Source organism: Suricata suricatta, chromosome 17 (genome assembly GCF_006229205.1).
Source record: "Suricata suricatta isolate VVHF042 chromosome 17, meerkat_22Aug2017_6uvM2_HiC, whole genome shotgun sequence".
Taxonomy (NCBI): Eukaryota; Metazoa; Chordata; class Mammalia; order Carnivora; family Herpestidae; genus Suricata; species Suricata suricatta.
In genome coordinates this window covers 12,634,131-12,706,219 of record NC_043716.1, presented here as the reverse complement: position 1 = coordinate 12,706,219, position 72,089 = coordinate 12,634,131, and the positions used below count along the sequence as shown (strand labels likewise).

Sequence of the window (72,089 nt, the reverse complement as noted above, 5' to 3'; positions counted from 1 at the left end):
TCAGAGGTTAAAAATAGGCTTTAATTTAAAAAGGTTATTAGAGGGGTGCTGGGGGGCTCAGTCGGTTAAGCGTCCAACTTCAGCTCAGGTCATGATCTCACGGTTTGTGAGTTCGAGCCCCGTGTTCATCTCTGTGCTGACAGCTCAGAGCCTGGAGCCTGCTTCCGATTCTCTGTCTCCCTCTCTCTCTGCCCCTCCCCTGCTTGCTCTCTGTCTCTCTCTCTCCCAAAGATAAACAAACATTTATAAAAATTTTAAAGTTTATTAGAGATAAACTTTACAATTATTAGAAATAAGCCCATGTAGCCATAGCCAACTGAGTTTTGACAAAGGTATGAAGGATAAAGGGAGATACTTTGTAAAGCTAACAGAGTAAATTGATCAGTAAGGTAACAATGATAGACACACACGCACTGAAATATATACTACAAAACAAACACATGAGAGGAGAAATAAATAATTCAAAAAGAGTAAGTGGAGATTTCAACATTACTCAGTTTCAGGAATTGATCTTAAAATATAATCAGATAGAAACATAGGCATGTATGTATAAAATGTTTATCAGGACCTTGTTAAAAATAATAAAAAAGGGCACCTGGGTGGCTCAGTCAGTTAAGTGACCAACTCTTGATTTTGGCTCAGGTCCGGTCACGATTGAGCCCGAGTCGGGCCTTGTGCTAATTACACGGAGGCTGCTTGAGATTCTCTCTCTCCCACTCTCTCTGCCCCTGCCCTCATCCCCTATGTGGGTATGACCTCACTCTCTCAAAATAAATAAACATTACAAAAATTTTGAAGGGGTGCCTTCGTGGCTCAGTCAGTTGAGCGTCTGACTTCGGCCCAGGTCATGATTTCATAGTCTGTGGGTTCAAGCCCCATGTCGGACTCTGTGCTGACAGCTCAGAGCCTGGAGCCAGATTCGGATTTTGTGTCTCCCTCTTTCTCTGTCCTTCCCTGTTCACTCTCTGTCTGTCTGTCTCTCTCTCAAAATTAAATAAACATTAAAAAAATTAAAAAAATTTTTTTAAATAGTAAAAAAGAAAAAAGAATCATTTGAAACTCCCATCATTAGAGATACATTTAAAAAACCTGCACTAAGTCGTACAATTAAAGGCACACAATTAAGCCATAGATGGGCATATATTCCACATATATGCATGTTTATGGTAATTATTAAATTAAAATGTAATTTATTCCTACTTGGTAAAATAAAAAAATGACCAGTTATGCTTAGGTGATATTGGTTGTATCTTTTCTAAGTGTCATTGTGAGGAGGAAATAAGGAAATGGATGTAAAGTACACTGTGCTGGTCGAGCACCCTCCCTAGTACACAATGTGCGCGTTCTATGGGCCCAGCGCTTCCGCTGCGCAATGTGCGCATTCCAAATTACAGATCTTGCCATGTGGCTTCCCTACAGTAGCAGAACTCCCCATTTCCTCTGGAATAGCCCATGGTTGTGCCCAGGTGGTCAGAGTCCCAGGACCCCGCATCCCCAGTGGATCTCCGGCCCTCTCTACTCCAGCAACGCCTCATGGCGTGTATTTTCTAAGTACACACACTGCTTTGCCTTTGTCCTTCGCACCAGCTGTCTTCTATTTTACTGAATTTTAATGAATGTTGTCTTTATTCTGTGACTCCATTGCTATCCTGGCAAGATCCATTACAGCTCTGACTCCAGCATCACCTGCTGGTGGCGTCTTCTCCTGCCACAGAGGTACCACCCCAAGCTCTCTGTCATTTCCTGGTCTTTACATTCTTTTAGGACACCTCATCCCTCATTCTGCTTAGCTGTGTGTTCTCCTGGGAGACTGGTGAGAGCCATGGAAGCAGGGACAGTATCATTTTCTTTCCTGTATCCAAAGGACTTCTCACAGGGCCAGGTATGGCATAAGGATTAGGAAGTGAGGGTCGAACTGAACTGTATAGAATATTAGGCATTCTGTGCATTTGAGCTTAATGAATAGGGAAAAGTCATAAGCCCAAGAAGCTAAATAAGTAAGTGACACTATGGATAAAAGTGTAGTTGTTTGGATAATCAGCCAGTCTGCCATGGGTCTGTTTTGCAAGTTCAGGGTGAACATGATAAGTTGGTAGTAGCAGTAGAAGGAGTAAATGTAGAAGTCGTTACCCATCATGGAAAATATTCCAACAGGCTCACAATATAGTGGTCTGAGTTGTCATTTCAGAGTGAATTCAAGTACTTAGTGGAGGTAGGCGATGGTTGATATCTCTTTTAACCCCAGGATTCCAAATTACAGAGTAATCATGTGCTGGTCCTTTGGCATTTGAATTAAAACAGGAGTGATCGTTAGGATGTGCTTTTTTGTGTGTCCACATCTATTCATTCCTCATATAGTTCTGCCAAGTCTCTACAGTATGACTGAGCTCATTTGTTTCTCAGAGCGTGTAAGTGAGGCTTCACGGTGAGGAGGCTACTTGCCTCTCAGGAAAGCAAAGAGTTTCAGTGAAAATGGGCACTGGTGGGCTCATCCCAGAGACCACTCCAAGACCCCCAAAGTGACCTGAGGATGAAAAAGAGCACCATGGCAATGGTCTGAGTGTCCAGGTTCTGAGCACTGGCCACCATCTCTGTTTCTGTCATGGAGACCAAACGTCTTCCATCTCCTGAGACCTCATGAAAAACTCCTTCCGCCCAAAGTCCGAGGACACCCAGAGGCCATGATAGCTCTGCTTTCTAGCCCTCAAGGCAAGTGTCCCTAACATTTTAGTGTGCATCAGAATCACCTGTGATACTTTAAAACAAAAAGCTGCTTTTCTGGCCCCCTTCCTGGACATAACTGCTCATGTTTTGAGAACCAAGCCCTTTTTCTCAATCACCTGGTGATTCTGACTTTGGGGAATACCGTTCTGAATCTGTGAGAGTTGGTGGTTTCTGAACACTGTGGTCAGTTGGCCTTAGAACACAAGGCTCTCCCAGTGTGGCTGGGTGGAGAGGGGAGAGATGGGTGGTGGGAGGCAGTACCGCAAGGGCTCCAGACTCAGCGTTAGAAACCTGTTCTCGCTTACCTCCTGTGTTGCTCCCTAGCTGCACGATCTGCAACTCTCCTCATCCTACCCTTGAAGCCCTTTTTGCAGGCTTGAGAATTATATGTGACAGCATGTGACAGCACTTTGAAAACTGTAGAGTGCTAAGAGGTTGGAGGGATTGTTGTATTACCTTCAGATACTAAAGGGTTAGATTATATGAAGGTTTTTAAAGTATGTGCATATGTTCATGAGAGGTAAATGGAAAAGAGAAGAAAGGTGTGTGTGTGTGTGTGTGTGTGTGAGAGAGAGAGAGAGAGAGAGAGAGAGAGAGAGAGAGAGAGAGAGACACAGACAGACAGACAGACAGACAGGAAAACAGAATGGGGGAATGTCTGAGATGTCCAGACCTTACCCACTGCTCTGTGCTGGTCTCAGACCTGTGTAGTACTCTGCCTCCAGTTTCCTTCTACAGGATGAAAATTCCGCCAGGGCACAAAGGACCCTAAGCCATTATTTCTGAATAGGATGGGAATTGGTTCCTGGATCTTCAGGGCCTACACAAAAGGAGAAGAAAGTGAGGCTGTGGATACTCTGATGAACTGGGGGAATCTGAGAACGGAACCCTGGATACGAGGTTCATGAAAAAAGGGGCTGAACTGGAGCCACACGAGGGCTATTTATCAGTTTTGGAAAGACACAGGGGAGGAGATCCCAAAACAGCTTATTGAGATGAACCTGGATAATTGCTCCAATGTTAATACCTATATGCAAGGGTCTTGGGAAACGAATCTTGTTTACAAGGAATAAATCAACTGCACTTTAGGCAAGCAGTCCTAAAAGGTGCCCTAGGAGTTAGATTCAGCTGGAAATAAAGAACTACACACACATGCTACAGCCTGGCTTTGAGTCATCAGATCTCCAGAAAATCTCAAGCACTGAACATCCATAGTCCCAGATTGCTAGTGATGCTAAGTCAAAGAAATTAAAAAAAAAATCTTAATTTGGAAAATAACTTCAAGTAAACTACCAATTGTTTTTGTCAATCATATTTTTAGAAACAATTTAGAGCAGAAAGTCAAGGATAAGCAGACACATGAGGAAATAAGATACTGAAAGCAAAAGGCAACAGCTCTAAGGCATATAAGGACTCAGATAATAGAACAATTGGGCACAGAATGAAAAATAATGATGTTTGTGATGTTTTGGGATATAGAACCAATTGTGAAATGTTGGCAGGACTTTTTACAAACTGAACAAACGTGAGTAACCAGCAGTCAGATAAAAAACACATTATAGCCCTGCAGAAATCCTGTCTTGTTTTCTTTGAGTCACTAACTGTTCCTGTGAATCAGGCAACAGACCCTGACTCCTAATAGCATGAATTAGTTTACCTATTTTTGTAGTTTACTGAAATGGACATACATCTTTTACACTCTATTTTGTCTCTGTTTCTTTCACTCAACATTATATATGTGAGATTCACACACGTTGTATGTGGTTGCAGATTGCTCATTTTCATTGCCTTGTAGAGTTCTGTTGTGGGAGTGTGCCATTCAAATCCGTCTTGCCACTGATGGGGACTTGCGGTTTCCAGTGTTTGTCTTAATAGTGCAGCTGTACATTCCTCGTAGGCATTTATTTATGCAGGGACAATTTCTGGATGACAGGGCAGGTGCTGAGTTTAGAAGACAGTGCTAGACAGCTTCCTCTAGTGTTCGTAACATAGTATTTACATGTCCCCTCTAGCGGTGAGTTCCAGGTCCAGTTGCTCCACCTTCTTAACATGACTTAGTGTTTTCCATCCTTTCCATTGGAGCTTTTTGGTGGCTATGTGGAGGTATTTTATTGTGGTTTTCATTTGCATGTCCTTGCTGACTAAGGAAGTTGAGCACCTTTTCATGTGGCTATTCTCCACAGTTATATTCTCTTGTGGAGATTATCTGTTCAAGTCTTGTTCCCATTTTTCTATTGGGTTGCCGGTCTCTTTCATGCTGATTTGTAGGAGTTGGTTAAGTATTCTGTTTAGGAGACCTTTGTCAGTTGTGTGCAGTAATATCTTCGACTTTGTGATTGTCTTTCATTGAACTAATGGGGAGTAGTGAAAAAAAGATATTTTAAGTAACCTCTTTGCCTATTGTGGGGCTTGAACTAACAACCTCAAGATTGAGCCTCATGCTCTACTGACTGAGCCAGCCAGTGCCCCAAGAAACAGAAGATTTTAATTTTAAAGTAGTCCAATTTATCAATTTTTATTCTGTAGTGTTGTTTGTGTCTTGTTTAAGAATCTTTTGCTGGGGCGCCTGGGTGGCTCAGTTGGTTAAGTGTCTGACTTTGGCTCAAGTCATGATCTTTTGGTCCGTGAGTTTGAGCTCCATGTTGGGCTCTGTGCTGACGGCTCAGAGCCTGGAGCTCACTTCAGATTCTGTGTCTCCTTTTCTCTCTGCCTCTCCCCCACTCATGATTTGTCTTTCTGTCTCTCAAAAATAAATAAACTTTAAGAAAAAAAAATTTTTAAAGACTCTTTGCTAATATACTTCTATATTTTCCCCTAAAGGATATATGGTTTTATCTTTCGCATTTAGATCTGCTATCAATCTAAACTTGGTTTTTTTGTCAGATGAGGAAGAGATCAAGGTACATTTTTCTCTCCAAATATGGATATCCAATAGATTTGATGTCATTTATTGAAAAGACAGGAACATCTGGGTGGCTCTGTTGGTTGAGTGTCTGACCTTGGGTTAGGTCATGATCTCAGGGTTCCTGAGATCAAGCCCCACATTGGATTCACAGCTGTCAGTGCAGAGCCTACTTCCTATCCTCTGTTCCACTCTCTCTGTCCTTCCTCTGCTTGTGGTCTGTCAAAATAAATAAAACATAAAAAAAGACCGTACTTTCCCTGCTGCATTGCTGTGTAAATTTTTACTATTAGTCAAGTGAATCTGTTTTTAGATTCTTTATCCATTTGTGTATCCTTGAATCATTACTTGAGTTAGTAATTACAATATCATCTAATGGGACTGATATATGGTTTAAGCCCTTTATTTTTTTCTTCAGCATTTCTTTGACTATTCTTGACTCTGAATTTCTATTTAATTTGAATAAGCCTGTCTATTTCCTCAAAAAGACCTGCTGGGATTTTAATTTTTATTCTGTTGAAACTAGATTAGCTTAAGAGTGGACTGAATATCTTTCTAATTTTGAGCCTTCTAAATCATGAATGTGGTGTATTTCTCCATTTGGGGAGTTTTCTTTATTTCAGTAACATTGTTTAGTTTTCACTAGAGTTCTTCCCTATTTTTTGCTTGATGTTTTTATTTATTTAAAAAAAATTTTTTAATGTTTTTATTTATTATTGAGACAGAGTAAAACAGAGCATGAGTGGGGGAGGGGCAGAGAGAGAGAGGGAGACACTCAGAATCTGAAGCAGACTCCAGGCTCTGAGCTATCTTCACAGAGCCCGATGTGGGCTCAAACCCATGAACCATGAGATCATGACCTAAGCCAGCTGGCCACTGAACCAACTGAGCCATCCAGGTGCCCATGCTTGATGCTTTTAAAATGCTATGTTAAATGGTAGGATTTTGAAGATTTTTGTTTTCTACTTGTTTGCTATTTATATGTAGAAATACAGTTGATTTTCAACATATTGATCACATATCTGGTGATCTTGCTTGAGGCATTTAATGGTGCCATTGGTTTATCTGTAGACTCTTTTGCATTTTTATTTTTACACTCAAGTTTGTGAATAATGACATTTTTTTCTTTCTTTCTAATTCCTATTATCTTTTGTTTCTTTTTCTTAAATTACAACATTGCCTAGGTCTTCCAGTACAACATTGAATGGTGATAAATGACCTTTGTTTCATCCCTGATCTTAGAAGAAAATTTAAAAAAATCTCACCATTGTGTATGTTTGCTTTGAAATAAGGGTCAACAAACTATATAGCTCATGAGTCAAATTTACCTGCCACTTGTTTTTGTAAATAAATTTTATTGAAACATAGTCAGGCCTATTCATTTGCATATTGCCTATGATTGCTTTCATGCTAGAATGGAATGATTGTGCATGTGTTTATTTTAAAAGGTTTATGTATCTTTTATTAGTTTTAACTTTAATTCTACCATTTTTTGCTTTATATATTCTGAAGCTATTCTTTTAGGCATATACAGATTTAGAATAGTGATACCATCTTGCTATGTTAACCTATTTTTATTTCTACAATTTCACTCTTTATCTCTAGTAATACTTCTTGCTGTAAAAATATCTCCGCTGTCTATATTTATTTATTTATTTTTGATTATTGTGTGCAGGATGTAAACAGCATATGGCTGGGTTTTGATTTTTTATTATGTTTGAAAATTTTAATCTTTATCTGAGGTATTTAACCTCTTGGGTTTTATGTAATTACTGATATATTTGAATTTATATTTACCATCCTAAAATTTTTTTGACCCATCTGTTTTATTTTTTAAAAATTTATTTACTTAAGTTAGTTAACATACTGTGTAGTATTATTTTTCAGGAGTAGAACCCAGTGATTCATCACTTACATATAACCTCCGGTGCTCATCCCAACAAATAACCTCCTATTTTTGGTAAATTAAAAAAAATTTTTTAATGTTTTTTTAAATTTATTTTTGAGAGACAGAGAGAGACAGCATGAGCAGGGAGGGTCAGAGAGAGAGGGAGATACAGAATCTGAAGCAGGCTTCACGCTCTGAGCTAGCTGTCAGCACAGAGCCTGGCGCAGGGCTCGAACCCACGAACCATGAGATCATGACCTGAGCGGAAGTCGGAGGCTTAACCAACTGAGCCACCCAGGTGCCCCTGGTAATTTTTTTTTAATGTTTATTTATTTTGAGAGAGAAAGAGAGAGAGAGAGAGAGAGAGAGAGAGAGAGAGAGAGAGAGAGAGAGAGAGAACAAGCAGCAGAAGGGCAGAGAGAGAGGAAGACACAGAATCTGAAGCAGGCTTCAGGCTCCGAGCTGTCAGCACAGAGCCGGATGTGGGGCTCGACCTCACAAACTGGGAGATAATGACCTGAGCCGAGGTTGGATGCTTAACCAACTGAGCTACCTAGGTGCCCTTCAACAAATGCCCTCCTTAATATCCTTCACCCATTTAGCCCATCCCTCTCCCCACCTCCCCTCCAGCAACCCTCAGTTTGTTCTCGGTATTTAAGAGTCTCTAACGGTTTGCTTCCCTCTGTGTTTTTATCTTAGTTTTTTTTCCCCCTCCCACTATGTTCATCTGTTGTGTTTCTTAAATTCATATATGGGTGAAATCATATGGCATTTGTGTTTCTCTGCCTGATTTATTTCATTTAGCATAATACACTCTAGTTCCTTCAACATTGTTGCAAATGGCAAGATTGCATTCTTTTTCATCGCCAAGTAGTATTCCAGTGTGTGTGTGTGTGTGTGTGTGTGTGTGTGTGTGTATTTTGGTTATTGTTGCTAGTGCTGCTATAAAAATTGGGATACATGTGCCTCTTTGAATCAGCTTTTTGAATACTTTGGATAAATACCTAGTAGTGCAATTGCTGGGTCGTAGGGTAGTTCTATTTTTTAATTTTTTGAGGAACCTCCATACTGTTTTCCAGAGTGGCCGCACCAGTTTATATTCCCATCAACAGTGCAAGAGGGCTCCCCTTTCTCCGCATCCTCACCAACACTTTTTGTTTCCTGAGTTGTTAATTTTAGCCATGCTGACAGGTATGAAGTAGTATCTAATTGCAGTTTTGATTTGTATGTCTCTGATGATTAGTGATGTTGAGCATCTTTTCATGTGTCTGTTAGTCATCTGGATGTTTTCCTTGGAAAAGTGTCTATTCATGTCTTCTGCCCACTTCTTTACTGGACTATTTGGTTTTTGGGTGTTGAGTTTGGTAAGTTCTTTTTAGATTTTGGATACCAATCCTTATCCAATAGGTCATTTGCAAATATCTTTTCCCATTCTGTCCTTTGCTTTTTAGTTTTGTTGATTGTATCCTTTGCTGGGCAGAAGATTTTTATTTTGATGGGGTCCCAATAGTTCATTTTTGGTTTTATTTTCCTTGCCACTGGAGACATGTCTCATAAGAGGTTGCTGTGGCCAAGGTCAAAGAAGTTCCTACCTGTTTTCTCCTGTAGGATTTTGATGATTTCCTGTCTCACATTTAGGTCTTTCATTCATTTTGAATTTATTTTGTGAATGGCATAAGAAAGTGGTGCAATTTCATTTTTCTGCATGTCGCTGCTTAGTTTTCCCACCACCATTTGCTGAATAGACTGCCTTTCCCCTCCATTGGATGCTCTTTCCTGCTTTGTCGAAGATTAGTTGGCCATACATTTGTGTTGACCATCGGTTTTATGTTCTTTTTTCCTTTTATTGTCATACTTTGAAATGAACAAGTCTAATATTTTAAATCTATTTATCTTTACATATACCTCTGACTTATATATTGTTTTATTTTTCTCTTTTACTCTACAGAGTACAACATGCATCCTGACTTATTGCAATTGACTTATTACAACTTAGCATTTCTAGGTTTCTGTCTGTGATCATGTCCATCTTGCCTGTAACACCTCAGTTAGTATTTAAAATTTTCTTCGTGGAGGTCTAGTGATAGACTCCTGTAATTTTGTTTGTCAGAAAATTCCCTTCAGTTTTGAAGAATGTTTTTGCTGCATATAGTCTCTATTCTTGCAACAATGAAAAGATGATATGGCACTGACTTTAGTTCTTTATGATTTCTCTTAGGAAGTTAGGTGTCATTTTAATTGTTACTCCTCTGAAGAAAATGTGCCCTTGTTCTCACCCCCAATTGCTTTAAGGTTTTCCTTTGTATTTGGTTTTAAGAAGTTCTTATATGTGCAGGTTTAGTTTTGTTTGAAATTATACAATGGGGTTAGCTAAACAACCTAAAATTGTAGTTTTATGTCTTGTACTGCTTTGGAAAATGCTTATTCATTATTTTCTCAAATATTGCTCCCCCTTTTCCATATTTTTTCTCCTGTCTTCTTTGGATTCCAATGATACATACATTAGATCTTCAGTGCATGTCCTATATGTCTCTTGTGATCTCATCTTTTCTTCCTTTAATTTTTAAATTCAGTTTTGTATTTTACATTGACGTGTTTCCTAGTTTATTATTTTTGTACCATGCTATTTTCAGTCTGCTGTTGAACTGATCCACTAGGATTCTTTAAAAAAGTTTTAAATGTTTATTTTTGAGAAAGAGAGAGAGATAGAGCGCAAGCTGGGGAGGAGCAGAGAGAGAGGGAGACACAGAATCTGAAGCAGGCTCCAGGCTCTGAGCTGTCAGCACAGAACCTAATGTTGGGCTCAAACTCATGAGCCATGAGATCATGACCTGAGCTAAAGTTAGACTTAACTGACAGAGCCACCCAGGCACTCTCATCCACTAAATTTCTAATTGCAGATACTCTGTTTTTCACTTCTAGAATGTCCACTGATTTCTTTTTATATATGTCACTTGCTAGTGAAAATTATGTATCCCTTTATTATTATCATATACTAATTGTTGTATTATATTTATTTATGTTTAAAAATATCTGTTTGTTTGTTTAGAATTCCAAGCAGGCTCTGCACTTGAATGATCTCATGAATGATGAGATCATGACCTGAGCCAAAGTCAAGAGTTGGACGCTTAACCAACTGAGCCTCCCAATTGCTCCTTAATTGTTGTATTTTAAATTCCTTGTCTCCATCAGTAAAGTCAGCCAATCTTTCCTGCTGTTTTCCTCTTCATCTTCCCCTTTCTCTTTCATTTTTCTTCTTATTATTGGCCACAGTATTTTGCCTCTTCCATATTTCTGGTCTTTTTAATTGTATGCTGGACATTATTGCCATTAGGTTTGCTGTGGCTACAGATGATGTCATCTTCTAACCGGGGTGGCTCTCCCTTTCTTGCTATGCGGATATGGTGAATGGTTTGATCATGTCAGTACAACCAAGGATTGATTTTGGCTTAGGGCTGGGTTGCAGACTTCGACTGTTTACCACTTCCTAGGGTGTATATGCTCAGGTTTTTGATTGAGAACCTGAAGAGTTCCTCAGTTCTAAAAGATAATGGAAGATTCTCTTCAGAGACTTTTTCTTTTGCCTAGCTTTTTAACCTCTTGCCCCACAAAGCATCAGGCTTTGGCAAATAATCTTGAGAGAAAGACCAGTGTGTTTGGAGAACGCTTTTCCCTTTGATGAGTCTTTGGTTTCCAGTCCTGAAACACTGTAGGACACTTTATCCTGCCTTTTCAAAAACGTGGCCTCCCTCCCAGTTTCACTGCACCAGATTCATCAAATGTCTGTCCCCTGAGGAAAGCCACCATGTTTATGTGCCCTCAATTTTCCTAGTTACTCCAGTACTGTGCAACTGCTATTAGCTTTGATGCTTCCTATTTCCCTCGCAGACATCCTCTGCCTCAGTCTGTGCCCAGACTCAGCAAATAGCCTCTAACACAGAATTAGCCAGTTGTATTCACCTCATCTCAGAACAGTCTGTCTCCCTCTCTGAACCTTTAATTTATGTAGCTTTTGTTGCTTCTACAACCCTCTGATAACCGTTTATGATTTAAAAATTTATTTGTTTTGGGGCACCTGGGTGGCTCAGTTGGTTAAGCATCCGACTTTGGCTCAGGTCCTGATCTACAGTTTGTGAGTTTGAGCCCTGCATTAGGCTCTGTGCTGACAGCTCAAAGCCTGGAGCCTACTCCATATTCTGTGTCTCCCTCTCGCGGCCCTACCCCAGTCATGCTCTGTCTCCCTCTCTCTCTCAAAAACAAAATTAAAAAATTTAAAAAGTAATTTGTTTTTAAAGTTTATTTATTTATTTTTGAGAGAGAAAGAGTGCCCGTGCATGCACATGGGAGGGGGGCAGAGAGAGAAGCCCAAGCAGGCTCCTTGCTGTCAGTACAGATCCTGACATGGGGCTCAAACTCACAAACCCATGAGATCATGACCTGAGCTGAAACCAAGAGTCAGGTGCTTAACCGACTGAGCCACCCATGTGCCCCTTGTGTGTGTGTGTGTGTGTGTGTGTGTGTGTGTGTATGTGTGCGCACACGCGTGTGTTTAATGACTATTGCACCAGGAACATTGTTTGCTGCAACCCACTACATTCTATGTGGATGGACAGGTTTGTTTACTTATTTCCAAAGAGACTGGTGTCAAGAAATGTTGGTTTGGTTTAAACATTTAGTGGATATTTATAGGTGATACATTTCTCTAATATATTCACTTTGAAACCCTTTTACTACTACCTTGGTTCAAGTAACCATTATCTCTCACCTTGGGGTAAGGAAATAGCCTTCTAGTGATTTCTCTGCCTTCCTTATTTTTAATGCTAATGTGCTCTTCTTTAATCTGAATTAAATTAAAGCTATGTAGAGATGTTTTGCTGAGGATAAAGGTGGCCTTGCTTGTCACACTCTATAAGATTTTGCCTGACCAGGACTCGGCCTGACTCTGTCACCCCAGGCCTTGCACTCTCTCCATTCACACTGAACTTCTTTGAGTGTCCTCAGTGTGCTATGTTTAACTCTTAAATCTTTGCACATGTTATTTAGTTTGCTGACAGCACCATTTTCTTTCCGTCTATCCTTGTCATCTAGTTACCTCACAGAGATCCAGGATCCAAGACACAGTTGTCAGATGCGGCTGGGAATGGCTAGGAAACTGGCCAGGAGGGAGTGACTGTCAGTGTTTACAGACTGTGATTAGATTTTGTCATTAACTGACAAGGGATGTGTGGAAATAGCTCACAGTTACTTTTCCTAAATGTAGCAGGGATAAATTATGGGACTTAATTATTGAACAAGTTGATCAATAAATAACATTTCTTTTCATGTTTTAAGGATAACATTTCTGAAGCAATAATAAAAAACATAGGTTATCACTCACTCTTAAACACTCCTAGAGACAAATACCTCAAGAGTGAAAACAATGGAGTTAAAGAAGGAGGACGTCTTCGGGGCTCTGGTAGCTGAGGCAGCGTTCCTGGTGGGACTAGAGCACGAACTGTTGTTTTCTTTGTTGCCTGTTCCCCTACCCAAAGATGGCTAGTAATTAAGTCCCTGCCTCAGACCTCCTGGGGACTTGTCCCAAGGAGGTTTGAAATTTACTTGTTTGTTATTAATGTCCTCCCTCAGCACGTAGGCTCCACTGGGGATCCTATGCCTCCCAAGCCCAGGAAGGCAGAATGGGAGAAGTGAGGAGGGACGGTGTAGACCCAGATGAATCTCAGCTTATCATAAATAAAAGAGGTGGTGGGGGGGGGGGTTCTGGGGCCAAAGTCCTGAGGTCATCCTGAGACATACGTGGTGAGTTGGGCTAGAGGGTATATGTCCCAGGCTCCTTCCAACCTTAGCTTTCGTATTATTGAGATTTTATGATGTGATTCTATGGGATTTTTCTTCAGGCAGTCTAAGAATTTAAAAAAACCTGCTCAACCTTCTAGAAATAGCTTGATTAGTATCACCAGATTCAATTTACTTATATAAAATAGTATCCATAAGTATTTCATAACAGAGTCCTCTATGGTTTGCAAAGAGTTTCCTCCAAAGAGATTTCATTTTACAGCAGCTTTGTGAGGTAGGCAGGGAGAAGGCAGTACCGGCGTTTTAAAGCTGAAGCAAGTAGAACGTAAGGGGTACGTAAAGTTCATGTGGCTCATCATCAGCAGCATTTGTAAGGATATCTGACTGATTTTGGCTCCTAATCAGGTACTTTATATAATAGATGGACCCTACTTGTCACTCAGAGAAAGAAATTCCTGAAGAGTCAGAGATGGATCCTCCCCCCACTAATATGTAGTGACAGATCTTTCCTATGTCCGAGTGTGAAAACACATGCATATGCCTGGTGTAAGCCCCATGATCTTGGTGCATAGCCTTCAGTGAGTGCACTCTTTTCTTTCTTCAGAGTTAGGAGATGTTTCTCTCATCCTAAAAATGTCCTTTTTGTTTTTTCTTGCCAAATACTGACTCCACTGTGGGAAGGGTGTCTGGAGGAGAAACTAGAGCCAAGAGATTGGAAATTATCCTCATTCTTTTTGCTTTCCCATGACTTCTCAACTTCCACATCCATCTCATTTCTTCCCACATCAATACTGATATTTTGTGGGGCAAATATTTTATTTTTCTATGTGGGGTGAATCTTAAGGAAAACATGATAGCACTGCTGTTTGAGTAAATTAGCATAAGCCATATAGCAGGATATCTTGAGATGGGGTAATATTGTAACCTGGGGAGAGAAATTCTGGACAGTTTGCAGTACAGTATCTGGAAATCAATACAACAGGGAGCTATGGATTGGAAGCTATGATTTGGAAGGCCTCAGTGTCAGTGGATGTGTCAACTTCCACTACTTTCGGTGAATGTTGAAACAAGCAAGAAATCCCTTGGGTTGGCATAAATTTCTTTCCCTTCCTTCCCTCCTTCTTTCCTCTCTCTCTATGTCTCTCTTTCTCTTTCTTCACATTGTTCTTGATGCTAGGGTTTGGCTGTGAATGAGATAGAACCTTCCCCTATCCTTAAAGTCTAACAAAGAGAAAATAATCTCTATTTAATGGTCTGGAGGGTGAATTACTAGGAGACAGGATGGAATGAGGTGGAGACAGCATGTATCAGGTAATGGAAAATGTGATGTGATATGGTGGGTGACAACAGGATGCCTTTGAGAAAATGAGAAATACTTGGTAAACTTGGAGTGTAGAGAAGGTTAAACCTGAGCTAATTGATATGATATAATAAGGGTCTGTGGGTTATGTTAACCAGTTTGGACTTGATGTTAATGGAAAGAGAAGACTTCAATCAGAATATGGACACAAGCAGGTTTGAGTTATAAAAAGGAGGATTCTGATAATGTCAATGGGATGGAAGGGAGTGAAAGAAAATGTGGAGAGACCAGATTTGTTGCGATGGTTCAGGTGAGGAAAGTGAGTGACCTGAATGGTGGCTGTGGGATATGTGGCAGGGCCTATATGAGCAGTGAGCAGAAAGGGAGACTGGTAATGTACATAAATGAGTGAAGAGCATGAAGAGAGGAAAGAGGAGAGGAAAGAGTCAAGGATGGCTCTCAGGTTTGACTTGAGTACCTTGAGGTGGTACTGTCAGTCATTGAACTAGAGCTACTGGGAGTGAAGCCCCTCTGGGTCAAGGAAGATAATAAACTAAATTTCACAAAGATTGGTTTCAGAGTAACAAGAGACATGCAGGGAAGATGGCCATCAGAGAGCTGAACATCCAGGTCTAAGGAAAACATGATAGCAGATGAGCTATGTGGGCTGGATAAATACATTTGGGATTCACTGTCATATTTAGGGGAAGTGTAGAAGGACAATATTCTGAGGACCACTGATGACTGAGCAGGAGACACTAAGGACTCTGTGAAAGCATTGCAAGGGTGGTAGGAAGAAACATGAAACTGAGTTGTCATCACACCCAAGAAATAGGAGCGTTTTAAGAAGGAAGAAGTGACCATTGGTGTTAAATGTGATATATCATCTGATTTAGAGACCTGGATGCCATTGGAGGCCTGTATTTTCAATAGAGTCAGCTGCCACCTGTGCCTATATTCTCACTCATTCACCATTTGACAATAGGTCACATGCAATAGAAATATACTTATTTCTTATACTTGGATTTTAAGATCTGTTATTTTCTTCATAAATATAATAGGGTCACAGAATGACAGAGAGGAGCCAAACTGTCATCTCAGAGTTCTTTCTTCTGGGCCTGCCCACGCAGTGGAATCTGTTCTATGCTCTGTTCCTGGCCATGTATGTTACCACCATCATGGGGAACCTTCTCATTGTTGTCCTCATTTGCCTGGACTCCCACCTCCACATGCCCATGTATTTGTTTCTCAGTAACTTGTCCTTCTCTGACCTCTGCTTCTCCTCTGTCACAATGCCCAAACTGCTGCAGAACATGCAGAGCCAAGTCCCGTCCATCCCCTATGCTAGCAGCCTGGCCCAGATGTATTTTTTACTTGTTTTTTGGAGTTCTTGAGAGCTTTGTCCTTGTCATGGCCTATGACTGCTATGGGGCCAATCTGTTTCCCTCTGCACTACTCCACCATCATGAGCTCCAAGCTCCGTCTCTCTTTGCTGGTGCTTCCTGGGTGCTGACTACTGCCCATGCCATGTTGCACACTGTGCTCATGGCCAGGCTGTCCTTTCTATGCTGACGATGTGATCCCTCACTTTTTCTGATACGTCTGCTTTGTTAAAGCTATCCTGCTCTGACACTCGAGTCAATGGTTTGGTTATATTTTTCATTGGAGAGCTCATTCTCATCATCCTGTTCCTACTCATCATCATGTCTTCTTCACGGATTGTGTCCTCCATCCTCAGGGTTCCTTCTGCCAGGGGCATTCACAAGGCCTTCTCCACCTGTGGCTCCCACCTCTCCGTGGTGTCTCTCTTCTATGGAACAATCATTGGCCTCTACTCATGCCCGTCAAATAACAATTCTGCTGTGAAGGAGACTGTCATGGCTATGATGTACACTGTGGTCACCCCCATGCTGAATCCCTTCATCGACAGCCTGAGGAACAGAGACATGATGGGAGCCCTGGGAAGAGTCTTTTTTAAAAAGAAAGTATCTTTTTCTCTAAAATGGTAACAATTGGGATTTTTACATTATTTAATGCAGTGGGTATAGTAATGTTGATATTGGAATATGACTCTAAATCAGTGGCTTTTCCCCCTTAATTTTAAAGTCATCAAATTTTCCATTCAAATAAAACCCCATTCTAAAAGCAAATATGAAAATGTGGTAGCTACTTAGGTGTTTTGAGGTAGAGTTGGGGGCAGGAAACCTGTCTGATATGAATCCTTATTTCCCTTTGGCCGGGTGGAATTGAAGTTTGAAAATAAGACTTATATACCTTTGTGCAAAACATCTATTATTCATTTCAATTTAGAAATTATCTTCTTCAAACATCACTGTAATACTTGCTTTTTTTCCTGCTGAAGGATCCTCAGTGATGCACTCAAGTGAAGAAAGAATAAAATCCAACCTTTCTTTCTCACAGAACATGGAGAATCCTGGAGTTCTGAACTCTACATACCTTACTCTCCACTATGAATAAAAGCACTTCTCATTTCATTCTCTTTATCCATATGCTCACCTCATTTAATACTTTGATTTTAATTTTATTTTTTGAGTCAGATCAGAAAAATTGTTCTTTATAAGAGAATACATAGCAAACACTTTTGAATGTGTCAGGCACTTTTCCAATCTATTAATCGACCACCTCTATGATGCTGGTCCTATGGTCATCCTCATTCTATAGCTAAAATTATAGAAAAGTTAATTTACTGCCCAACATCACATAACAAGTTAAAACTGGAACCCAGGAAGTTTGGCGTATAGCTCAAGATCCTCCTGACTGCACCATACTGCATCTGGAGACTACAGAACTGTACTCCCTCCATTGTAATGGTGCATTCTGTCCAGTTCCAGTCACTTGTCAGTCGATCATGCTTTCACATATTTCTTTCATATCTTTATTTTTCTGACCAAATTATGATCACATATAATTATAAAGTGTAGAACAAGAATCGTAAGCCCATATTCCTGTGGCCAAGCAGGTAATATACATGAGTATAAAGTAAACCAGATTTAAGAAAAATCAACTGCAGGGATGATAGGACTCTAAAAATAGAACAGTATATTAAGGCTAGAATGAAAGATGAACAGTGTCTATTGGCTGATGAATACATAAAGAAGATGTGGTATATATATGCAATGGAATATTATTCATCCATAAAAAAGAATGAAATCTTGCCATTTGCAACAACATGGATGGAGCTAGAGAATATTATGCTAAGTGAAATAAGTCTGTCAGAGAAAGACAAATACCATATGATTTCACACATATGTGGAATTTAGGGAACCAAACAAATGAGAAAAAGGAAAAGGAGAGAGAGAGAAAGAGATAAGTCAGAAGACAGACTCTTACTTATAGAGGACTGCTGATAACCAGAGGGGAGGTAGATGGGGCAATGGTTGAAATAGGTGATGGGGATTAAGGAGTGTGCTTGTGATAGAAGTGTTGAATCAGTGTATTGTACACCTGAAACGAATAATACACTGCATGTTTACTAAATGGAATTAAAATAAAAACTTAAAAAATTAAAAAAGAAACTTCAAAAAAATTTTTTGGAACTAAAGTAAAAGATGTTTAAAGAAGTAAAAAAAGGGGCACCTAGGTAGCTCAGTTGGTCAAGCATCCAACTTCGGCTCAGGTCACGATCTTACACGTTCATGAGTTCCAGCCTCGCTCGGGCTCTGTGCTGGCAGCTGAGAGCCTGGAGCCTGGTCCATATTCTGTGTCTCCCTCTGTCTCTGCCTCTCCTGCTCGTGCTCTGTCTGTCTTTGTCTCTCAAAAAGAAATAGTCATGAAAAAAAAGAAAGTAAAAACGGCATTATGACAATGCCTATCAAATCAAGACGATCAATAGGAGGAAGGAATTTAAAAACCTAAACACATGGAAATTATGGAGTTGAAAAGTATAATAATTGAAACAAAAAGATCCCTAGAGAGGCTCAACAGTGAGTATGAACGGGCAGTAATCCTATAGATAGATTGATAAAGATTATGCAAGCTGAAAAAAGAGATACAGAAAAATGAAGAGAGTCTAGAAAGAGGAGAGAGAGAGAGAGCAAGAGGAGCAGAAAAATGTTTGAAGAAATAATTACTGAAAACGTCCCAAATTTACTGAAAAATACTTACACATCTAGAAGCTCAACAAATTCTAAGTAGGATAAACAGAGAGAAACCCAGAAACAGATACATCATCGTAAAAACTCTGAAAGGTGAAGACAAGGAGAAATCCTGAAAGCAGAAAGAAGCAAATACATATTTATACAGAAAACCTAATGACATTAACAGCCGACCTAGCAGACACAATGGGGCCCAGAAGTCAGTGGGATAATATATTTAAAGCTAAAACAACAACAACAACAAAACTCCTAAATCCATAAAACAAGAATCTCATGTCCGGTGAAGCTAGTTTCCAAAATGAAGACAGTATAAACTATTTCTCAGGTCAACAAAACTGAGAGAATTTGTTCCTACCAGTCCTGCCTTACAAAAAATACTGAAGGAGTTTTTTTTTTTAACTGCAAGTAAATGACCCCAGTTGGTAATTCTCACACACACAAGAAACAAAGAACAGTGGTAAAGGCAATTATGTAAATACAAAATAAGTTTAAGTGCCTAATTTCTCCTTTCTTGCCTTAACTGATTTACAAACCAAGTATGTTAAATAATATGCATATGGTATAATGTTGAACTTATAGTGCATAGTTATATTGTCACTGACAGGACTAGGTATGTCAGTGAGATCAAAGCTGATATTGAGTAAGAAAATGACTATAGAAGGCAACGTAATAATTATAACAATGTATTGTTGGATTATATGACTATATATATATATATATAGCCCATATCATATATATGTGTGTGTATATATATATATATATATATATAGTTAAATATCTCTCTCTATATATCTAGATATAACATCTAACAATAGACATTATATCTGTAACACTAATAGTACAAAAAAAAGGAATAAGAAATAGATCTACACAAGAATTATGTTTCTATAGGTCACTGGAATTAAGCTAGCATAGATGTGAAGCTGTTTCTCATATGTTAAGGAAATCCAACCCTCAAAGAATGTAGTTTCAAAGTCATTAAAGAAATTAAAATTCTACATTAGAAACTATTCATTTAATGGAAAAGAAATCAGTTACAGGAGGAATACAGGCACAAAAAAACCACGAGACATGTAGGAAACATTATTACTTCCTGGTCTTTGTGCTTTTATAGTTGCCCCATTACACATTTTGCTTAAATGTCTGTTTTCCACAAGATTGTGGGTGCCTCAAGAACAGGGACATTTCCATCATTGTATTCCAGCGTCTTGCATGGCACCAGACACAGCATAAGATCAACATATGAAGGTTGAACTGAACTGTACAGAGTATTAAGTAGTCCATGCATTTGAAATAAATGCATGGAGTACAGTGATCAACATCAAGAGCTGAAATGAATCAGTAACACTACAGATAAAATGCAGTTGTTTGAGGGGGCACCTGGGTGGCTTAGTCGGTTAAGCGTCAGACTTTGGCCCAGGTCATAATCTCATAGTTCATGCTTTTGAGCCCTGCACTGGGCTCTGTGCTGACAGCTCAGAGCCTGGAGCCTGCTTCAGATTCTGTGTTTCCCTCTCTCTGCCCCTCTCCTGCTCATGCTTGTGCTTGTGCTCTCTCTCTCTCTCTCTCTCTCAAAAAATGAATAAACATTAAAAAAATTTGAAAAATGCAGTTGTTTGAAAAATCAGCCAGTGTGCCAGGGTACGTGGGACTGTTCTGGAATTTCAATCTGGAATATGATGAATTTGAAGTAGCAGCAAGACAAACAAATGCAGATGTGTGGACAGGGAGTAACCAGGAGATTAAAATAACTTGGAGCTCCAGTTTAGGGGTAAGGGAGAAGGCCTAGAATTTAGCAGATGAACAGATTTGTTGTCTTCACAAAGTCCAATCCCCACATATCCAGTGTGGGTGGTACAGTGGGAGGACATGTTGAGTCAGAAGTTTGGGTCCAAGTCCTCGATTAACACATATGACTGTTTTTCTGAGCAAACAACTACCTCCTACTGAGCGCTGGCTCGAAAATGTGTTGTAAAATCTTGTATTCAGTTCACACAATATCACAAATTGACTCTGATATTCCAATTTCTTGATAAGGCAGCTAAGACTTAGGTTAATGAGTTTACCAAGTTACTCAACCAGGAACTGATAGAGTTTAAATGAGACCCCCATGTTCTGCCTCCAAGGTCCATGTCCTAAGCAGTTTGCCACACTTTTTCTTTTAATCTAATTACTTATTTAATAATTTACATCCAAGTGAGTTAGCACATGATGCAACAATGATTCCAGGAGTAGATTCCTTAAGCCCCTTATCCATTCAGTCCATCCCCTTCCCCACAACCCCTCCCCCACAACCCCTCCAACAACCCTCTGTTCTCCATAAGAGTCTCTTATGTTTTGTCTCCCTTTCTGTTTTTATATTATTTTCCCCCTTTTTTATGTTCATCTGTTTTGTATCTTCAAGTCCTCATATGAGTGAAGTCATATGATATTTGTCTTTCTCCAACTGACTAATTTCGCTTAGCATAATACCCTCTAGTTCCATCTATGTACTTGCAAATAGTTTGCCACACTCTAACTACCCCAGTGGAGGTCTGGAGAAAGAGCTGAAATGCTGTATATGGAAGCACTTCTTCCACCTAACTGGAAGTGATTTTAAAGGAAGTTGTATTCTTAACAACTTTCTCAAATTTCTATCTCCTACCTCCTCCAGTAGGAAACCCTGCTCTCAGGACAAGGAGGCATTAGAGGCCCCAGTCTCTTCTCTATCCTGGGCCTGGCTCTGCCCCCAACTCAAACAGAGCAGTCTCAGCCCGCCTGTGTCTGCAGAGAGTGACTCAGATGCAGACTTGTTTGTGGCTGGCCCCTCAGAATGCTGTTGACATGGGGGAAACACGAATGACAGAACGCATCATCATGGGCTTCCCATTCACGGGGTGTGATTTGTCCAAGTCAGCAGCTAGGGAGTAAACCAGAGACAAAGAGAAGAGCCAGGCCATCTTCACAGAAAAGCTAGTGCTCTGCCAGTGAGGTGGGCTGGTGGGGAAGTGGATTCTGTATCATTATCATGCAGGCTGTGGGATCATTTCAGAGCTGATTCAGCTTTTGTGGAAATAGGTGATTGTTAAGATCTCTTTTAACTCTAAGACTCCAAACTATAGACTAATCATATGATGGTCCTTTGGCATTTGAGTGAAAATGGAATTAACTCTTAGCACTGGCTCTAGAGACTTTCAGTATATACAGCTTCCTGAATTTGTGGTTCATTGCCAGATAATTCACCTATGGTTCAATACCATGAATGATAGTTTATTCTCCTAGTACTTAAGGGAGAGTTTTAGCTGAAAAGACCTGCCCAAGGTGATGGAGTGATTTGGTGGCAGGGACAAGGCTTTGACTAGGAGTTCCAAGTCACATGTTTGCTTTGTTAGCCTAGACCTGGGAGGAGGTAGAAAGCCTGAAAACTTGAGGCTAGCAAAAGAAAGACTGCTTGCCTCTTAGAGAAACAGTTGACTGATAACGGGAACTGATGGGCTTATTCCAGAAACCACTCCAATACCCCCCCCTCCCCAAATGGCTTAAAATGAAAAACAGTGCAGTGGTAACTCCCTGAGGGACCCCAACCCTGAGCACACAGCTACCTCCTCTGTTTCTGCCATGGAGACAAAGGTCTTCTATCTCCTTAGACCTCAGAAACGACTTCCTTTCACAGCCTATTTGCCTGGATTCAGGGCCGTCTGGGACATCTGTCCCACAGTGGGGAAGGAAGGAAGCAGGGAAGAGGGCTGGGGAAAGTCAGAGGACACCCGGCGTTTATGATATCTTTTGTTTTCTAGCACTTAAGGAAAGTGTCCGCCACACTTAGCGTGCATCAGAATCTCCTGTGATACTTTACAACCAAAGCTGCTTTTCTGATCCCCTTCCTGGACATACTGGAGAAACCCCTTTCCAGTATAGCCTTGCAGGGAGGGGGAGTGTGTGTGGGTGGTATGGAAAAGTAGTCCTCCCTGGATGTTGGAAAACTGTCCTTTGGTACCTGTTCCGTTGCTCCCTAGCTGCAGGACCTTGAGGAGGGCACACAGCCCTCCTGAGCCCCTTATCCCACCGGTGAAGGCTTTCTTGCAGGCTCGGGAAGCACATGCAACAGAGCATGTGACAGCACTTTGAAAACTGTAGAGCACTGAAAAGATTGGAGGGGCTATTAATTACCTTTAAACACGAAGGGGTTTGATTATATGAAGACCCTGTCAAAGTTTGTGACTCTGTGAGAAAGAAAATAGAGAAAAAGAAAAGAGAAAGAAGAGAGAACAGGAACCTGTGACATGCAGACCTTACCCACGTTCTGTGCTACTCTCAGAATTTTCCGGTTCTGCTGCCTCGTTTCCTCTTACATAGGGTATAAATTCGATCAAGACATAAAGGACCCTAAAACATTGCTTTCTGAGCAGGACTTGGCAATTTGTCCTGTTGCTAAAGTGGGAAGGATACTGGGGCGTGGACCTTCAGTCCCTGTAAGAGAGGAGACCGTATGGAAGGCTGTGGTCGCTCGCTCTGATGACGATTCGGATCTGGGAATTGAAGCTTGTGTCTCAGCTTCATGAAGAAAGGGGGTGTCCAGGGAGCATATCAGGCCTACTTACCCATTTATGAGAGGCCTTGGGGAAGCAATCCCTTGACAGTTTGTTGAGATGAACCTGGATAATTGCTCCAATGTTAATATCTCTTAGAAAGGGTCTTGGGAAATGAGTTTTATTTACCAACATTTGAAAATTTCAGTAGGAATTTTTATAAACTGACAAAAAACGAATAACCAGATCCCGCATAAAAAACACATTGTCAGCACTTTGAATGCCTCATGCTCTCTTGCACTCACTGTTTCTGCAGAGTAGCCTCTCCTAATAGCATAATTTCGTTTTGCCCTATTTGTACTTTATGTAAGTGAAAGCCTGTAGTTTGTACTCTTTTGTGTCTGGGTGTTTTACGTACATTATAGGAGATGTTCATCCGTTTTGCTGGATGTGGTTGGAGATTGCTCATTGCTGTATAATGCTCTATTGTGTGACTACACCATTGACAGAAATCCATTCTACCTTGATGAGTACTAGTAGTTTCTGTTTCTGGCTGTTGTGAATAATCAGCTGCACATACTTCTTGGGCATCTATCCTTTATGCTAACTGATTTGTTGTTTTAACTTTAACATTTAGTTCTGTTATTAGTCTAGAATTGATTATAATATTTGGTGAGGTATATTTCAAGATGTATATATATTTTTCCCCCAGAAGTGTGGCTATCCAACTAACTCTTGAACATGTTTTATTTCTTCATTTTTTGGCTTACTTTATTTTTATTTATTATTCTTTTAATTATTATTTTTATTTCTCCAAATTTTTATTTAAATCCAGTTAGTTAACATACAGTGTAGTATTTATTTCAGTTGTACAATTCAGTGGTTCATCACTTACACACAACGCCCAGTGGTTATTGTAAATGCCTTCCTTAATACCCACCACTTATTTAACCCTTCTCCCCCTGCCTACCTCCCCTCCAGTAACCGTTAGTTTGTTCTCTATAGTTAAGAGTCTGTTTTTTGGTTTGGTCCCCCTCTTTTTCCCCTTTGTTCATAAGACCTAAATGTGAGACAGGAAACCACCAAAATCCTAGAAAGGAACATAGGCGGTAACCTCTTTGACACTGGCCATAGCAAATTTTTTCTATATATGTCTTCTGAGGCAAGGGAAACAAAATAAAAAATAAACTATTGGGACCTTTTCAAAATAAAAAGTTTCTGCACAGTGAAGAAAACAATCTAAGAAACAAAGGCAACTGACAGAATGGGAGAAGATATTTGTAAATGACATATCTGATAAAGGGTTAGTATCAAAATATATAAAGAACTTTAAACTCATTATTCAGGGGCGCCTGGGTGGCTCAGTCAGTTAAGCAATTGGCTTCAGCTCAGGTCATGATCTTGCAGTTTGTGAGTTCGAGCCCTGCGTTGGGCTCTGTGCTGACAACTAGCTCAGAGCCTGGAGACTGCTTGAGATTCTGTGTCTCCCTCTTTCTCTCACCCTCCCCTGCTTGCACTGTCTCTTTCTGTCTCTCAAAAATAAATTAAAAAAAAACATTTAAAAACCTCATTAATCAAAAATAAATAATCCAGTTTAAAAATGGGCAGAAGTCATGACTAGACATTTTCCCAAAGAAGACATACAGAGGGCTAACCATAATAATGTGGTGTAGTCTTCTAAGTAGGAGACTTCCACATCTTTGCTAGATTTATTCTTATGTGTTTGTTGCATTTGATTAAATAATTCTCAAATTTCAATACTTACAGAAAAATAAACAATACTCACAATTACAGTATGTTATTGCATATTTACTAAGCTAGTAAAATGAATAACAATAGTGAAATAGTATTGGTCAGACAATGGATAGACAGAGTTTCATGACAAGTTGGCAGTACAGAACAAAACTTTAAAACTATCCATATGTACATGTAGATGTATTTATTTTTAAGAATGTAGGCTAAGAGAGTAAATCATATGAAAAAGTAATACTTGTTGAAATGATATTTTTTAATATTCAAAAGTTTGAATTAGCCCTCAAACAGCATAGTAGGGCAACCTTTGACAAAACTAAGGTGTGAGGGTGCGTTGACATACCTCAAAAGGTGTAATTATGACACATGTGTAAACTGTATTGTTACAAAGACATTTACATACAAAATATAAATGTGGAAGAGTAACATAATTTAAGTTAAAAGCTAGAACTAAAAATATTGGTGAATATTTAAGCAGTGGAAGATGCATGTCTGTCAATGAATTAGGAGACAGAATGGGATAGTACAAACTGGCATACTAAGTTAATTGGTAAATTTTTGCTTTAAGTTGAAGTACTTGGTAAGCATGGTTTCAAAGGTAGACTGAAATCATCCCTGCACATGAATCCCCATAAGTAGGTGGTTCTACATTAAACCTAAAATGTTCTTAGAAAGAATGATTGAAACACAGGATCCCATCTAGTTTCACAGAGCAGGCCATAGGTGATTCCTTAAGGTCTTGTGAGTGAATTTGCATTATCTACTGCGACTCAGCTTTAATTTTAACAAGGACTACTTCCACAGCAGATAATATTAATTGAAAACATACTATGTCCTAGGCACCTGGCTGGCTCAGTCAGTAGAGCATGTGACTCTTAATCTCAGAGTCATCCCATTCAAGTCCCCTGTTGGGCGTGGAGCCTGCTGAGAAAAAACCCAAAACATCAACTGTGTACTAGGCATTCACCCTTTATATACTTACACGAATATCTCACTTAATTATCACAAACAATGCTTTACATACATTACCATGTTTAAATTCCTGACCATATAATAAGGTAGTTTACATCTGTTTTGTAAGGTTAAGTAATTTCCTAGGATCACACAGCTTACAAGCAGCAAAGCTAAGATTTGAACTTGCTGCAGTCTGTCTAACTGTAGAGCCAAAGTAAATCACTCTGCTGTACTACCGTTTATTGTCAGAAGATAGTAAGTGAGCTACTGTAAGATAAATGGGGATCAAGGGAGCTGGCCATCAAAAATTGACTTCTAGAGGAGATATTATTTACAGCAATTACAGTCTATGTCATTAAGCATGTAGCCAGATACCTGAAGGGAAATAGGCAAGAATAAAAAATAGTACCCCATAGTAGCTTTTTATTTTCTTATGGAATCTAATTGGTTATGGTGTACCTTATTGTACATGTATTTGTCAAAACTTTTGGTGACTTATCTTTCCAATTCCTTTTTGGTAAACTTCAACAATAATCAATATGTGATGAAAATAATAGCCTGAGTTGATCTTGGGAGCAATATAGAACAGTGTGGGCTGCAAACCATATTTGTTATGAACTGGTGAAGATGGTCCTGAATGCCACAATAAGTAAGTTTGAACTTTATTCTGCAGGCAGTGTAAGGCCACTGGAGATTTCTAATAGGACAGTAGCCATATTCAATGAAGGTTAATCTGATTGTGGTGTGCAGAATAGATGGGATGGGGAGAGACTGGGGCCTGAGGAACATCTTGGGGAGGGGATTTCAATCATTCAGAGACTATGAACTATCCATAAAGTCATTCTTTCCTGGTCCCTAACTTCATGATTGCAAGCATGCCAGTGAGGCTTAGCACATATTAATGGTGCCAGGCATTATGCCAAATGTTAAGCATTTGTATTGCAAAGATGAAGTTGACTTAGAAAAAGTCTCCCCAAAGATAAAATAAAATTTTTACGTGTAATTTAAGATGTTAAGAGGGATGGGGGTCTTGGATGCCTAGTAAAATGTTATGGTAGGTCTACATAAGGACTCCACCTCCATCACACCCCTCCTTTCCAGTCCCAGTTTCTATAACCTCAGCATGAGGACTTCACAAATATGGGGATTCTCAGTGTCAAAAAGACTATTGGTAGGAATCTAAGTCACCAAGGTCACAGTGGTGGTGGGGGAAAGTTATCTTTCTCTGAAGTTTATTCTTGGACACATACAATAGCACAACCAATATTTCCTTATTTTGGTCATGAATTATTTCATGTTGTTTAAAAGTATTCAAGTACATCCTTTATTATATTATAAATCTGAATTGCTGTGATTTTAGAGCATTATGATTGTAAGAAAGTAAGCTAATGATATTGGCCTGATGATGGGTATGTTCTGAGAAAGTTCTGTAGGTTAGGGCATGAAGATTTCAAGTTCAGATCACAGGTCCTGAAAGTGAGGTCTCCATTTTCTCTCATTCTTTACTGCTTAATTATGGTGAGTGCAGTTAAGTGGAGATCCCCATGTTGGAGGTGAAGTCACTACTGCTAAGGGGAATGGATTTTGCTAACCCAAATTAGCTTTCTCAAGGAAGACTTGATGTCTCTGTTCCTCAAACTATAGATAAAGGGATTCAGTACTGGGGTTACTACTGTGTACATCACTGATGCAACTGTGCCCTTCTCTGCTGAGCGGGTTGAGGGGGGACTGAAATAAACACAGAAGGAAGTCCCAAAGAATAGAGAAGCCACAGAAAGATGAGAGCTGCAGGTGGAAAAGGCTTTCTGCTTCCCCTGAATTGATGGGATCTTCAGGATTGTCGAGAAAATATGTGTATAAGAGATAATCAGGCAAAGCACACAAACCAGTCCTGCAAGGCCCCCGACAGTGAAAATCACCAACTCATTAATGAAGGGATCTGTGCAGGACAGACTCAGAAGCGGGTTGATGTCACAGAAGAAGTGTGGGATCTTGCGTTCTGCACAGAAGGACAGACTATTCATCAACAGTGTGTGTAGGAGGGAGTGGAGGGCATTCATAATCCAGGATGCAGAAACTAGGAGGACACAGAGCCCAGGGCTCATGACCATGATGTAATGGAGTGGGTAGCATATGGCCACATAGCGGTCATAGGCCATGACAGCCAAGAGGAATGCCTCCAGCATCACAAACAGCATGAAAAAATACAGTTGCGATAGACACCCTGCATACGAGATGGCCTGATTCTGGATCCATATGTTTGCCAGCATCTTGGGGACTGTGGTGGACACAAAGCAGGCATCAGCAAGAGAGAGGTTGGCCAGGAAGAAGTACATGGGCGTGTGGAGGTGAGCGTCAGCAATGATGGCCAGAATGATGAGGAGGTTGCCTCCCACTGTGACCAGGTACGTGAACAGAAACAGCCCAAAGAGGACTTCCTGCTGCTCTGGCTGCTCGGAAAGCCCCAGGAGGAAAAATTCCGAGACGCTGGTCAGATTTTCCCACCTCATTTGTCTGTAAGCAGAAAGTTGGGTTAATGGAATGAAATTGGTAAGCCTTGGTTTGTGAATTCTGAAAATTATGCAGTATTCCAATGTTGACCTTCTAGTGTGAGGTGGAATCATGAGATATCCAATATTTAACTGTGTAGGACCCACAAAAATGGCAGTTTCATAGGTTCAAGTGAATATTGTCAAATGCCTGTGCTCTCTGCCATGGGATACCAAAAATTTGTTTGCAACAGGGCAAGAGGTTCTTTTTAAAAATGTTTTATTATATAAGCATGGATCCAATACATACACTTTCATTTTTTTTTTATTATTTTAAGTGACATATTTTTTAAAATTAATGATATAAAACTTTGACCTCCATAATGAACTATTTAAAAAACTTACCAAATATAAACAAAAGCCTGTCTTTGCTTATTCTTTTTTTTTAGTACATATATTATTTTTTTTCCATAATATTTTATTGTCAAATTGTCTTTGCTTATTCTTAAGCAGTGAGGAGCATTTAGCCAATCATTGTCTCCAAATTTCTTTGCATTTTGTTGTCTTGCCTTTCTCTAACTGTGTTAACTAGACCAGGAGTTGGCAAACTAGAAAAGCAGAGCCAAATCCTCCTCATACATTTTTTTGGCATGGACCCCAAACTAAGAATGTATTTTACATTTTTAAAGGTGGTAAAAAAAAACCCCCACAAAACCCACAAGCCTTAAAACAAAAAAGAAGATGCAACAAAGTCCATAAGTGACCCCACAAAACCTACAATAGCTACAGCCTGGTCATTCATAGCAAGTTTGCCACCCCCCTTGCTAGGTTGTAAGTTCTTGGACATCATGATGCAAATACTGTTCACCTTTATATACTTGGCCTAATACATGCTTGGTGACCCATAATAAATGATCAATAAATTTGTTGAGTTCATGAAAAATTACTAGGTGTTCAATGGTATGGAGGAGTCAAATCAAGTCTGGAACTAATGATATAACTATCTAAAAACGTTCTGAAATTGCAATTACCAGCACACTGCAAGCAAGAAGAGACTGAACATGGGCTGTGGCAAAATAGCTATTGTACTAACAAAATTCCTATGTCCCTTTAATCCTTAATATGAAGTTGTTCTGGAAAGTGACTTCCTAGCTAAGACTACTTTCCTAGCCAAACTGACATCTAGGTGTGGACATGTGACCAGCTCTTATTTGAGTGATTGAGAGATTTATCTTTTTTCTTTAGCTTGCTGGATTCAAAGAGCAACCAAAGTATAACATGCATACACACACATTCACACAACACAAATCATATGTCATGAAGTGTTTGCATGCAGCAGGATGAATCATGCGTTACAACTGCATCTTAAAACCATTCATTTAAATATATGATTTGACCAACAATACTGTAAGTGTATACCGATACATATAGTTTGAAGCTAAGTTGGAGTTGTTTCTTCACAAAACCTTTGTCGTACTCATGCAGACATTATGACATTAATCCATCCAAGTATTTCATAGGTCAAGTGAATCTTTAGCATATTTCCCCAATATTTTGAAAAGCATGACTATTAGAAAAAAAGAGTTTGAAATTGGTGAAAAGCATATCTAATGCTGAAATCACTATCACCACCGGTTGGTCTGGGTGTCATTATAGACCCATTTTTCTTCCTCCTCGTATGCATCCAAACACTACCAAATCCTGGTGATTTTATATTTTCATGATAACTAAAATTTGCCTATTTCTCTTTATTTACCCACTGCCTTCAGTCACAGCAGCCACCCCTTCATTCAGGACATTCATTTATCACTTAAATATGGGCAGTCATTCTTCTTGCCTATAGGCATACTCACCTGCTGTCTGGTTCCACTCCGGAGAGAGAATGAACTTTCTACAAACCATATCTTATTTTGTCTCTCTACCTGAAAAATCCTTCAGGGGTTTCTCATTACCTTCAGGATAAACTCCACTCTTCTTCATATGGCCTGAAGACCCTAGAAATACTGGTATTTATTATAGATGTCTCCATTGGTTCATGGACCTCCCTCCCCATTCTACATCCTATGCCCCACTTATACTTACAATTATTTAGAAGATCTGATACTTTTGTCACTTTTGGGCTTTTGCCCATATTATTTTCTTGTGCCGGAATAGTCTTACCTCATGTTTCAGCTTAGATGTCATTTTTTTTCAAGCTTTAACTTAAATTCTAATTAATATATATGGTAAAATTGGTTTCAGAATATAATTTAGTGATTTATCACTTATATATACATCACAAATGCCCTCCTTAATACCCATTACCCATTTAGCCCACTCCGCACCCACCTCCTTCCATCATCTCTGTTTGTTCTCTATAGTTGAGAGTCCCTCATGGGTTGCTTCCCCCCTCTCTCTTTTTTTCCCTTCCCATATGATCATCTGTTTTGTTTCTTAATTTCCACATATGTGTGAAATCTTATGATATTGTCTTTCTCAGACTTATTTCGTTTAATGTAATATACTCTAGCTTCATCTACATTGTTGGAAATGACAAGATTTCATTCTTTTTGATTGCTGAGTAATATTCCATCACACACACACACACACACACACACACACACACACCACATCTTTATCCATTCACTAGTCTTTGAGGAAGACTTCCCTGACTTATCCTCTTTACAACAAACTCAGAGTCACGCCCCTTCTGGCCTTGTGCTTCCCTGACCACAGCGTGTGTTACTCTGGATTGTGATCAACTACTTACTTTCTGTGTTCTCCATTCCATTGTATCTTTGAGGGTAGCCCAAGAAAATGTCTATCTTGTTCATCTTGGAAATGTAGCATTAGCCCTGAGCCTGATATGAGATAGGTACTCAGTAAGTATCTATCATGTGCATCAATAAATCTCAAAGAATAGAAAGAATTGAAAGGGAGATTGGCGAGACATAATATCAGGCAGAGGGAACAGCCTGCACAATTTTATTACAAGTTTTACACATAGCTTTGAGTTACTAAAGTCCTGGCCATAGGAATATGTAGGAAACATTGTAACAGAAACATAAAAATGTCCAACAAAGCAAATGCACTCTTTCTAGGTAAAATTCTGGGAATGGAACACTGTTTTATCAGAGGAATTAAATCACAGAATCAGTTTTCTACCATGCTTCATTTTCTCTCTGAAGCTGAGCATGTCCTATGCATTGGTCAGCCATAGCTTCACCCACCAGAATAACTGTGCACCTGCCAGTAGTGGCGTTTGTGTCTTATCCTCTCCCTGACCATGTATATTTCTCATCACACTTTCTCTTTTATGCAGACCCTGCAGGGCATGTTGATAGCTGCCCTCCCTCATCATTACAAATATCCATCAAAGGGAAAAAAAAACAGAGAGCCCAGAAACAGCAGCGTAAAGATCAGATTTTGGTCTGCTAATGGTGGCAGTGCCAGTTGGTAAGAAAGGAAAAGGAGATTGAACAGATGGTACTGGGGACAGGCTTGTTGACTCTATGGGGGCAGTGAGTTTAGATTCACACCTCACAGGATTTACCAAAAAGATTTCAGGTGGTTAAAGCATTTTATATAAATACAACTATAAGGGAACAAGAAGAAAATGCAGCCCAATAGTTATTTGACCTTGGGGCAAGGGTGGCCTAAGTAAAAAGCAATGGAGGCAAAAATAAAGGAAAAGAAAATTGGTTTAATCAAATTAAATTAAAAATTCTCATATTAAAGAAAAAAATCGATGAGGTGCCTGGCTGACTCAGTCGGCTGGGCATCCAACTTTGGCTCAGGTCATGATCGCACGGTTCATGAATTTGAGCCCCGTGTTGGGGCTCTGTGCTGACAGCTCGGAGCCTGGAGCCTGCTCCATATTCGGTGTCTCCCTCTCTCTCTGCCCCTCCCCTACTCATGCTCTGTCTCTGTCTCTCAAGAATAAATAAACATTAAAAAAAATTTTTAAAGGAAAAAATCGCACACAGAGTAAAAAGGAAAGCAAAAAAGTGGGGAGCTATTTTCTACATATATTATAGAAAGTATATTCTTAAAAGCACAGTCATTAATTTTAATAAACTGGTAAAAGACAACCCCCTTCTCCAAGAAAAATGAATTAATAACCACTAGCCCTTAGGTCCCCTCCAGCAAGGGCAGAGTCTGGGTCTAGCCTCAATGTTTCATTCCAAGACCCGTGCTTCCTCCGCCCCACTCATGGTCTTCAGTCACCACGGTTTGCTCCCAGGTGACATCTGCAAGGTCGTCTGCTTGTGTACCATTGGCCAATACCTGATCCTGATCATGGTGTTTCCTCCGCTCTCTCCCAAGAGTTCCCACACCACTCAGGGCCTATGATCACTGGATGCTTTATTCTCCACACCCTTAGACAGAGGTCTCCGTGTAGTGGGGGGAGTGGGGCTCCGTGCGTATTTGCGCATAGCTGCATTCGCTGTCCTCTGCCTATGCCCCCTCTAACCACAGCCACTTCTGGGGTTCCCTGGCCCCCATAGCTGTTACTTTTTCCGCTGCTTGGAGCTGACCCTCCCCTCTCCTTCACTCAGGACAGAGGTCGCTCACTGGCGTACGGCATATAGAAAGGGCCTCAGAATCTCCACTCTGTCAGTCTTGTCTCCTGATGGTTTCTGCCTCAGCAGAGACAGACCTTGGCCCTAACTCCCCCACCAGCTTTCCTCTTGGCTCCGTAAGTCACAGATCACAGACTGGGCTTCCTCCTTTCTTTCCATGTTTGCTGCATTTTACCCCCAACTTTGAGGCGATCTCTTGCTGTATAAGATCCAGTACTTCATCCAAACATAAAACGCATTCAGAGGATAGTCTTTCCTTTTCACCTGGGGCCAGTGGGCATTTCACCAGACTTGTTATAAAATATAACTCCTGCGACTCGAAACAAATTTGTTCTCATGTTAGCTCATCTCAGCTAACATATACATTTTCTGTAATTGATTGATTATAACTTGACCTTAACTTGGAAGTCCTCTGGACACAAGTTCATACTTGAAAATAGAAATGAAAGTTAGAGAATCTGTGTTCCCCACAGGTGAGGAAAGGAACATCCAGGGTGGAAAGAAGTAAACGTTACAAGGTTAGAAATGGAATAAGATGGTGGTTGGGGATCAGAAACCCCTGATCCCACTCCCATGATGTCCAACTCCTATTCCCATGTTCATCCTAAATATAACAATTTAATCCTACTTCCCAGAATAATCTATATTTTGTTGGCTAGTGTGTTTCTTAAAAATATCCAGAAGAATAGCAGGAAACCAATAGCAGTGATTACTTGTTAGAGGTATAGGAATTGGGTGGATGAGACACAGGAGGGCAAGAAAGATGTTCATGTGTACTTTTTAGCTCATTTCTAAGTGTGAACCATGTGAATGTACTACTTACTGAAAAATTAATTGAGGTTACTGTTCTCCAAAACCAAGCCGCTGGCTCATAAAATGTCTAAAAGGAAAGATAATACAATATGATGCAGCCTCTCTTTGCTGGAGATTCTGTAAATAGCAGAGAAACGTGTTTGGTTGGAGCCACATCCTTTTAATGCTTTAATGTGATGTGTGGGCATGAATGTGTATGTTTGTGTGTTTGTGCATCTGCGTGGGTGTGTGTGTTTGTGTCTCCTGCAGAGGCTAGAGGTTGAGTGCAAGGGATCATCATGGAATTATTTGGAGACAAGTCCCTGCTAGTGTCTGTGCTCTGTTCTGCTTATAGCACAGTGCCTCTCACTGTCTGTAAGAGTCTAAGGACCTGGATCTCTGCCTCTCAAGCAGTTTCGTCACTGTTGTCACAGGACTGTTGGTGCGAGACGCGCAACCAGCTGACGACAGTGTGGGATGGGCCTCAGAGAAAGGGGGAGAAAAGCAGCAGAATGGAGTCTCTTAGGCCTTACCTGGTTGTTCTCGACAATCCCTGTGGGTGTTACTAGCAGGCTTTCGTCTGGTTTGTAGACCTCTTTCCCACCGTGGATGGTCGGAAGGAAGCAAGAACATTTGTTCGCGGCACCAAAAGGGAATTTGCTTCATGCTCTGGATGTGTTGAACGATTCTGGCCATCACTGCATCTGCTCAAATTTCTCTTTTTTGTCTCACAATATTATAGAACTTTTAATTTTTGTCTATTCTGAGAAAAGGGGCAAGATTTCCAGGATGACTGTGACCGTGCCAACATATGTCACCCTGGGAGGCTGCATTTGCAGAACACCGCTGAGAGCCTAATAACCACCACACAGCATCCCTTTCCTATTTATTTCAGAATTTGCTGCTAATGTCTGCCCTTTTGCTAGTTCATAGGGCCCAGGAGAAATGTGTTCTAGTAACTTTATCAGCATCCTTGGAATTACGGTTTTGCTTTTCTTAACTGGAGGTTGGATCAATCTAAAGACCCATTAAATCGAACACAATTACTTCTGCAAAGTACCCCAAACCCAAAAGGATTAAGAATCCAGTGTTGTGCCCTTGCCGTAAGCTGATCTGGGAGAGGCTAAGGCATTACCGGCCTGCCATTCACCTCTGTGGTCTGACATGCTCCTAGCATTTTATTCACCAGCAACACAATGGAGATCTTTCAAGGTTTGCTGCAACCGTCAGAGATTACAGCCCCAGTGCTCCTCATTAACTCTAGACAAAGAGCAACTGTCCTTAGAGGACACACCGGTCTCACTATTCCTTTCTTAGGAATAGAGGAGGAGTAATTTTAGAGGAGAAATGCCTTACCTGCTTTGATTTTTCCTAAACCCATAGCCAATGCCACATATTTTAAACTTTCCCATGACTTCCTGGAAAACCAGAAGAGGAATGGAGTATGACAGTTGTGATTTATGTCACTAGTGTTAGATAATGAAATTCAACCAAGTAAATTTGAAAATATCATTGGTTTTATTAAATGATTAATGAATAAGGCAGGACTCCATCTAGCAAGTAGAGAGGTACTCCTAGGAATTGTACAAAATGGAAGGTTTTTACAGAAGGAGAATGGGGCAAGAAAGTTATTAGCAAAAGAAAAGGATTATTTGATGCAGGGCTGTTTGCTAGGCGGGAAAGCAAGGGGTCTTATCATGCAGATGACCTCATTTTTCTTTGGGGGATGGCTAGGGCCCACGTGGCAGCCTCATTGGTGCTCACTGAAACATTTCTGACTGACCAATGAAGACTACATTTCTGCGGAAGGTTGAAACTGCAGTTAGATTATGTGTTAGGCATCATTTTGGGAACTCTAAGTGATATCATTTGGCCCCACACCCCTTTTTAAACACTGTCATGTGCTACTTGTGGAGTTCTTTGGTATCTTCAGCCTTCACTAGATAAATTTGCATTGACTGATTGAAAGTGGTGAGGATAGATAGAAACAGTGAAGGACCAGGGGCGCCTGGGTGGTTCAATTGGTTGAGTGTTCGACTCTCGATTTTGACTCAGGTCTTGGTTCCAAGGTTGTGGGATTGAGCCCTATGCTGGGCTTCATGGTGAGCATGGAGCCTGCTTAAGATTCTTCTTTCTGTCTCCCTTTGCACCTCTTCCCTTCTCCCCTGCTCACATTGCCTCTAAAATTAAAAAAAAAAAAAAAGCAACAGTGAAGGATCATTTCTCTCTTTTGTTTCAAGTTTGGTAACTTCTATGAGCCCATGTTTCCCATCTCTGCACTATAGCTCATGCTCTCCCAAGAGTGGAGAGTGCTCTCTGCTTGTCAAAGCTCTAGCCATGGCTCCTGCTAGTGCACACATCCTGACATACTTAGACATGCCTCAGAATTGTATATCTCCTAAGTGGGTCAGCTGTGGAGCTGAGGGAAGAGCATTTGTCATGAGGAAACTGGGCTCAAATCCCATCTTACTAGACCTGCGTCTTACTAATTGAAAGACATTGAATAAATCACTTCACCTTTTGGAGATACAGCTTCTGCAAAGAAGGGCTATTTTCTTTCATGGCACAGGGCTATTTTGAAAATTAAAGACACAATAATATATCTACTACAGTAAATATGGACAACTGTTTACATATTTATATTTGATATTTAATGACATTACTTACTTTCTCTAAACCTGCATGGCATATTTCAAATTTCTTTTGCAGCACTCATTATTTTTCTTTCTTGTGTTGGTTACTGTTTCATTTTTATTCAGTTGAGCGCCCACTCAAAATTACTGTGACAATACACTGCTATGTGCTTTAGGTGTTTACACAAAGGAGACAGATAGGTAGGTTGACATCAATTCTAGATTGTACATGTGTCTTTCTTCACCCACTATAATCCTCATTCTGCATCATGGCTCCTAACTTGAAATTTAGTCATTCTACAAGACTTTCAGGCTGGGCTCTTATACTCTTAGAATATTCAATCTATTTTGATAACTTTACTTATCATTTACTGTGGTCTATGTGGTACTAATTTTACTCCAAAGTTTCATATCTTTCATTCTACTATTTAATTGAATACCTCCATGAAAGTGTCCCAGGAGAACCCTTGAAAACATGTTTAAGTGGAACAAATTTTTCTTAAATGACTCTCTTGTTAACAATTTTCATTAAACATTATCATTGACTTTTTATTGAAATATTAAAACCTTGATGATATCTTACTACTTACTACTTTCATAATTACAATCTAATATTGCTTCTATTTCCATTGCCTTTGTATTTACAGTTGACCCTCGAACAACTTGGTTGTTGAGGTTAGGGGCATCAACACCCTATATAGTAAAAAAATCTGTGAATAGCTTTTGATTCCCCTAAAACTTAACTGGACTGGAAGCCTTACCAATAAGATAAATAATCTATTAACATACATTTTGTACATTATATGTATTATATGCTGTATTCTTACAATAAAGTAAGCTAGAGAAAAGAAAATGTTTGTTAAGGGAATCCTAAGGAAGAGAAAATACATTGACAGTACCGTATTGTAAAAAAATCTGTGTATAAGTGAACCTGTGCAGTTTAAACCCATGTTTGTTCAGTGGTCACCTGTAGATCCTCTTCTATATCTTCACTGTTTCTGTAGATTTCTCTGAGCTGTCTAATTAAACTCCTGGTTTCCCCAATCCTCTCTGTTCCCCAACAGCTCTCTGTCTATCTCTGTCTATCCAATCTTAGTTCCACACAAACTCTCATCATTGCTACATGCAGAGCCTTTATTATCCCTATCTATCTATCTATCTATCTATCTATCTATCTATCTATCTATCTATCTATCTATCATCTATATATCTGTCTACACAGTACCACAAACACTCCTAGACTCACCCTACAACCTGATAGTTAGATCTTTAGTAATAACTCATGTTTAGACATGGAATCTCCAGTTGCATTCTCCTGACTCTCCCCTTTTGAATTTCCTCTCATACTGAATCCTAGGCTCATCTTTGTCTTTCTTTTTTTTTTTTTTTTTGAGAAAGGGAGAATGGGAGAGGGGCAGGAGAGGAAGAAAGAGAGAATCTTAAGCAGGCTCCATATTCAGCACAGAGCCCAACGTGGGGCTTGATGCCATGGCTCTGGGATCATAACCTGAGCCGAAATCAAAAGTTAGTCACTCAGCTGACTGAGCCACCCAGGTACCCTGGGATTTACATTTTTGAATTTTACTATTATGTTGCCCAGATTCAGTAATGTCTCTGTGGACCATTCGTTTCTCTACTTGCTGGAGAGACTGACCCAATTACTAAGACTTTTTGTTACCTTCATACAACAGGGGACAAGGGGGACTATATCTAGAACTATATCTGAGGTAACTTTTGTATTTCCATGTCCAATAATAGAGAGTAATAGGAATTACAGGATCCTAATAATAATAAATATAATAATCATGGCAGTACCATTGTAGACTGAGGGACTGAAGCCCCTCAGGAATGAAGGTTTGGGTCACCTCAGCAGGTGAAGACCAAGTGGTAGCTGTTTGGTAGCTCCTGTCAGAGATATGAGCATCTGAGGTCATCCCTCAGACATGTGGTCATCCCTCTTCTGAGCTGCTACTTTCTGATAACGTGACCTTTCCCTTTTGTACCTAGGGGAAGTGGTTTATTCTTGTAATAATCTCTAGGCTACCTTCACATCCATCTCTTTCTCCTGTAGTCTTTTTTAGGACACACCTGTCTATCTACTTCCCTGTATTAGATATTCTTGGTTTAAAGACACTAGATGTGATATGTGTTTACTGAGTTGGCCTGAACTGACCCAAACATATACCAACCATAGACAGTAGTCTTTTCCAGACTTAGTCAGTATGTGGACATTGGTACATGAGGAAATTTAAATTATAGTGTTAAAATTATTCCAGGTCAACATGTTTGACAGAATCAAAGGGAAATGCCTGAGACAATAAATTGACATACAAGTGCAGTGATTTTTATTTGTATTATAATCATATACATAGATTCTTATGATTACTGCAGAATACAGTAGAGGAGGTTAACTTCTCTTGTCCAAATTAAACAGAGAAATAGCATGAGACTGATATAGAGCAGCTAAATGGTATGGAGTTCTCCTAAGAGCCTACATTTTCAGGCCTTCTTTTATACTCACCTCTTTGGTATTTAATATTTCACTAGGGGAAATATTTGAAACATCTCATGCTATTTGAGGTTACCCATAACAACAAAATTAACCTCGTTGTATTCATTGTTTAAAAATAATATTGCAAGATTCAGTTATTCATTTCAATTTATTAAGTAATTACTATATGCCAGCATTATCTAAGTTCTGAATATGCAACAGTGAACAAAACAGATCTCAAATCTTCACATTCTCATGGGTAGAAACAAGCAATAAATTTGTATAATATTTTCATTGGCCAACCTTGAAATTTCCTACATAAAATACTTCCATTTCCTCTGTGATTTGGTCAGCCGTTCACACAGATTCCTAAGCATTTTTAATCAAATTCTTTTTGATTGAAAAGAAGATAATTGGGATAATTTTTATCCATGGTGTTTTAGAGACCCAGAGAGCATTAAACCGTGAATAACATCATCTTTCAACATCTAAATTCTTCCAACATGAACAAATAACTGACAATGTGAATTATCTATAGAAAACAATAATTTTATATTTTTACTGGCAGTTGAAAACAGTAGACAATAAAACAACTTGCACACTGTTCTAAGATACACTCATTTCACCTCTTCACAATGTTATCCTGTTTGGAAATAAGTACTTAAGGACAATCATTAATACATTATTAATATTTTGAAAAAGTTTTATGATTTCATCATGAACAGAATCAAATCATAGGTAGGGAAATTCCTCATTGATTATGTGGGACCTGTTGGATTAACTATTTCAGTTTGAGAAATGTCACCTACATATCATGGCCGATTATCCAGAATCAAAGCCTTATCTTCACTGGACCATACAGGAGAAACAAGGTCACATCATTTTCAATACTGCTCTTTTTTCCTAATTTATTTGGCACTCCAATTTGTTGTCACAGTAACTTTATTTCATGATGTAATTAAGTTAGAATATTTGTTACCTTAAAATTAATAACTCTATCAATAACTCTATCAATGAGTATCATTTCGGTAAGAGTTTAGGGAGAATCATGCTGTTTAGAAACGGTCTTGTTTAATCAACAATACAAAAAGAACAAAAATATCTGCCATGTTATTTCCTTTAAAGATTTTCCTGGGTGGGTAAATAATACCTAGTTTGATTATGTCTGACATCTGATTACAGTTCAGAGACTGATATTTTCATTTGCTCATCTCATTTTCCACCAAGAAACATTGGATATGCTTTATATGAACAAGACTTGGAGAGGTACAGTGATATTTTAAGATAGTTCTTGTCTTCAGAGGCTTGTGAGCATAGTAGGGGTGAATGACATTTATCCAAGAAAAATTGACATTTGAATAGTGATAATTAGCCTTCAAGTCATGGACTTTTGCAATCCTCATGCCCTGTGATTGTGGTGGGACAGGTATTATTATTCCGCATATGTTGATATAGAAGCATAGCTTCAGACCTTTTCAACTTTACTCTGATGATCAGTAGCTTATCTGGGATATGAACCCAATATTTCTGTGCTGGCAAAAGGACAATAATGTGTTCACAGTGATGATTTCAATAAGATGTCTCATAAGCTGTTACTAGATTTCACAGAAGGGGACTTTGTAACTGGAAAGATTAATGGTAGCTTCTTGGAAGGGATGAACATTAAGGGCTGGACTTCCAACTGCATCCTAATTGGTGACTGCATGCTTCAATATGACCTCATATTGGTTATGAGGAGTTTCTCTTGCTGAATAGTATCCTCAGGGCAGCTTTCATGTCTCTGTTTCTCAGACTATAAATGAAAGGATTTAACATTGGGGTCACTGCCATATACATAACAGTTATGATTGCATCCTTTAGGCTGTAACTAGTCAGAGGGCGGAAATACATGCCCATGACTGTCCCATAATACAGAGAAACAACTGTGAGGTGGGAGCCACAGGTGGAGAAGGCTTTGAGCACACCCTTGGTGGATGGAACCCATAAGACTGTGGAAAAGACCCGGATGTAGGAGACGATGATGCAGAGTAGTGGCATAGAGAATACACCAACCCCTAGGTACATCATCTTCACATTAAAACGGATGTCAGAACAGGACAGCTTAAGCAAAGGGGTAATGTCACAGTAGAAGTTGGCTACTTCCTTGTTGCCACAGAAGGACAGACTGGATGTGAGCAGAGTGTGGGGGAGGGCATTGGTGTTTCCAACCACCCAAGACCCAACAACTAGAAGGATACAAGTCCGTGAGCTCATAATCGTTGTGTAATGAAGTGGGCGGCTGATGGCCACGGCGCGATCATATGCCATTGCAGCCAAGATATAGCTATCTGTATTACCCAAGGCAATCATGAAATACATCTGTGCTAGACATCCCCCAAAGGAGATGGCTTTGCTGTGCAAAAGATGGTTGGATAACATCTTGGGGATGGTTACAGAGGAGAATAAGATGTCAACAAAGGAGAGGTTGGCAAGGAAAAAATACATGGGGTTGTGCAGGCGAATGTCAGCGCGGATGGCCAAGATGATGAGCAGGTTTCCAGTCAATGTGATGGGGTAAATGAACAGGAAGAGGATGAAGAAGAAGTCTTCCTGTTCCTGCTGACCAGAAACTCCCAGAAGAATGAAGTCCAGGGTAGAAGATTGGTTATCTTCTTTCATGGCTCCTTTGTTAAGAAAGAAGAGAAGTTTTTGTAATGATCTTCCTTACCCACCAGTTTTGCTTCAAATGACCTGCAATCTCTTTCATGTGTTTACGAAGTCTAGAAATAGCCAACATTTTGAGGAAATATCCTTGTTGATCAGTAAAACTGATCAACAATTAGCTGTCAACACTCATGTCTAAGAAATGAGCAATCTGTGAATCAAAAGTGGCCATCCTCCCCCATCCCAGAACCATCACTCAAACACCTAGGATTCAATCAATTCACAGGTGCCTTTTACATTGTATGTGCTGGATATTTTGCTAGACTTATGGAAAAAGCACAAATATGTGCGAAATACAATTTTTAATCCACTTATTCAACATGGAAGACAAAGTCTTTGCCTCAGGGACTTTACAATGGATAGAAAAGCCCAAAATAACACATTTTAAAAATTGCACACTACAAGGAATTGACAGCATTTAGAAATCTTGATAAAATACTCCAGTACAAAGGTTGTGTTATTACAAGGGCCAGTCATGAAATTATAAGTTGTTCCACTGGCCAAACTAATAGTGATCCTAGAGCCCAGCAAGTAACAGGTGTCTATGCTGACTTTGGATTATTGTAAATCACCAGGATCACTGGGTTTATGTCCAAGCAAAGACAAGCCTAGTGAATTTCCTCCCCATGCATCTCATTTTCAGAGAAGAATTCCACCACCTCCTTTTATAAGGTACATCTCTTTGAAAACCTCTCTATTATCAATAATCACAAAGCTGTTCTCTTCCCTTCATTTATTATTTCTTTGCTCACTTCTGGGTGTGTGTCCAAAGGAAATGAAACAGGGTATTGAAAAGATATCTTCAGTCTCATTATTCACAATAGCTGAGATATGGAAACTAACTGTCCACCAAGAAATAAAGGGATAAAGAAGATATTATTTCTCTCTCTACCTCTCTTCTCATTATATGAAATAAGCCAGGCACAGAGACAAATAGTGAATGATCTCCTTCCCATGTGTATTTTATGAAAGTCACAGTCATAGTAACAGTTAGCCAGAGTTGATGCTGATCTTGAGCACTTGAGTTCTGGAGCCAAGGTTTGATTCCTAATTTTGCTACTACATCCCTGTGTGACTTTAGGCAATTCAAGTCACCATTTTCCATCTGATAAAGTGACAAAATTATTCTACTTACCTTTGGAGGTTTTGTGAAGGTCAAAGGAGATCATGCAGGTAGTGCAGCTGTTGGCTATCTATCCTTGATTTGTCACTGCCATAAAGACCTTTTTCCACAAATTAACATCTCCTACTGAGGAGTCAGTTCAGATGCTGTCAATAAGGGTTTTGGTCCTCTGCCATTCACTCCTCTTCCACGAGTGGGAAGTTCACAGCCAGCTGCTGTAGCACTTGTTAACATTCCTCCCTGGGGGGAGGGGGGGAGGGCAGGCCTGCTGCAGAAAGGGCCAGCAGTAGGCCTGAAGAGTGGGTCTTTGGTCCCCTATACTTGAGGCGAAGGAGCTAGGCCTGGGATGGTTTGGAAAGAAGAGCCTTGCGTTTCCAAATGATACAGCAGAAGGGATGACTGTTCTAGATGGAGCATGAAGACAGGAACCCTAGCTTCCTCCTCAGGAAGCAAGGTTGTCATAGAATAGAGAAAATTCAGTATTATTTACCAGGTTATAACATCTCTTGAAATGTGACTCCCACAGGTCTTCATCCTGGCCAGAGTCAGAGTAATTGTTGAGACTCATTACACACTCCTACAGCTGTGCCCTGAGGAGACAGTGGTTCTCAAGAGTAATCTTTCCCAGAGTTTTTTTCTAGAAGGAAGCGTGAGCAAGAGGATTTCTTAGAGTGTGTCTCCAGGGTCCAAGCGCTGAGCTGACCTCTTCTAGACATTCTGTTGGCATATGAGCCCCTGTCCTCTACTTTGGCACCAATTGGAACATCCGTTGGGTGCTGCAAAGACTGTGGTACAATTGAGCAAAAGAAATAATCAACAAAATGAAACAATAACCTATTAAAAGGGAGAATATATTTGCAAACCATATCTTTGGTAAGGGGTACATAACCAAAATATTTAAAGAACTCATGAACCTCGAGGGTGTCATGCTAAGTGAAATAAGTCAGGCAGAGAAAGACAGATACCATATGTTTGCACTCATAGGACTAACAGGAGAACAGGAGAAACCTAATGGAGGACCAGGGGGAGGGGAAGAGGGAAAGAGAGTTGGGGAGAGAGAGGGACACAAAACTTGAGAGACTATTGAATACTGAAAATGAACTGAGGGCTGAAGGGGGAGGGGAGAAAAGAGGTGGAGGTGATGGAGGAGGGCACTTGTGGGGAAGAGCACTGGGTGTTGTATGGAAACTAATTTGACAATAAACTACTTAAAAAAAAGGGACTCATGAAACAAACACATATAAACAAAATTTAATGAAAGAATAGGCAGCACAACTGAATAGACATTTTCCAAGAAGACATCCAAATGACCAAAAGGTTCAGGAAAAGATGATCAATGTCATTAATCACCAGGGAAATGCAAATCGAAACCACAATGAGATATCACCTCACACCTGTTAGAATGGCTATTATCAAGAAGATACGAGGTAATAATGTAGAGAAATGGAAACTTTTGTGAGAATGTAAATTGGTGCAGCCTCTAAAGAAAACAGTATGGAGATTCCACAAGAAATTAAAAATAGAACTACTCTGCAATCCAGCAATTTCACTTCTGGGTCTATATCCCAAGGAAATGAAACATGGTATTGAAAAGATACCTTCAGTCTCATTTTTATGGCAACATTATTCACAATAGTTATATGGAGATATGAGATGTGAGATAGGGAAACAACCTAAGTGTCCACCAAGAAATGAAGGGATAAAGAAGATACTATATTCTCTCTCTGTCTCTCTCTAACATTATACATATATGTATATATATAATTAATATATAATTATATATGCAATCAACATATATAATTACATATATATAATCTTTAATGGAATATTACTGTCATGAGAAAGAAGCAAATTCTGCCATTTGCAGTAATAATAGTGAACCAGGAGATCTCAGTGAAATTAGCCAGACACAGAGACAGTGAATGAACTCACTTCTATGTGTATTTTAGAAAAGTCACAGTCATAGTAACAGAGAGTAGAGGATGGTTTATCAGGGCCTGGAGGTGTGGAAGAGAGGGAGCTCAATTTTTCTATGTTGAATAGTCCTTGCAATTTAGGAGTATATTCCATTTGGTCATTGTGTCTATTTTTTTAATGTTTATTTATTTTTGAGAGAGAGAGACAGAGCATGAGCAGAGGAGGAGCAGAGAGAGAGGGAGACACAGAATATGAAGACTCCAGGCTCCGAGCTGTCAGGACAGAGTCTGACATGGGGCTTGAACCCACAAACCTTGAGATCATGACCTGAGCCAAAGTCTGAAGCTTAACTGACTGAGCCACCCAAGTGCCCCTCATGGTTATGGTGTCTAAACCTTTTAATATGCTGTTTGCTACTGTTTGTTGACGAGTTTTACATCAGTGTTCATAAGGATATTGGTATGCAGTTTTCTTTTCTTGCAGTGTCTTTGATATGTTTGTTATCCTCACAGAATGAGTTAGGAAGTGTCCTCGCCTCTTCAACATTTGGAAAAGTTTGAGAAGGATTGGTATTAGTTCCCTTTAAATGTTTGTTAAAATTCACCAGTGCAGCCCGTAGGTCCTTTGGGAAGTTTTTCATTACTGATTTAATGTCCTTCTTAGTTATAGGTCTATTCAGATTGTTTGTTTCTTCATGATTTCATTTTGGTAGGTTGTGCATTTCTAGGAATTCGTGCATTAATAATGCTCTTATTATCCTTTTTTAACTTCTTAAAATTGGTCCCCCCACTTTCATTTCTGATTTTAGTCATTTAAGTCTTCTTTCTTTTATCTTTAGTCTGTCCAGCTAATTTTTTGTCAATTTTGTTGATGGTTTTGAAGAATTAACTTTTGTTTATGATTTTCCTTATTGTTTTTCAATTCTCTGTTTCATTTTTTGTACTCTAATCTTTATATTTCCTTTCTTCTGCTTGTCTTGGGCTTTGGTGTGTTCTTTTTCTAGTTCCTTAAGTTGTAAGTTTAGGTTATTGATTGGAGATCATTCTTACGGGCTTTTAATTTAATTTTTAAAAATTATTTAAATCCAAGTTAGTTAACATATAGTGTAATAGTGGTTTCAGGAATAGAATTTAGTTATTCGTCACTCACATATAACACACAGTGCTAATCCCAACAAGTGCCCTCCTTAATGCCCATCACCCATTTAGCCCATAACCCCACCCAACACCCTTCCAGCAAACCTCAGTTTGTTCTCTGTATTTAAGAGTTTCCTAAGGTTTGCCTTCCTCTTTGTTTTCATCATGTTTTTTCCTTCCCTTTTCTTATCTGTTTTGTTTCTTAAATTTCACATATGAGTGTAATCATATATTTATATTTCTCTGACTGACTTATTTCACTTAGTGTAATATGATATTTGCAACCAACGGAATATCTACTTCCATCCACGTTGTTGCATGGCAAGATTTCGTTCCTTTTTGATCAATGAGTAAAATTTCATTGTGTGTGTGTGTGTGTGTGTGTGTGTGTGTGTGTGTGTGTGTCTCCTCTTATTTAAGCATTCATCATTTGGTGGGCATTTAGTTTCTTCCACAACTTGACTATTGTTGATAGTCCTGCTAGAAACATTGGAATGCATGTCCCTCTTTGAATTAGTATCATTGTATTCTTAAATCAGATACCTAGTAGTGCAATTGTAGAGTTGTAGGGTATCTCTGTTTTAAATTTTTTGAGGAATCTCCATAGTGTTTTCCAGAGTGGCTGCACAAGTTTGCATTCCCACCAGCAGTGCAAAAGTGTTCCCCTATCTCTGCATTCTCACCAACATCTGTTGTTTCCTGAGTTGCCAATTTTAGCCATTCTGGCAGGTGTGAGGTGGTATCTCATCCTGGTTTTGATTTGTATTTCCCTGATGATGAGTGACATTGAGCATCTTTTCATATGTCTGTTAGCCATCTGGATGTCTTCTTTGGAAAATTGTTTATTCTTGTCTTCTGCCTATTTTCTCACTGGATTAATTTTTTGGGGGGTGCTGAGTTTGATATATATATATATATATATATATGTATATAAGATATATAATATATATATATTCATTTCTTTTTGAGAAACAGAGAGACAGAGCATGAGGGAAACACAGAATCTGAAGCAGGCTTCAGGCTCTGAGCTGTCAGCACGAGCCCAATGCGCAGCTTGAACCCACAAACCATGAGATCATGACCTGACTTGAAATTGGATGCTTAAACAACTAAGCCACCCAGGTGCCCCAAGTTTGGTAACTTCTTTATAGATTCTGGATACTAATCCTTTATCTAATATGTCATTTTCAAATATCTTGGCCCATTCTGTATGTTGCCTTTTAGTTTTGTTGATTGTTTCCTTTGCTGTGCAGAAGCTTTTTCTCTTGATGAAGTCCCAATAGTTCGTAGTTCATTTTTGCTTTTTGTTTCCCTTGCTCTGGAGCATGTCTAATAAGAAGTTGCTGTATCTGAGGTCAAATATGTTGTTGCCTGTTTTCTCCTCTAGGATTTTGATGATTTCTTGTCTTCTATTTAGGTCTTTCATCCATTTTGAGTGTACTTTTGTGTATAGTGTGAAAAAGTGGGCCAGGTTCATTTTTCTCCATGTTGCTGTCCAGTTTTCCCAGCACCATTTGCTGAAGAGACTCTTTTTTTCCATTGGATATTCTTTTCTGCTTTGTTGAAGATTAGTTAGCCATAACTGGTGGGTCCATTTCTGAGTTCTCTATTCTATTCCATCGACCTATGTGTCCATTCTTGTGCCAGTTCTGTACTTTCTTGATGATTACACCTTTGTAATATAGCTTGAAGTCCGAAATTGTGATGCCTCTGCTTTGGTTTTCTCTTTCAGAATCGCTTTGGCTATTCAGGGTCTTTTTTGGTTCCATGCAAATTTTAGGATTGTTTGTTCTACCTCTTTGAAGAATGCTGGTATTATTTTGATAGGAAATTAAATGCATTGAATATATAGATTGCTTTGGGTAGTTTTGACTTTTTAACAATATTTGTTCTTTAGATCCATGAGCATGGAATGTTTTTCCATTTCTTTGTGTCTTCTTCAATTTCTTTTATAAGCTTTTTATAGTTTTTAATGTACAGATCCTTTACCTCTTCAGTTAGGTTTATTTCTAGGTATTTTATAGTTTTTGGTGCAATTATAAATGGGATCTATTCCTTGATTTTTCTTTCTGCTGCTTCATTATTGGTGTATAAAAAGGCAACCAGTGTCTGTACATTGATTTTATATTCTGCAACTTTGCTGAATTCACATATCAGTTCTAGGAGTTTTGTTGGTGTAATCTTTCAGGTTTTTCATGTAGCCTATCATGTCCACAAAGTGAAAGTTTGACTTCTTCCTTGCTAATTTGGATTATTTTATTTCTTTTTGTTGTCTGACTGCTAAGACCAGGACTTCCAACGCTATGTTGAGCAACAGAGGTGAGAGTGGACATTTCTGTAGTATTCCTGACCCTAGGGGGGACGTTCTCATTTCATCATTGTGGATGATATTAATGATGGGTCCTTTGTATATGTGTTTTATGATATTGAGGTATGTTCCTTCTATCCTTACTTTCTTGAGGGTTTTTATCAAGAAAGGATTCTATATTTTGTCAAGTGCTTTTTCTGTGTCTATTGAGAGGATGGTATAGTTCTTATCCTTTTTTTTTTTTTTATTAATGCAATGTATCTCGTTGATTGATTTGTGGATGTTGAACCAGCCCTGTCTCCCAGGAATAAATCCCACTGGATTGTGGTGAATAACTTTAAATGTGTTGTTGGATTCAATTTGCTAGCATCTTGTTTAGAATTTTTATATCCATGTTCATCAGAGAGATTGGTCTGTAATTCTCTTTTTAAGTGGGGTCTTTGTCTGGTTTTGGGACCATGGTAATGCTGACCTCATAAAATGAGTTCAGAAAATTTCCTTCCATTTCTATTTTTTTGGATCAGCTTCAAAAGGATGGCTGTTAACTGCCTAAATGTTTGGTAGAATTGCCCTCCAAGCCATCTGGTCCAGGACTATTTGTTAGGAGACTTTTGATTATTGATTCAATTTCTTTACTGGTTATGGGTCTGTTTAAATTTTCTATATCTTCCTGTTGCAGTTTTGATAGTTTATATGTTTCTAGGAATTAATCTGTTTCAGTTTGCCCAACTTGTTGGCATATCTTTTCTTCATATGTTCATAATCTTTTATTATTGTTTGTATTTTTGCAGTATTGGTTGTGATCTCTTCTGGTTCACTCATGGTTTTATTTATGTAGGTACTTTCCTTTTCTTTTTGATCAATCTGGCTGGGGGGAGGTATCAATTTTGTTAATTCTTTCAAAGAACCAGCTCCTATTTTCCTTGATTTGTTCTGCTGTGTGTGTATTTTCTAAAATTTAAGTATCATTGATTTCTAGTCTAATCTCTATTATTTCCCTTCTTCTGCTGCTTTTGGGCTTTATTTGCTGTTCCTTTTCCAGCTTCTTTAGGTTTAAGAGACATATTCTTCTTTAGGAAGTCTTGGATTGCTGTATACTTCCCTCTTATGACTGCTTTTGTTGCATTCCAGAGATTTTGGACTGTTGTGTTTTCATTTTCATTGACTTCTATGTACTTTTTAATTTTTTAAAATGTTTATTTTAGAGAGAGAGAGGGAGAGAGCGAGCACTGTGGGGAATAAGCTTAGGAATTCCCTGAGCCAGCACTGATGGGTTAACAAGGCAAAAAGAATGACAAAGCCATAGGATGCTCACACCCAAGTTTATGTAAATAAGATTAGGTAAATAAGTATAGAGAGGATGGGGAAAAGGCCCTAATACAAAGTTATATTAGGCAAACAAGATTAGGTATTTAGGGCAAAAATGGCCCCTAGTTTAGCACTATAGCAGAAAGCTGCTTTCACAGGAAGGAAGGGCCAAATTAGTTAAACAGGTAAATAGGGTTATAGACTGCAGCAGGGTGAAATTGCCTAGCTGATTAGCAAAAGAAAGGTGTCTTGTTGACTCTGAGGTTGCAGGCTTTATTTGTCTCATCACCTAGGTTAGCTAAGATAAACAGACACGGTGCCTCTTGTCTGCCATTAACAACCATCTGCCTGGAGCCAGGATTTTGTTTTATATCGACCCAAACCCCTAATACCATATATCTTCAAAACCCCCTTTCCCTCATGTCCATGAGTTAATGTTCACAGATTCATTGTCTCTTTGTGTATGGCCATCACATTTGTAAGCCTTATGATCTTAATAAATACACAGCAAGACCCTTATCCAGGACTCTTGTCTTCTCCCAGACATTAGCCATCTCTCACATTTAATCCTGTGTCCCGCTTTCTTGCTAGACAAGAAAGGACTCTAGACCCAGAGTCTATGACAGAGCATGAGCAGAGGAGGGACAGAGACAGAGGGAGACACAGAATCCAAAGCAGGCTCCAGGTTCTGAGCTGTCTGCACAGAGCCTGGCATGGGGCTCGAACCCACAAACCGTGAGATCATGACCTGAGCCCAAGTCAGATGCTTAACCGATTAAGCCACCCAAGTGACCCTCCATGTACTTTTTAATTTACTCTTTAATTTCTTTGATAACCCATTCAGTCTTTAATAGGATGATTTTTAATCTCCAAGTTTTCATGGTCTTTCCAAATTTACTCTTATGGTTGATTTTGAGTTTCATAGCATTGTGATCAGAAAATATGCAAGGTACAATCTCCATCTTTTTGTACTTGTTGAGGGCTGATTTGTGACCCAGTATGTGATCTATTCTGGAGAATGTTCCATATGCACTTGAGAAGAATATGTATTCTGCTGCTTTAGGATGAAATATTCTGAATATATCTGTTAAGTCCATCTGGTTCACTGTGTCATTCACAGCCTTTGTTTCCTTTTTTATTATCTGCTCAGATTATCTGTCCATTGCTGTAAGTGGGGGGTTGAAGTTCCCTACTATTATGATATTATTGATATCAGATATAATATGACTTCTTAAATGCTCATTATTAATTGACTTATATATGGGTTATTTAAGTGGGGGGCATACATATTTACAATTATTAGCTCTTCTTGGTGGACAGACCCCTTAATTAGGATGTAATGCCCTTCTTCATCTCCCATTACAGTCTTTCTTTTAAAAATCTAGTTTGTCTTATATAAAGTATGGCTACTCCAATTTTTTTTTTAACTTCCACTAGCATGATAGATGTTTCTCCATCTCCTTACTTTTAATCTGCAAGTATTTTTAGACTAAAATTGAGTCTCTTGTAGGCAGCATATAAATGAGTCTTTTTTTTAATCCATTCTGATAACCTATGTCTTTTTATTAGAGCATTTAGTTCATTTCCATTTAGAATGATTATTAAGATATGAATTTAGTTCCATTGTGTGGCCTGTAAAGATGGTGTTTCTGATGATGTTCTCTGGTTCTTTCTAGTCTGTACTGCTTTTAGTCTTTTTCATTTGGTTTTGTTTTTTTTTCCTCCACTCAAAAATCCTCTACCACCACCACCCCTCCCTGAAAAATTTCTTGCAGGACTGGTTTAATGGTCACCAACTCCTTTAGTTTTTGTTTGGGAAGCTCTTTATCTCTCCTTCTATTTTGAATGAATGACAGCCTTGCTGCATAAAGAATTCTTGGTTGCATATTTTTCATTTTCAGTATATTGAACATATCCTGCCATTTCTTTCTAGCTTGCTGAGTGTTTTGTGGACAGGTCTGCTATGAATCTGATCTGTCTTCCCGTGTAGGTTAAAGACATTTTTTTTCCCTTGCTTCTTACATAATTCTTTCCTTGTCTATGTATTTTGTGAATTTGACTATGATATTCCTTGGGGATAGTCAGTTTTTGTTTAATCTAATGAAAGTTCTCTGTGCTGCTTTGAATTTGATGTCTGCATCTTTCCTCAGATTAGGAAGGTTTTCAACTATAATTTTCTCACATAGATCTTCTGCCTCCTTTTCTCTTTCTTCATCTTCTGGCACTCCTGTGGTTTGAATGTTACTCCTTTTTAATAAGTCACTGAGTTCTCTAAGTCTCATGTCATAATCTTTTGCCTTTGTTTCTCTTTTTTCTGTTTCATTATTTTCCAGAATTTTATCTTCTATTTCGCTGATATGCTGCTCTGCTTCATCCATCCGATGCTGTCACGGCATCCATTTGAGATTGCATCTCAGTTATAACAGTTCTCATTTTAGCCTGACTAGATTTTAACTCTTTTATCTTGGCAGAAAGGGGTTCTCTGGTGTCTTCTATGCTTTTTTCAACCCTAGTTAGTATTCTTGTAATTGCGGTTTTAAATTCTATTTCAGAGATCTTACTTATTTCTGTGTTGATTAAATCCCTGGCCATCATTTCCTCCTGTTCATTCTTTTGGGATGAATTCCTCCATCTTGTCATTTTGGAGGAAGAAAAAAAAGTAATAAAATAAAAAATTAAAAACAAAACAAAAGGAAGCTAGATCCTAGGTGTGTTTTGGTCTGCTTGTTGAAAGAAACTTGATAGAATAGAGAAAAAGGGAAAGGGAAAAAAGGTAATAAAAAATTAAAAAATAAAACAATAGAATAAAGTAGCATAAAATGATATAAAGAAAATGAAATAGAATAAGAAATTTAAAAAATAAAGATAAAGTAAAAGAATAATTTTTTTCTTCCTGTATCCAAGAAAGAAAAAAGAAAACAATTCAAGCAAAAACAGGAACAAAGGAAACAAACAAATAAATGAGCCAGAAAACAGAATGAAACTCGAATGAAGTTATATCCAGTTTCCCCTAGAATTGAAACTATGAAGAACTCTATAGTTCACTGAGCAAGTAGAGTGACTTGTGCTGGTCTTCTAGGGGATCTGCTTGGAGGGTGGGGTTGGATGGGGCTTCGTGTTGAGGCTCCATTCTCTACTAGGTGGGGGCTTCTTAGTTTACTGGGGTGGATCAGTGTGAGTGCACACATGGGGGTGTGTGAGAGAGGTGGAAATGGCTTCACCCAGCTCCCAAGTCTCTGGAGCAGGAACTTTGCATTCTCACTGACCCGTGATCACATACCCCTCCTTTGTTGCAGGCCTCTGACCATTCTGCACCTCTACCCTGTCCGTGTTCAAGCTGTCTGCCCGCCAGTCAGCACCTTCTTCCAGAGTTTTATCTCAGATGAGGATTTGTTTCAAACCCTACACTTCAGAGACCCCCTGGTGGCTCAACCTGAACTGACTTTCTGGAGGAAGATCTCACTGAGCAGTGGCCAGGGGCCGCCTTGACCTAGAAAATGTTCCTTTGATTGGGCAGTGGCAGAGGTTCAGATATTATGGCAAATCACAAAACATAGCTGGCACCAGGTTTCACTGGACTCTGGCATCTTTGTCCCAGTACCAGCAAACGTGGCTGCTCTCCATGGTCCACTGGGACCATTGCCTGCAGGGAGGCCATATGGACTCTACCAAACATGGAGACTGCTTCTCCCTGTGTGGCACACAGACCCTTCAGACACATTGCCTGCTCCTGGGATTTGCCCTCCTTTCTCATGAGAGCACTACCAGGCAGAGCTCAGAACCTTCAGACTTGGGCTCCACTGTTTATAGAATCCTGGTGGTATTGAAACCCTCTCCTTAGTTCCCATCAATGGTTTTGAAGAACAGATTTCTTATTCAATCCCCTACGAGTGTTTTCACTCTTTCTCTGTCTCTCCAGCTACTTACAGGGGAGTGCTTCTCTTGCATGATCCTGATGCTCAGCACTCTCCCCCTTTCTCTTTCTCTCTCTCCTCTCTCTGCAAAAATGACTCCCTACACTCTGTGGCTTTTCTCTCTCCCACTTTACCTCTCAGCACCACATACCTGTGGAGTTCTGTGGCCCAGATTATGCAGATTGTTGTGTTAATCCTCAGATCAGTTTCCTAGGTGTTCATAATGGTTTAGTGCTGATCTAGCTGTGTTTCAGGGACCATTCAAGCTCAGGGTCTCCAAGATGCTCTGCTATCTTAACTCCTCCCCCTCTCTTCTTCTTCTCTTGTTCTTTTCCTTTATGGTTTGGTGACTTTCTTTAGTGATATGGTTAGATTCCATTCTCTTTATTTTTTTTGTGTGTCTATCATAGGTTTTTGATTTGTGGTTACCATCAGTTCCTATATAGCATCTTTTGTATATAAGTCTGTATTAAGTTGATGATTCCTTAAATTTGAACCCAGTCTAAACCAATTTGACAATAAATTATTAAAAAACTAAATAAATTGTTAGAAAAAAAGAAAATGGAAGAAAGCAAAATAAAAGCATATTAGTGATTAATTTTATGAAAATGTATTCAAGAATAACTGTTCAACTTAATACAAGATCACTTATTCAATGTTCTATGTAAAAATAATACTTTCATTGTCCAGTAAATTCAAAATAAAGTGTCTGTTTGCAAAAAAAAAAAAAAAAAGAACCCAGTCTAAAAGCACTATGCCCTTTTACTCCCTCTTCATGTACTATGGATGATGTCATACTTTACATTCTTTTATTTTGTGAATATCTTGGCTGATTTTTATAGACATAATTGATTTTACTGCTTTTATGCTTTAATCTACGTACTGTTTTTAATTTTATTTAAATCCAAATTAGTTCACATGTAGTGTAATGATGATTTCAGGAGTAGAATTTAGTGATTCATCACTTATATATATAACACCCAGTGCTCATCCCAACAAATGCCCTCCTTAATGTCCATCACCCATTTAGCCCATCACCCACCCAGCAGTCCTCCAGCAGCCCTGAATTTGTTCTCTGTATTTAAGAGTTTCTATGGTTTGCTTCTCTCTATCTTATTTTCGTTTCCCTTCACCTATATTCATCTCTTTTGTTTCTTAAATTCCACATGAGTCAAATCATATGATATTTATCTTTCTCTGACTGACTTATTTCTCTAGTACCATCCGTGTTGTTGCAAATGGTAAGATTTTTAAAAATAGTTTATTGTCAAATTGGTTTCCATATAACACCTAGTGCTTCTCCCCACAAGTGCCCCCACCATGACCATCACCCCCCTCTCTCCCTCCCCAGATTTTATTTTTTTAATCACCAAGTATGATATATGTCACATCTACTGTATTCATTGATCAGTCGATAGACATTTAGGTACTTTCTATAATTTGACTATTGTTGATAGTGCTGCTATAAACATTGGGGTGCATTTGCCCCTTTGAATCAGCATTTTTATATTCTTTGGATAAATACCTAGTAATGCAATTGTTGGGTTGTAGGTTAGCTCTATTTTAAATATTTTGAGGACCCTTCATACTGTTTTCCAGAATGGCTGCACCAGTTGGCATTCCCATCAATAGTGCAGAAGTGTTTCCCTTTCTCTGCATCCTTGCCAACATCTGTTATTTCCTGAGTTGTTAATTTTGGCCATTCTGACAGGTGTGAGGTGGTATCCCATTATGGTTTTGATTTGCATTTTCCTGATGATGAGTGATGTTCAACATTTTTTCATGTGTCTTTTAGCCAATTGGATGGCTTCTTTGAAAAAGTGTCTACTCTTGTCTTTTGCCCATTTCTTCACTGGCTTATTTGTTTTTTTGGGTTTTGAGTTTGGTAAGTTCTTTATAGATTTTTTGTATTAACTCTTTATCTGACATGTCATTTGCAAATATGTTCTCCCATTCTGTCAGATGCCTTTTAGTTTTGTTGATTGTTTCCTTTGCTGTACAGAAGGTTTGTTTGTTTGTTTGTTTGTTTGTTTGTTTTTTTAATCTTGATGAGGTCCCAATAGTTTATAGTCCCTTTTTGCTTTTGTTTCCCTTGCCTCTGGAGACATGTCAGTAAGAAATCATTGTATCCAAAGTGAAAGATGTTGCCTGTTTTCTCCCCTAGGATTTTGATGATTTCTTGTCTTTCATTTAGGTCTTTCCTCCACTTTGAGTTTATTTTTGTTCTATACTTTTTTAAATGTTTATTTGTTTTTGAGAGAGAGAGAGAGAGAGGCAGAGTGTGAGTAAAGAACAGGCAGAGAGAGAGGGAGACACAGAATCCAAAGTAGTCTCCAGGCTCTGAGCTGTCAGCACAGAGCCTTATGTGGGGTTCCAACTCATGAACCACAAGATCATGATCTGAGCTGAAGTCAGACGCTTAACTGACTGAGCCATTCAGGTGCCCCTGGTTTTATAAGTGATCAATCTAATACTTTCATTATGTTTGATTTTACCAGTGAAAATTTTCCTTTCATAATTTTCTTACTGTTGAAATGGTCTTTCCTTATCATTCAAAGAATTCCTTTTAACATTTCTTTTAACACTGTTTTTGTGGAGAGGAATGCCTTTAACTTTTATTTGTCTTTGAAACTCTCTCCCCATGTATTCTGAATGATAGCCCTGCTGGGTAGAGTATTTTTGATTGCATTTTTTTTGGCACTTAGAAAGTATCATGCCATTTCTTTCTGGCCTGCAAAGTTTCTGCTTAGAGCTTTATGGGGTTTCCCTGGTATTTTAGTATATGTGCTGCCGAAGTGAGCACAAGGGTTTCCCTGGTATTTTAGTATATGTGCTGCCGAAGCGAGCACAAGGGTTTCCCTGGTATTTAACTGTTTTCTCTTGCTGATTTTAAAATTCTCTCTTCATCACTACTTTTTACCATGTTTATTATTATATATCTTGGTATGGACCTCTTCTGGTTGATTTTGTTGGGGCCTCTCTGTGCATCCTGGATCTGGATGTCTGTTTTCTTCCCCAGATTAGGGAGGTTTTCAGTTATTACTTTTCAAATAAATCCCCCCCCCACCTCTTTTCCTTCTGGGATTCCTATGATGTAAATATTATTATGCTTGATGATACTGCAGAGTTTTCTTAACCTGTTCTCATTATTTTATTGTTATTTTTTTCTTCCTGCTCTTCAGGTTGGTTGCTTTCCATTATTCTTTCAGCTCACTGATCCATTCTTCTGTCTCCTCTAATCTGCTCCTGAGTCCCTCCAGTGAACTTTTAACTTCAGTTGCTGGGTTCTTTATCTCTGATAGATCCTTTTTTATATTTTTTGTCTTTTTACTGATAGTCTCACTGAGAGCCTCCAACTCTTTTCTCATATCCAGTGAGTATCTTTATGACCATTACTTTGAGTTTGTTACCAAGCATATTGCTTATCTCCATTTAATTTAGCTCTTTGCTGTGGTTTTGTCCTGTTCTTTCATCTGGGACATATTCCTCTTTTTCCTCATTTTGTCCAATTCTCTATGTTTGTTTCTGTGTATTAGAAAAGCCAGCTATGTCTACTCATCTTGAAAGTAGTGGCCTTCTGAAGAAGAGATCTTGTGGTGGTCTGTAGCACAATGTCCCCTGTTTACCAGAACGGGGTACTGCAGGGGTGTCTCCTGTATAGGTTGATTTCACCTTTCTATTGTGGCTGAGTCATGTTTGCCTTCAGTCTAGTCAGCTGCAACGGTCAACTTTGTCTCTTGTGGGCAGGGCTTTGTTCCTGTGCTGTTAAGGGGCCAGTTTGGGGCCTCTGCGGGCTTATAGTTGTGCAGTGTCAGCAGTCAGACCAGATGCCTGTCCCCAGTGCATGTGCTAGGGTGGCAGGCAAACTGAACTGCATAGTTCTCTTCCTGTGTTGTCCCTTAAGAGGCTTTAGTTGGTGAGCATGGTCTGCAGTCAGATCAAATGTCTGCCCCCAATCCTTCTTCTGGGGCTACAGTGAACACAAACTGGAGGGTCTTCTTCCAGTGCTGGCCCTTGAGAAGAGTTTGTTGGTGGGCAGGGCTGGCAGTCGGATCTTGTGTTTACCCCATTCCATCTGCTAGGGCTGCAGGCAAACTGATGTGTGTGGTTTTCTTCCCCTTTCCCCAGGGAAGAAGTCACTTTGGACTGTTGCTTGTCCATCCTTGGAAGGATGCCCACCAAGTGGCATTCATTGCGTTGGGTAGAACAGAAGGGCAGAGCACAGGGGCTTATCAAGGTAGGTGAAGTGTGTTCACACGGGCTCCTGTAAGTGTATGGGTCTCTAGACCAGGGAAAGGGGAAAGAAATGATTCCTACCAGATATTTCGTTCTTGAAGAAGTCTCCTAAAGGTCTCTGCCCCTCCAGTGATGTTCTTATATTAGTAAATAAATTTCCCTCACATATTCCCCATCTGTTTTCAAACTACTGCTTCTATGCTGTATCTTGGTGTGGCAGTTGTGATGCTGGGTCTTTGAGGGTAGTGACTCAGTTTTCTGTTACCTTCCAGCTCTCCCATAGCCAGTCCTGCTGATTTTTAAAGTACCCTGTTTTAAGCCCTACTAATGGTAAACACTCTGGGAAGTTAAACCTTACTAGTTTTCAAAGCCAAATATTATGGGAACTCATCTATCTAGTGCGGGTTTTCCATGTCTGGGGTCCCTGATGTTTGCTCTTCTCTTTCTCTGTGTTTGCAGTGTCACTCCTGTTTGTGGTTAATCTTGCTGGGAGTTTGGTTCCTGACCCCATCTCCACCCTTCTATGCTTCTTAATGTATTCTCATCTCTAAGATTAACTGTGGAAAGTCTGTTTTGCCAGTCTTCAAGTCATTTTCTGGGTTGGTTGCCTGGATGTGGCTATTATCTAGGTGTATCTGTGGGACAAGGTGAGATCAGGATACTCCTACTCCACCATCTTTCCAGACGTCTCTGACTTTTTTTTCTTAGTACATTTTTATTGCATATATCTATTCCCAGAAATTTTCTTTTTGTTTAGCTATTTATAACCTTATAAAAGAATCAATATATTTTTTTACTTTTTCTTTCTTTTCTTTCTTTTTTTTTTTTTTTTAAACCTAGGTCTATTCTTTATAGGATATAGGTTATAGTAAATAGCAGTCAAATGTAGAGATACATATGTTGAGGTCCAGTTGTGTCCTGGGGCAAGACTCCCTGGAGATGGGATGTGCTCCACTGAGGACCATGGAAACTTTCACAGACTTGGAAAATCTTCTACACTGGTTCTTTGAGGTGTTTGTGGAGCTTACTTCCAGCTAACTCTCCCTTCCCCAAAGGCTGGTGGGAGGGGTTGGAAGTTCCAATACCAATCCTATAATCTCTTGGTTTTCCTATAGGCAAGCCCCATTCTGAGGCTATATAGGGAAGGAATTTACGTTTTTAAATATTACTATTATGTTGCTCGGATTCAGTAAAATGTCTCTGTGAGCCATTCAGGAAAAGAAATTTATCTACTGGCTGGAGAAACTGATCCAATTACTGAGGACATTTTGTTGCTTTCTCACAATGAGGGGTAAGGAAGACCATGTCTAGAACTATGAATGGGGTGACTTTTGTGTTTCCATGCCCAGTAATAGAGATTAACAGGAATTATAACATCCAAATAATAATGATTATTATTATTAATAATAATAATAAAGGCAGTACTATTGTGGGCTGAGACTCCTCAGGAATGAAAGTTCGGGTCACCTCAGCAGGTGAAGACCAAGTGGTAGCTGTTTGGCAGCTCCGGTCAGAGATATGAGCATCTGAGGTCATCCCTCAGACATGTGGTCATCCCTCTTCTGAGCTGCTAGGTTCTGGTAACATGACCTTTCCCTTTTGTACCTAGGGGAAGTGGTTTATTCTTATAATAATCTCTGGGCTACCTTCACATCCATCTCTTTCTCCTATAGTCTTTTTCAGGACACACCTGTATACCTTCTTCTCTGTATTAAATCTTCTTGGTTTTAAAATACGAGATGAGGGAGGGGGACCTCTGGGTGGCTCAGTTGGTTAGACATCCAACTTTGGCTCAGGTCATGATCTCGTGGTTTGTGGGTTTGAACCCTGCGACGGGCTCTATGCTTACCTCAGAGCCTGGAGTCTGTTTCAGATCCTGTATCTCTCCCTTCCTTCCCCTTCCCTGCTCACACTCTGTCTCTCTTAGAAATAAACAAACTTAACAAATTTTTCAAAGTACTATATGTGGGGCAACTAGGTGGCTCAGTTAGGCGTCTGACTTCAGCACAGGTCATGATCTCATGATTCATGAGTTTGAGCTTTGCACTGAGCTCTCTGCTGTCAGTGCAGAGCCTGCTTCATATCTTCTGTCACCCTCTCTTTGCCCTTTCTATGCCTCTCCCTCTTGCTCGCCCTCTCTTTCTCTCAAAAAAAATTAACATTGAAAAAAACTCAGATGTTGATTTGTGTTTTCTGAACAGGCCTGAACTGATCCAAACTGACATACCAGCCATAGACTGTAGTCTTTTCTAGACTTAGTCAATTGATTCATTGTACATGTACCGGGACATTGGTACATGAAGAAATTGAAATTATAGTGTTAAAATTATTCCAGGACAGCATGTTTTACAGGATCCAAGGCAAATGGCTGAGACAATGACTTGACATACAGGTACAATAATTTTTATTTGTATTATAAACATACACATAGATTCTTATGATTACTGTAGTATACAGTAGAAGAGGTTAACTTCCCTTGTCCAAGTTAAACAGAGGACTAACATGAGACTGATATAGAGCAGCTAAATGGTATGGAGTTCTCCTAACAGCCTAAATTCTTAGGCCTTTTTTATCCTCTCCTCTTTGGCACTTAATATTTCACTTGGGGAAATATTTGAAACATCTCATCCTATTTGACCTTACCCATAACAATAAAATTAACCTTGTTGCATTCATTATTTAAAAATAATATTGCAAGATTCATTTATTTCATACAAATTAACTACATTATTATATGTCAACACTAAGTGCTCAATATACAGCAGTGAACAAAACAGATCCCAAATCTTCACATTCTCATGAGAGAAAGACAGGCCATAAATGTATATAACATTTTCATTGGCCAACCTTAACAATTTCCTATACTGACAGTAGAGAAATACCTCCATTTTCTCCATAATTTGGTCAGTCATTCACACAGATTCATATGCATTTGTAATCAAATCCTTTTTGGTTGAAAAGATATTTGGGATAATTCTCATCCTTGGTGTTTTAGAGACCCAGAGAGCATTAACGGTGAATAACATCATCTTCCAACATCCAGATTCTTCCAACATGAACAAATAGCTGACAATGTGAATTATCTATGGAAGACAATAATTTTATATTTTTACTGGCAGTTAAAAGTAGTGGGTAATAAAGCAGTTTGCACACTGTTCTAACATACCCTCATTTCACCTCTTCAAAATGTTATCCTGTTTGGAAATATGATATTTAAGGACAATAACTTATATACTATTAATATTTTGAGAAAGTTTTATAATGTCCTCATAAACAGAATCAAATCATAGGTATGGGCGTTCCTTATTGGTAATTTAGGACCTATTGGATTAACTGTCTCTCTTTAGGAAATATCACCTACATATCAGGGCTGATCATCCAGAATCAAAGTCTCATCTTCTCTGGGCCATACTGGAGAAAAAAGTCACATATTTTCAATATTGCTTTTTTTTCATTTATTTGGCACCCTGATTATTAATAGTGATGACTAATTTTATGATAACTGTATTTCATGCTATAATTAATTAAATCAAAAATTTTATTATGTTAAAATACGAGAACTCAATGAGTGTCATTTTGCTAAGATTTTAGGAAAAATCTTATGCTCTTTAGAGACAATCTAGTTTAATCAATAATACAGTAAGAACAAAAACATCTACCCAGGTCATTTCCTTAAAAGAGGAATATTTATATTTGGATGGGTAAATAATGTGTAGTCTGATTATGTTTATCATTATCAGATTACAATTCCACCAGCAATATTTTTATTTTCCATTTCACTTTCCACCAAGTGTGATTGGATATGTTTTTATGAGCAAGACTGAAAGGTACAGTGATATTTTAAGACAGTTGTCTCCCTCAGAGATGCTTACAAGCTTCGTGGGGTTAATTAGCATAATGGTAAAAAAATTGACATTTGAATAGTGATTTATAGCCTTTTTAAAGTTTATTTATTTGAGAGAGAGAGAGAGAGAAACCAGTAGGGGGGAGAGAGAGAGAGAGACAGAGACAGACAGAGACAGACAGAGACAGAGAGAGAGAGAGAGAGAAAGAGAGAGAGAGAGAGAGAGAGAGGGAGGGAGGATTAGAAGCGGGCCCTGTGCTGACAGCAGAGACCCTGATGGGGCGCTCAAACCCACAGACCATGGGACCATGACCTGACCGGAAGTCAGATGCTTAACCAACTTAGCTACCCAGGTGCTCCAGCGATTTATGGCTTTTAAATCATGGACTATTGTGATCCTCACACCCTGTGACCAGGGTGGGGCAATTATTATTATTCCTAATATGTTCATATTCATGTAGAAGCAGAGCTTCACACCTTCTCAGTTTTACTCTGATTATTGCAGCTTATCTTGGACATGACTCAAATATTCCTGTGCTGTTAAGTGATAATTTCATAAGACATAACGTAAGATTTCATAGAAAAGGAATTTCCATCTGGGAAGGACAATTGTAGCTTTTTGGTGGAGGAGGACATTGGAGTTGGATTTCCAAATGCACCTAATTTGTGACTCTAGTTGACTCTCCAATATGACCTCAGATTGCTCATGAGGAGAGTCTTTTGCTGAAGAGTTTCCCCAGGGCAGCCTTCATGTCCTGATTTCTCAGGCTATAAATGAATGGATTTAACATTGGGATCACTGTCATGTACATCACAGTGACCACTGCATCCTTTAGGCTGTAACTAGACAGAGGGCGGAAATACATGCCCATGACTGTCCCATAATATAGAGTAACAACTGTGAGGTGGGAGCCACAGGTGGACAAGGCTTTGAGCACACCCTTGGTGGATGGAACCCGTAAGACTGTGAAAAAGACCTGAATATAGGAGATGATGATGAATAGCAATGGTACAGAGAAAACACCAGCCCCTAGGTACATCACCTTCACATTAAAACGGATGTCAGAACAGGACAGCTTGAGTAAAGGGATAGTGTCACAGTAGAAGTTGGCTACTTCCTTTTTACCACAGAAGGACAGACCAGATGTGAGCAGAGTGTGGGGGAGGGCATTGGCATTTCCAACCACCCAGGACACAACAACTAGCAAGACACAAGTCCGTGAGCTCATAACCGTTGTGTAATGAAGTGGGCGGCTGATGGCCACGGCGCGATCATATGCCATTGCAGCCAAGATATAGCTATCTGTATTACCCAAGGCGATCATAAAATACAACTGTGCTAGACATCCCCCAAAGGAGATGGCTTTGCTGTGCAAGAGATGGTTGATTAGCATTTTAGGGATAGTTACAGAGGAGAATAAGATGTCAACAAAGGAGAGGTTGGCAAGGAAAAAGTACATGGGTATGTGAAGGTGAATGTCAGCGTGAATGGCCAAGATGATGAGCAGGTTTCCAGTCAGTGTGATGGGGTAAATGAACAGGAAGAGGATGAAGAAGAAGTCTTCCTGCTCCTGCTGACCAGTAACTCCCAAGAGGATGAATTCCAGGGTAGAGGATTGGTTGTCTTCCCTCATGGCTCCTTTGTTAAGAAAGAGGGAGAGGAATCCAGAATTATTTTGGAGTTACCACTGATGTAATGATCTTTCTTACCCACCAATTTTGATTAAGTGGCCAGTAATCTTAATGATGAGTTACTAAACCCCAGAGACAGCCCACATTTTGGGGGAAATATCTTTGCTGTCCAGTGGTACTGATCAGGATTTAGCCCTTGACATTCATGTATAAGAAGTGAGCACTCTGTGAATCAATGATACCCATACTCCTCTATCCCAGAACCATCACTCAAACACCTAGGATTTAATCAATTCACAAAAACTTTTCATATTATATGTGATAGATACTTTGCTAGGCTGATGGAAAAAGTGCAAATACGTGCAAAATAGAATTTTTAATCCACTTCTTCAACATGTAAGACATAGTCCACTCTCAGGGGTTTTACAATGTAATAGAAAGCCAAAAATCACACGCAGTTTTTAAATTACACATGACAAGGAATGGACAGCATTTTGGAATCTTTGCATTATTGCAAGGACCAGCCATGAAATTAGAATTTGTTCCAAAGACCAAACTAAGAGAGCCCAGGAAGTAGCAGGTGTCTATGCCAACATTAGATGATTCTAAATCACCAGAATCACTGGGTTTAGGTCCTAGCAATAACAAGTTTAGTGAATTTTCTCCCTAAGCATCCCATTTTCAGAGAAGAATTTCATTCCCTCCTTTGATAGAATGTATCTCTTTACAAAATTCTCTAATATTGATAATCACAAAGCTTTTCTCTTCCCTTCCCTTATTATTTCTTTTGTAGATTCATCCAACTTCATATTCATTTCAACTACTGCATGGTAAACTGCCAGTTCTATACCTGTAGGCTTGATCTCTCTTTCTTATATTTCTACATTCAGTTATCCTGCCAATGTGTCTGTCCAAACACTATACTCTGCACATATATCCTAAGTGGTCTGCAAGCTTATTTGAGGAGGAAAACCATACTTTTCTCACGTTAATAACCCTAGAGAGATCATTATAGAAGTTGTTAATTGTATGCACTGAATATTTCCTAGGTTAAATCAAGGTTCGTTTTTTTGGTTCCTCATACATGGGAGGTTCAGAAGCACACTCACCCAGTTTATCCCTCACTTCCACATTTGATCTGGCTGACTGTTCATTTCAAATAATTCTTACATAACTCAATTTTTGTACTTATAGTTTCAGACCTTCATCTTAGATCAACATTTTCTATCTGAAACTTTGTAATGCTTCCTTAATTGCTTGAGCACAGAGTCTCTGTTCTCTGAGTCACTTGTACTCTGTTTTTTTTTTAAATGTTTTATTTATTTTTGAGAGAAAGAGAGACAGCGTGTGCAGGGGAGGGTGAGAGAGAGAGGGAGACACAGGATCTGAAGACAGGCTCCAGGCTCTGAGCAAGCTGTCAGCGCAGAGCCTGATGTGGGGCTCGAACCCATGAACCGTGAGATCATGACTTGAGCCGAAGCTGGATGCTTAATTGACTGAGCCACCCAGGTGCCCCAGAGTCACTTGCACTCTGAGGCATACTGATGAAGGCAGAGACTAATACCTGCTTATTCAGATCCCTGTTGTTCTCATCTTTCTGGACACACAATTAAACTACATTTCCCATTCTCCCTTGCACTGAAGTGTGTTCGTGTGACTGAATTTTAGCAAGTGCATCACATTCCATGCATTCGAGTTTTGGGCTTCCTCCAACTAGATGGATATGGACAGTAGGCTGGATGGGTTGGTGGCATCACATGGTGGAATGGATCTGTATTCTTAGTTCTCCACATCCAGTGCAGCCACCTACCACCAAGGATATCTACAGGAACTATTACATAGGAGAGAAGTAAGTTTTTATTCCGTTTAAATGTTATATACGTTTTGTGATCTCTTTGTTATTGTGGTTCAAGATATCCTAAATAAATCACTAACTCTTCTAAAGAACACTCTACTCAGTAATTAATTCAGTCAGTCAATCAGTCAATATAGCTATCTAGCTTTTTAAAAGTTTATTTATTTATTTTGAGAAAGAGAGAGAGAGAGAGAGAGAGAGAGAGAGAGAGAGAGAGAGAGAGCGCAAGCATGAGTGGGGGAGGGGCAGAAAGAGAAGGAAAGAATCCCAAGTAGGCTCTGTGCTCTTAGCACAGACTCTAATATGGGGCTCGATCCCATGAACTGTGAGGTTATGACCTGAGCTAAAATCAGGAGTCAGATGCTTAACCAACTGAGCTACCCAGGTGGCCCAATTCAATCTATATTTAACCACTAATTCTTTTTTTTTAAATAATAGTTTATTGTCAAATTAGTTTCCATATAACACCCAGTGCTTCTCCCCACAAGTGCCCCCACCATGACCATCACCCCCTCCCCCCCTCCCCTTTTCAGTCCATGGTTCATCTCCAGTATTCAGTAGTCTCCCTTGATCTGTGTCCCTCGCTCTTCCCCGCTCTCTTTCCCCCTTCCTCTCCCCATGGTCCCCTGCCAGGTCTCTCCTGTTAGACCTATGAATGCAAACATATGGTATCTATCCTTCTCTGCTTGACTTATTTCGCTTAGCATGAAACCCTCAAGGTCCATCCACTTTCCTACAAATGGCCATATATCATTCTTTCTCATTGCCATGTAATACTCCATTGTATATATATACACCACATCTTCTTGATCCACTCACCAGGTGATGGACATTTAGGTTCTTTCCATGATTTGGCTATTGTAGAAAGTGCCGCTATGAACATTGGGGTACGTGTGCTCCTATGCCTCCGCACTTCTTTATCCCTTGGGTAAATCCCTAGCAAAATTTAACCACTAATTCTTAATGCCTCTTATAGTGCCTGTGTGAATTATATGCTAGGTACAGGCAAGGAAGTTCTCATTAATTGTTCCCCAAACATGATGTACGTTAAAAAAATCTTTCTTGCTTTTCTCTTTTGAAATGGCTTTCCCTATCTTCACACATAATGCACAAGGGTTCAGAGGTTTCAATGAAGCTAAAGGGCTAAGAGACTGCGGTAGTTCTTGTGGTCTATAATGTTTCAGAGGCAGGGCTTTTGGCAACATGGAGGATTAAGCTAATGTTGACAAGTCCGATTCTAATTAAAACACATAGAAGTTCTGGATACGTTTTAAAACTAAAAAAAAAAAAAGTGCATAGCTAAATCCAAAGGGAAGAAACGGGAATACTTAGGTATGGGAAATAAGAAGAAAACTCAGAACAAGTGTTATAAGTCACGTTGGCACTATTGTAGCTTCTTCAGGTTTCCAACCACATATAAGGCCTCAAAGGCCTCCTGATGTGTTAATTCCCTTTTGGTACAGGAGATGCAGTCACAGATAGACATAATGGAAAGAGATAATGTGAGTCCTGTGCATAAAACACTACAGTGATGCCATATATGTGAAATAGCACTAGAATTTTTTTTTGCTACATTAGAATTTGAAAGGAAAGAACACAGGAATAAGATCCACAGAAAATATGATTGTCTGCAAAGAAAACCCACAGGAATCTCTGGACCAATCAAGGACTCCCAAGGGAACCTCTAGAGATATCAGCAAGTTTGCTTGATATAAAGCAATATTAAACACAATCAATATTATACATATTCTTTTTTTAATTAAAAAATGTTTATTTTTGAGAGAGAGAGAGAGTGTGTGTGAGCGGGGTTGGGGTGAGGGAGCAGAGAGACACAGAGAGAGGGAGACACAGAATCCAAAGCAGGCCTCAGGCCCTGAGCTGTCAGCACAGAGCCTAATGCGGGGCTCAAACCCAAAAACCGTGAGGTCATGACCTGAGCCAAAGTCAGACACTTAACTGACTAAGCCACCCAGATGCCCCTACTTATTCTTAAATAGTAATAAATTAAGTTTATAATTTTAAAAAATGTCTTCTCATTCACAATCAGCAATAGAAAATATTAAGGAATCTACAAATAATCCTAACAAAAGAAGTCCAACAAGTTAAAAAAAAATATAACACTACTGAAGAACAACAACAACAAAAAGAATACCTAAAGAAAATGGAAAGATAAGCAATGCTAATGGCAAGACTTAACTATGATAAAAATTTCAGTTCTCTTCTGATTTATCTATGAATTGGATGTAATCCTAATCAAAATACTACAGATTTCTGTTAAACTTGAATTTAGCATGCATAAAAATAAAGAAGAATGAGAGCAAATATAATTTGAGCATATAGAATAAGAAGAAATTAATTACCTTATCAGTAATCAAATTATTTACTATTATAATTCAAAGAGTAGTATTGGTGTAGAGAAGGAAAAATAGACCTATCTGTCAGACTGGAGAGTCCAGACACAGATCAAGTGTTTATTAGGAGTTTGTATATAATACAGGTTGATTTAGAAATGGGCAGGGAAAGGATGGACTGACTGGAGATGCCCATATATGAAAACAGTACTGAAAATAATTCCTATAGAGTAATTGTAAAAAGCTAAAGTTCAAAATATTTAGAGGAATATGTAAACATATCAAATCAACATGCTGTACTCCTTAAACTTACACAATGTAGTATGCCAATCATATCTTAATAGAGCTGGAAAAATACTTAGAGGAAAATGTTTATGATATTGGGAAAAGAATTTATTTTTTTAAACCAGGCACAAAGCATGTTAAACATAAGAAAAATATATTAAAGTTGACTATTGTAAATTTAAAGCATTTATATGAAAAGACATTTATAAAGAAAGGGAGAAGGCAAATCATGGACTGCAAATAGGTATTTGCTCCACACTTAGTTAAGAAAGAGTTAGTATTCAGAATAACAGTGAATTCCTATATACTGATAAGACATGGACCAAAAATACTGTACCAAGTAATGGGCAAAAAGGCTAGAACAGACCAGCCCTAGAAGAGGAAGCTGGTATGACCAAGAAAGAAAAGAAAATATGTTTAACTGAATTAAAAGACAATTTAACATGCTTCATCTTGAGATGTAAAAGTATGACAATTTCAAGTGTTGGGAAAAAATGGGAAGATTAGTATTGCCATTGGAGAACAATTATCCCACTTCTAGGAAAGCTGGATTTCATATATCTGTGACCCAGAAATTCTACTTCTAGATTAGACTCTAGAGAAAGTCTGGCATTTGTGTTCCTGAAGACATCCAAGACATCCAGTTTTCTTATGAATAAACTCTGTCCCTCAGTAAAAGCAATGAATTCACATAGACAAATTTAAAATATTGGCTGGAAAAAAGGAGGTCACTGGATGGTATATTCTGTATCACACAGTATGTGCACATTTTAATATGTAAGATAATACATATTATACATAGTGAAAGTATAAGTCCTAATTGGAATATACTACCAAGTCTAGAATTGCAGTTACCTCTGGAGTGAGAGGGACAAAAATTAGATTTTGGATGGGAACAAAGAAAGGTTTCAATTATTTCTGTAATATTTCACTAAAAGTTTTGTAGCATAGAGGCACCTTGGTGGCTCAGTCCATTAAGTGTCTGACTCTTGGTCTTGACTTAGGTCATGATCTCATAGTTCATGGGATTGAGCCCTGTGTTGGGTTCTGTGCTGGCAGCAAGGAGCCTGCTTGAGATATAATCTCTCTCTCTCTCTCTCTCTCTCTCAAAATAAACAAATAAACTTAAAAAAAATTTTTATAGCATATAGACCAAGTTGTTACATTTGCTAAATCTAGATAATGAACTTTTGTTATGTTATTCTTCATTATTCTGATGTTTTAACAATAATAAAGAATTTTGATTTAAAATGAATTTTTGCATGTTGGATTACCAACATCGGGTCCAGAGGGTGGCCATAGCGCTGGGTGCCTCAAGTCCATTTTTCTGTGAATATAGGAGATAGAATGTGTTCCTTGTGAAGAGGTTGAGAATAAATAGAAGTTATTTCCACTAGGAAAGGGGATCCAGGGGCATTATGATGCTCATCCTGCTTGTTTATACAGACATCTGTTTACTGAAATCAAAATTATATTAAAAAATGCAAATTTGATTGTGTCTGTTTCTACAACCACTCATTGTTTACCCATCACCCAATTGATGAAATTGAATTTCCTTATCATGGAGAAAAACTCAAGAACAAATGGTTTAGGCAGAAATATGTTATATATTTTAGTCAGGAGCTGAGAATACAGGCACAAGACAGGGAATATTCAACAAGACAGGGAGTGTTCAATCCAGAAAGAAGTTTGGGTTAATATTGTGGAGGGTTCTAACCAATGCAAGGAATCTCTAATTTATTCATTAGGTACTAAGAATTAGGATAGTGGATATGAGATGAGTTGCACTGTTTCTGGTAGTGGAGAAATGCAAACTTTTGTTTAATATAAACATGTATTTGAGTATATACATTAAATGACTGATAAACAAGACAACATTTTGAATGACAATCTGGTGCAAGGAAAACCACAATATAATAAAATGAAAAAGAACTAAAGAACATAAGAGCAAGTAACGCCAGAAGAGAAGCAGTTGGTATAATCAATGGGGTAACTAAAGAAACAGGGAACTGGAGCAGAAAAGTTTCTGAGCACAGGGACTGAGGATAGAGATCCTCAGTGCAGGATATCAGAATGTCATCATGGAGAGAATGCAGAATGGTTTCTACAAAATCCTTGGAGAAAGAGGTAAAAGGACCTTTTGGCCCCAGGGGAGGTACAATACAATGAATGCTAGAAGCAGAATAAGAACCTTGAGTTCACAGGAAGTAAGCAAGAGTTAAGGGCAACGTTGGGTCACTAAAACTATCTTTCTGGAAAGTATCTGTGCTCTGAAATGTCTGTAACATGAATAAAATGGTGTGAAGAGAGTTTAGAAGGGACAGAAGAGGTCATTGGAAACAGCAATCATGCTAACTGGACATCCTCAGAGTGCTTTAAGATTCCTCAAACCTCAACTCTTCACTGCTTTGCTAATGAAATAACATAATTTCCTGAAGGGGCCAATGAGTATGCACCATTGTATGTGGGAGAAAGAGGAGGGTTTGTAGTTTTTCTCAATGACAATGAATGCACATACTACACTCTAAATCCAGGAGATGGAGAGAGTGCAGAACTAATATAACCAAACAAATACCGTTTCTCCTTCTGTTTCCTTTTCTTTTTAAAAATTTTCTTTTTTAATGTTTTATTTATCTTCGAGAGAAAGACAGAGAGAGAGACAGCATAAGTAGGGGAGGGTCAGAGAGAGAGGGAGACACAGAATCTGAAGACAGGCTCCAGGCTCTGAGCTAGCTGCCAGCACAGAGCCTGACACAGGGCTCAAACCCATGAACAGCAAGATCATGACCTGAGCCGAAGCCTGACGCTCAACTGACTGAGCCACCCAGGTGCTGCAGCCTCCTCCTGTTTTCTTAGACTAAGCCCAGGGGAATTATCAGAGGGAGAGGGTCCTCTGTTTCTCTCTTTGCTTTTTAGCCATCTGATCTTGAGCACTTGGGTTCTGGAGCCAAGGTTTGATTCCTAATTTTGCTACTACATCCCTGTGTGACTTTAGGCAATTCAATTTACCATTTTTCATCTGATAAAGTGACAAAAAATAATTCTACTTACCTTTGGAGGTTTTGTGAGGGTCAAAGGAGATGATGCACGTAGTGCAGTTGCTGGCTGTCTATCCTTGATTTCTCACTGTCAAAAGGACCGTTTTCCACAACATTCACACCTCCTATTGAGGAGTCAGCTCAGATGCTTTCAATAAAGGTTTTGGTTCTCTGCCCTTCACTCCTCTTACACGAGTGGGAAGTTCACAGCCAGCTGCTGTAGCACTTGTTAACATTCCTCCCAGAGAGGGCAGGCATGCTGCAGAAAGGACCAGCGGACCAGCAGTAGGCCTGAAGAGTGGGTCTCTGGTCCTCTGTACTTGAGGTGAAGGAGCTAGGACTGGATGGTTTGGAAAGAAGAGCCTTGCATTTCCTAATGATAGAGCAGAAGGGATGACTGTTCTAGATGGAGCATGAAGACAGGAACTCTAGCTTCCTCCTCAGGAAGCAAGGTGGTCATAGAATAGGGAAAATTCGGTATTATTTACCAGGTTATAACATCTCTTGAATTGTGACTCCCACAGGTCTTCATCCTGGCCAGAGTCAGAGTAATTGTTGAGACTCATTACACACTCCTACAGCTGTGCCCTGAGGAGACAGTGGTTCTCAAGAGTAATCTTTCCCAGAGTTTTTTCTAGAAGGAAGCGTGAGCAAGACAGTTTCTTAAAGAGTGTGTCTCCAGGGTCCAAGCTCTGACTGACTTCTTCTAGACACTCTGTTGGCATATGAGCCCCTGTCCTCTGCTTTGGCACCAATTGGAACATCCATTGGGTGCTGCAAAGACTGTGGTACAATTGAGCAAAAGAAATAATCAACGAAATGAAACAATAACCTATTAAAAGGGAGAAGATATTTGTAAACCATATCTTTGGTAAGGGGTACATAACCAAAATATTTAAAGAACTCATTAAACAAACATATGTACAAACAAAATTCAATGAAAAAATAGGCAGAACTGAATAGATATTTTCCAAGAAGACACCCAAATGACCAACAGGTTCAGGAAAAGATGATCAATGTCATTAATCATCAAGGAAATGCAAATTGAAACCACAATGAGATATCAGCTCACACCTGTTAGAATGGCTATTATCAAGCAGATGCGAGGTAATAATGTTGGCAAGTGTGTAGAGAAATGGAAACTTTTGTGCACTGTTAGTGAGAATGTAAATTGGTGCAGCCACCAAAGTAAACAGTATGGAGATTCCACAAGAAATTAAAAATGAAACTACCCTATGATCCAGCAATTTCATTTACTTCTGGGTCTATATCCCAAGGAAATGAAACAGGGTATTGAAAGGATATCTTTATTTATGATACTGCGCTCTCTTGCTCTCTCTCTCTCTCTCTCTACACACACACACACACACACACACACACACACACACACACACATATATAATCTACCGTATATAATATGTAGTATGTACAATATACATTATAATGCATATTTACTGGAATATTATTCAGTCATGAGAAAGAAGCAAATTCTTCCATTTACGTAACAATAGTGAACCAAGGGGATCTCAGGGATAA

General features: G+C 39.2%; 4 protein-coding genes across 4 annotated transcripts; 1 reads left to right on the top strand and 3 right to left on the bottom strand.

The window, feature by feature from the left end:
- Positions 1 to 15,677: 15,677 nt before the first annotated feature.
- On the top strand, positions 15,678 to 16,616 carry LOC115282737 (olfactory receptor-like protein DTMT). Its single transcript, XM_029928892.1, is given in 6 exon segments — positions 15,678 to 15,974; positions 15,976 to 16,041; positions 16,043 to 16,106; positions 16,109 to 16,173; positions 16,175 to 16,200; positions 16,202 to 16,616. Coding segments are annotated over 6 exon segments (933 nt in total).
- A 10,888-nt stretch (positions 16,617 to 27,504) lies between these two features.
- LOC115281927 (olfactory receptor 1G1) lies at positions 27,505 to 28,560 on the bottom strand. The gene has a single exon (XM_029927646.1). It carries the CDS (start codon positions 28,558 to 28,560, stop codon positions 27,505 to 27,507), a length of 1,056 nt encoding a protein of 351 aa, XP_029783506.1.
- Positions 28,561 to 40,631: 12,071 nt separating this feature from the next.
- On the bottom strand, positions 40,632 to 41,561 carry LOC115281930 (olfactory receptor 1A1). Its single transcript, XM_029927649.1, has one exon. The coding sequence runs from the start codon at positions 41,559 to 41,561 to the stop codon at positions 40,632 to 40,634; it is 930 nt and encodes a 309-aa protein (XP_029783509.1).
- A 20,535-nt stretch (positions 41,562 to 62,096) lies between these two features.
- LOC115281929 (olfactory receptor 1A1-like) lies at positions 62,097 to 63,026 on the bottom strand. The gene has a single exon (XM_029927648.1). It carries the CDS (start codon positions 63,024 to 63,026, stop codon positions 62,097 to 62,099), a length of 930 nt encoding a protein of 309 aa, XP_029783508.1.
- Between the last annotated feature and the right edge of the window lie 9,063 nt (positions 63,027 to 72,089).

What these genes read in the sequence shown, in the direction of transcription:
- LOC115281927 (XM_029927646.1), bottom strand. Translation starts at nt 28,560, where the DNA reads ATGATTCCACCTCACACTAGAAGGTCAACATTGGAATACTGCATAATT.
- LOC115281929 (XM_029927648.1), bottom strand. Translation starts at nt 63,026, where the DNA reads ATGAGGGAAGACAACCAATCCTCTACCCTGGAATTCATCCTCTTGGGA.
- LOC115281930 (XM_029927649.1), bottom strand. Translation starts at nt 41,561, where the DNA reads ATGAAAGAAGATAACCAATCTTCTACCCTGGACTTCATTCTTCTGGGA.